The sequence below is a fragment of the Primulina tabacum genome, unplaced genomic scaffold (assembly GCF_025594145.1).
Source record: "Primulina tabacum isolate GXHZ01 unplaced genomic scaffold, ASM2559414v2 Contig683, whole genome shotgun sequence".
In the NCBI taxonomy this organism is placed as follows: domain Eukaryota; kingdom Viridiplantae; phylum Streptophyta; class Magnoliopsida; order Lamiales; family Gesneriaceae; genus Primulina; species Primulina tabacum.
In genome coordinates, this window is record NW_027459846.1 from 1 (window position 1) to 65,313 (window position 65,313).

General features: G+C 40.9%; 36 non-coding genes and 10 pseudogenes across 36 annotated transcripts; all 46 read right to left on the reverse strand.

The window, feature by feature from the left end:
* Positions 1-2,865: 2,865 nt before the first annotated feature.
* On the reverse strand, positions 2,866-2,983 carry LOC142534792 (5S ribosomal RNA; annotated as a pseudogene).
* Positions 2,984-3,665: 682 nt separating this feature from the next.
* Positions 3,666-3,784, reverse strand: LOC142534758 (5S ribosomal RNA). Its single transcript, XR_012817180.1, has one exon. It is a non-coding gene; the product is annotated as a 5S ribosomal RNA (ribosomal RNA).
* Positions 3,785-4,459: 675 nt separating this feature from the next.
* On the reverse strand, positions 4,460-4,578 carry LOC142534763 (5S ribosomal RNA). Its single transcript, XR_012817185.1, has one exon. It is a non-coding gene; the product is annotated as a 5S ribosomal RNA (ribosomal RNA).
* A 560-nt stretch (positions 4,579-5,138) lies between these two features.
* Positions 5,139-5,257, reverse strand: LOC142534764 (5S ribosomal RNA). The gene has a single exon (XR_012817186.1). It is a non-coding gene; the product is annotated as a 5S ribosomal RNA (ribosomal RNA).
* Positions 5,258-5,872: 615 nt separating this feature from the next.
* LOC142534789 (5S ribosomal RNA) lies at positions 5,873-5,991 on the reverse strand. The gene has a single exon (XR_012817210.1). It is a non-coding gene; the product is annotated as a 5S ribosomal RNA (ribosomal RNA).
* A 683-nt stretch (positions 5,992-6,674) lies between these two features.
* On the reverse strand, positions 6,675-6,793 carry LOC142534767 (5S ribosomal RNA). Its single transcript, XR_012817189.1, has one exon. It is a non-coding gene; the product is annotated as a 5S ribosomal RNA (ribosomal RNA).
* A 641-nt stretch (positions 6,794-7,434) lies between these two features.
* Positions 7,435-7,553, reverse strand: LOC142534794 (5S ribosomal RNA; annotated as a pseudogene).
* Positions 7,554-8,237: 684 nt separating this feature from the next.
* On the reverse strand, positions 8,238-8,356 carry LOC142534800 (5S ribosomal RNA). The gene has a single exon (XR_012817212.1). It is a non-coding gene; the product is annotated as a 5S ribosomal RNA (ribosomal RNA).
* Positions 8,357-9,039: 683 nt separating this feature from the next.
* LOC142534776 (5S ribosomal RNA) lies at positions 9,040-9,157 on the reverse strand. Its single transcript, XR_012817197.1, has one exon. It is a non-coding gene; the product is annotated as a 5S ribosomal RNA (ribosomal RNA).
* Positions 9,158-9,774: 617 nt separating this feature from the next.
* LOC142534781 (5S ribosomal RNA) lies at positions 9,775-9,893 on the reverse strand. The gene has a single exon (XR_012817202.1). It is a non-coding gene; the product is annotated as a 5S ribosomal RNA (ribosomal RNA).
* Positions 9,894-10,576: 683 nt separating this feature from the next.
* On the reverse strand, positions 10,577-10,694 carry LOC142534760 (5S ribosomal RNA). Its single transcript, XR_012817182.1, has one exon. It is a non-coding gene; the product is annotated as a 5S ribosomal RNA (ribosomal RNA).
* A 682-nt stretch (positions 10,695-11,376) lies between these two features.
* On the reverse strand, positions 11,377-11,494 carry LOC142534761 (5S ribosomal RNA). The gene has a single exon (XR_012817183.1). It is a non-coding gene; the product is annotated as a 5S ribosomal RNA (ribosomal RNA).
* A 684-nt stretch (positions 11,495-12,178) lies between these two features.
* Positions 12,179-12,297, reverse strand: LOC142534772 (5S ribosomal RNA). The gene has a single exon (XR_012817193.1). It is a non-coding gene; the product is annotated as a 5S ribosomal RNA (ribosomal RNA).
* A 681-nt stretch (positions 12,298-12,978) lies between these two features.
* LOC142534766 (5S ribosomal RNA) lies at positions 12,979-13,097 on the reverse strand. The gene has a single exon (XR_012817188.1). It is a non-coding gene; the product is annotated as a 5S ribosomal RNA (ribosomal RNA).
* Positions 13,098-13,778: 681 nt separating this feature from the next.
* On the reverse strand, positions 13,779-13,898 carry LOC142534799 (5S ribosomal RNA; annotated as a pseudogene).
* Positions 13,899-14,579: 681 nt separating this feature from the next.
* Positions 14,580-14,698, reverse strand: LOC142534762 (5S ribosomal RNA). Its single transcript, XR_012817184.1, has one exon. It is a non-coding gene; the product is annotated as a 5S ribosomal RNA (ribosomal RNA).
* Positions 14,699-15,378: 680 nt separating this feature from the next.
* LOC142534801 (5S ribosomal RNA) lies at positions 15,379-15,497 on the reverse strand (annotated as a pseudogene).
* Positions 15,498-16,179: 682 nt separating this feature from the next.
* Positions 16,180-16,298, reverse strand: LOC142534782 (5S ribosomal RNA). Its single transcript, XR_012817203.1, has one exon. It is a non-coding gene; the product is annotated as a 5S ribosomal RNA (ribosomal RNA).
* A 1,129-nt stretch (positions 16,299-17,427) lies between these two features.
* Positions 17,428-17,546, reverse strand: LOC142534780 (5S ribosomal RNA). Its single transcript, XR_012817201.1, has one exon. It is a non-coding gene; the product is annotated as a 5S ribosomal RNA (ribosomal RNA).
* Positions 17,547-18,757: 1,211 nt separating this feature from the next.
* LOC142534790 (5S ribosomal RNA) lies at positions 18,758-18,876 on the reverse strand. The gene has a single exon (XR_012817211.1). It is a non-coding gene; the product is annotated as a 5S ribosomal RNA (ribosomal RNA).
* A 680-nt stretch (positions 18,877-19,556) lies between these two features.
* Positions 19,557-19,675, reverse strand: LOC142534786 (5S ribosomal RNA). The gene has a single exon (XR_012817207.1). It is a non-coding gene; the product is annotated as a 5S ribosomal RNA (ribosomal RNA).
* Positions 19,676-20,357: 682 nt separating this feature from the next.
* On the reverse strand, positions 20,358-20,476 carry LOC142534775 (5S ribosomal RNA). Its single transcript, XR_012817196.1, has one exon. It is a non-coding gene; the product is annotated as a 5S ribosomal RNA (ribosomal RNA).
* Positions 20,477-22,537: 2,061 nt separating this feature from the next.
* LOC142534755 (5S ribosomal RNA) lies at positions 22,538-22,656 on the reverse strand. The gene has a single exon (XR_012817177.1). It is a non-coding gene; the product is annotated as a 5S ribosomal RNA (ribosomal RNA).
* Positions 22,657-23,322: 666 nt separating this feature from the next.
* LOC142534793 (5S ribosomal RNA) lies at positions 23,323-23,443 on the reverse strand (annotated as a pseudogene).
* A 686-nt stretch (positions 23,444-24,129) lies between these two features.
* LOC142534756 (5S ribosomal RNA) lies at positions 24,130-24,248 on the reverse strand. The gene has a single exon (XR_012817178.1). It is a non-coding gene; the product is annotated as a 5S ribosomal RNA (ribosomal RNA).
* Positions 24,249-24,932: 684 nt separating this feature from the next.
* Positions 24,933-25,051, reverse strand: LOC142534774 (5S ribosomal RNA). Its single transcript, XR_012817195.1, has one exon. It is a non-coding gene; the product is annotated as a 5S ribosomal RNA (ribosomal RNA).
* A 688-nt stretch (positions 25,052-25,739) lies between these two features.
* LOC142534797 (5S ribosomal RNA) lies at positions 25,740-25,858 on the reverse strand (annotated as a pseudogene).
* Positions 25,859-26,542: 684 nt separating this feature from the next.
* LOC142534779 (5S ribosomal RNA) lies at positions 26,543-26,661 on the reverse strand. Its single transcript, XR_012817200.1, has one exon. It is a non-coding gene; the product is annotated as a 5S ribosomal RNA (ribosomal RNA).
* Positions 26,662-27,344: 683 nt separating this feature from the next.
* LOC142534795 (5S ribosomal RNA) lies at positions 27,345-27,462 on the reverse strand (annotated as a pseudogene).
* An 869-nt stretch (positions 27,463-28,331) lies between these two features.
* LOC142534777 (5S ribosomal RNA) lies at positions 28,332-28,450 on the reverse strand. Its single transcript, XR_012817198.1, has one exon. It is a non-coding gene; the product is annotated as a 5S ribosomal RNA (ribosomal RNA).
* A 684-nt stretch (positions 28,451-29,134) lies between these two features.
* Positions 29,135-29,253, reverse strand: LOC142534798 (5S ribosomal RNA; annotated as a pseudogene).
* Positions 29,254-30,321: 1,068 nt separating this feature from the next.
* On the reverse strand, positions 30,322-30,440 carry LOC142534757 (5S ribosomal RNA). The gene has a single exon (XR_012817179.1). It is a non-coding gene; the product is annotated as a 5S ribosomal RNA (ribosomal RNA).
* A 1,513-nt stretch (positions 30,441-31,953) lies between these two features.
* Positions 31,954-32,072, reverse strand: LOC142534769 (5S ribosomal RNA). Its single transcript, XR_012817191.1, has one exon. It is a non-coding gene; the product is annotated as a 5S ribosomal RNA (ribosomal RNA).
* A 569-nt stretch (positions 32,073-32,641) lies between these two features.
* On the reverse strand, positions 32,642-32,760 carry LOC142534778 (5S ribosomal RNA). The gene has a single exon (XR_012817199.1). It is a non-coding gene; the product is annotated as a 5S ribosomal RNA (ribosomal RNA).
* Positions 32,761-33,428: 668 nt separating this feature from the next.
* LOC142534773 (5S ribosomal RNA) lies at positions 33,429-33,547 on the reverse strand. The gene has a single exon (XR_012817194.1). It is a non-coding gene; the product is annotated as a 5S ribosomal RNA (ribosomal RNA).
* A 1,294-nt stretch (positions 33,548-34,841) lies between these two features.
* Positions 34,842-34,960, reverse strand: LOC142534787 (5S ribosomal RNA). Its single transcript, XR_012817208.1, has one exon. It is a non-coding gene; the product is annotated as a 5S ribosomal RNA (ribosomal RNA).
* A 681-nt stretch (positions 34,961-35,641) lies between these two features.
* Positions 35,642-35,759, reverse strand: LOC142534785 (5S ribosomal RNA). Its single transcript, XR_012817206.1, has one exon. It is a non-coding gene; the product is annotated as a 5S ribosomal RNA (ribosomal RNA).
* Positions 35,760-37,052: 1,293 nt separating this feature from the next.
* On the reverse strand, positions 37,053-37,171 carry LOC142534788 (5S ribosomal RNA). Its single transcript, XR_012817209.1, has one exon. It is a non-coding gene; the product is annotated as a 5S ribosomal RNA (ribosomal RNA).
* A 684-nt stretch (positions 37,172-37,855) lies between these two features.
* Positions 37,856-37,973, reverse strand: LOC142534791 (5S ribosomal RNA; annotated as a pseudogene).
* A 682-nt stretch (positions 37,974-38,655) lies between these two features.
* Positions 38,656-38,774, reverse strand: LOC142534783 (5S ribosomal RNA). The gene has a single exon (XR_012817204.1). It is a non-coding gene; the product is annotated as a 5S ribosomal RNA (ribosomal RNA).
* Positions 38,775-57,214: 18,440 nt separating this feature from the next.
* LOC142534771 (5S ribosomal RNA) lies at positions 57,215-57,333 on the reverse strand. Its single transcript, XR_012817192.1, has one exon. It is a non-coding gene; the product is annotated as a 5S ribosomal RNA (ribosomal RNA).
* A 2,369-nt stretch (positions 57,334-59,702) lies between these two features.
* On the reverse strand, positions 59,703-59,821 carry LOC142534796 (5S ribosomal RNA; annotated as a pseudogene).
* Positions 59,822-60,505: 684 nt separating this feature from the next.
* On the reverse strand, positions 60,506-60,624 carry LOC142534768 (5S ribosomal RNA). Its single transcript, XR_012817190.1, has one exon. It is a non-coding gene; the product is annotated as a 5S ribosomal RNA (ribosomal RNA).
* A 683-nt stretch (positions 60,625-61,307) lies between these two features.
* Positions 61,308-61,425, reverse strand: LOC142534784 (5S ribosomal RNA). The gene has a single exon (XR_012817205.1). It is a non-coding gene; the product is annotated as a 5S ribosomal RNA (ribosomal RNA).
* Positions 61,426-62,995: 1,570 nt separating this feature from the next.
* On the reverse strand, positions 62,996-63,114 carry LOC142534759 (5S ribosomal RNA). The gene has a single exon (XR_012817181.1). It is a non-coding gene; the product is annotated as a 5S ribosomal RNA (ribosomal RNA).
* Positions 63,115-64,603: 1,489 nt separating this feature from the next.
* LOC142534765 (5S ribosomal RNA) lies at positions 64,604-64,721 on the reverse strand. Its single transcript, XR_012817187.1, has one exon. It is a non-coding gene; the product is annotated as a 5S ribosomal RNA (ribosomal RNA).
* Between the last annotated feature and the right edge of the window lie 592 nt (positions 64,722-65,313).

Consider the following 65,313-nt stretch of genomic DNA (forward strand, 5'->3'; position numbering starts at 1 on the left):
TTCAACATTAAAATAATTCTCATGCTAGCAATCACATGCAAGGAAAGAAAACTCAATCTATCTACCCCGCTCATTCTCTTCTATCTCAGTCTAAAGGATCTATCGCTCTGATACCACCTGTTGTGGGGTCCCGGACGCTAATTGTTTTCTTAATCATCTTTGGGAGTTAATTATCAATTCAGATAATCAGGGTCTAAAATTTTTTCTTTTTAAAATGCAAGTGCGGAGCGTAATGGAATGTAACTAATATACATCTCATTATATAAGTTCAATAATGTACAATAATTATTCAAACCAGTCTAAGGTTCAACTACTAAATTTTAAGTATTAAACCAAATCTACAATAAGTCCGGAATCACCACTCTAAACTCGTCTTCTCTCATCATCTTCTTGACCCCGATCCTGTCCCACCTGTTGTCATGCACACATACAAAACAAGACAACAGTCGGATACTCCGATGAGAATAAATCCCAGTATAAAAATGTATACATGCAGTTAACTGAATAACATAAAGCATGAATTATACTCTTATCACCTGTCGCATAATCAAACAACATGTATCAATACCAGTCTGTAACTAAAACATGAATCGTAATCTACGAAACAAAATCAATACGGATCTGTAAATCAAATCTAGTCTCAATATCTAAGACTCGACTCATCTCTCATTCTAATCTAGGGATCCTGATCTAATTTAGACTTTGTATGCTGTATCGAATGTCTACAATAGACGTCGATCTAACTCTAGCTCATCGATACCCGTAAGTCTAGAGTCTACGCGGTCTTGTCAAAGACTCTGCGGTTCTGCCCTAGCTAGGTGATCTGCCCTAGACTAAAACTCTGGCTCTGCTCTAATTCAATAGACCTAAACATATCAACTATGATAATCTGCAAATATCAATGCAATAAAGTAAAGTATGTGATTTTGGGAACTCAAGTCAAACCTAACTCGAGTTGTGCAATCCCGAATCAACATTTATTTATACCTTTCTATTCACGATCTGATGAAGACGAAGTCTTGTATGTCAATTTGTCCATACCCAGTCTGGCAATGACAAGTCACATAAATACCATATCAGTATATAACTCAATTCAAGACCCGTTCTGATCAATACTCAAATCGTTATATAATCTGATTCATATCTGAACAAGGTACAATCTAATTCATATCAATGATATCACGATACAATCGAAATCATTACTGAATCTGATCAATCTCAATCAATACTGAATCTGATCAATATCAATCTACTGATGTTTCGACAGCATAACAATACAGTCTTGATACCTCGTCAATCTCAACATCACAGATATAATACCAGAATACATAATCAGTATCCGTACAATTCAAAATTTGAATAATAACACAACTCTGATATAGAATCTCAACTAAATCAACTCTGAAATTAATAATAATTGTATAACCAGTCTATTCTTTAATCTAACTTCAATTATACAATGCCTACTGTAGCAGGAACATCATATCTGATTCATATTCAATTCTGACAATATCATAAATTCAAATCATGTCTAAACGTAACAAAACTTACGTCCAGTTGTAGCTGTCGTCGCTAGTAACACGATACCGTACTCGGATTCAAAATCAGACAGACGGAATTTGCGTGGCGTTCAATTTTCGCACATCAGGAACTTGGAGCTTCGGTTCCTCTCTTCTTCTTATTTCTGAGAATTTGACGCTGCTTATATATGTATATATACATATACACATCGCACGGTGATGGCAAGTGGCATCCTTTCGTTTTGCATGCCTCGCGCATATGCGCGCACAAGGTCGCGCATATGCGCCTGGCTTTCTGCCCGGCACCTTGTGGTTTATCCTCTCGCGCATATGCGCGACATTTCTCGCGCATATGCGCGAGATGTTCTGTCTCGCACATTCCCTTACTCGCGCATATGCGCGCCTTCCGCCGCGCATGTGCGCCGAACTCTCAGGACGTTCCGCGCATATGCGCGCATTCAAGCCGCGCATGTGCGCCGTTTATATTCTTCACACCTAATGGGATTCCTTCTTTCGGCTCTCCCGATCTGATCCGTTCCGTCTATAATAATCTTTAAATAAATAAATAAATCATTTCCGAATAATCTCAGATTACAGTAACAAAATCTCGGGCCTTGCAAGAGTTCTGATGGGATCCAATGCATTAGTGCTGGTATGATCGCACCCGACATTGAGTGTGATGTTTATTTTTATATACCTCGAGTACGTTTAGAGCGGGCGGCGATGGACAACACGCGGCACTGCTCTCGCCCAATAGAACCATGAAGTTAAGCGTTCTGGCGCGATGGCAGAACAAGGATGGGTGACCTCCCTGGGCAGTACTCGTGTCGCGACCGTTTACTTAAATAAAGGCTAAAACAGTCGAAATAATTGTTTTTAATGAGTTAACCGTCTCCAGATTAATCTGCATCATACCCTTCCGCACAGAACCGGCTCACGACAAAAAAATCGCTAAATGTTCCCAGAAAATAGAAAAAAATAAGAAGAAGAAAATAGCGAATTAAAGCTATTATTATGCCTAGGATACGATAAAATGGAACCGGAATCGAATTTCGAACTTCCTAAACGGATTTCTCGAGGAAACGGAAGTTTAACAGAAGCGAAAAATCGCAAATTAGAGGGTCTTAGAGAAGAAATTCGGCTAAAATCTCGCCACCTCATTGCGGAGTAATGAGTTTCGTTCGTTTTCCCGTTTACAATCAAATTAGCCTACAATTTTGTCCAAATCCGGCTGTGCCCGAGCTACGTTGATTTCACATGTTTTATCTGGTCCCGATCGAGATTCAGATGATTTGAGCCGAAAATCGTCTGTCAACAAGTAATCAAAAATAGAAAAACACGAAAAGAGGTGCAACACGAGGACTTCCCAGGCGGTCACCCATTCTAGTACTGCTCTCGCTCAAGCACGCTTAAATTCGGAGTTCTGATGGGATCGGTGCATTAGTGATGGTATGATCGCACCCGACATTCAGTGAGATGTTTATTCTTCTATCCCTCGAGTACGTGTGGAGCGGGCGGCGATGGACAACACGCGGCACTGCTCTCTCCCAATCAGAACCATGAAGTTAAGCGTTCTGGTGTGATGACAGAGCAAGGAAGGGTGACCACTCTGAGAAGTCCTCGTGAGACGACCGTTTACGTAAATTATTGATAAAACAGTCGAAATAATTGTTTTTAATGAGTTAACTGTCTCCGGAGTAATCTGCGTCATACCCTTCCGCACAAAACCGGCTCACGACAACAAAAATCCCTAAATGTTCCCAGAAAATAGAAAAAAAATATAAGAATAAGAAATAGCGAATGTAAAGCTATTATTATGCCTGGGATACGATAAAATGGAACCGGAATCGAATTACGAACTTCCTAAGCAGATTTCTCGAGGAAACAGAAGCTTAACAGAAGCGGAAAATCGCAAATTAGAGGGTCTTAGAGAAGGAATTGGCTAAACTCTCGCCAGCTTATTGCGGAGTAATGAGTCTCGTTCGTTTGCACGTTTACAATCAAATTAGCATACAATGTTGTCCAAATCCGGCAGTGCCCGAGTTACGTTGATTTCACATGTCTTATCTGGTCCCGATCGAGATTCAGATGATTTGAGCGAAAATCTTCTGTCAACAAGTAATCAAAAATAGAAAAACACGAAAAAGGGTGCAACACGAGGACTTCCAAGGCGGTCACCCATCCAAGTACTGCTCTCGCCCAAGCACGCTTTACTTCGGAGTTCTGTTGAGATCCGGTGCATTAGTGCTGGAATGATCGCACCCGACATTGAGTGGGATGTTTATTCTTATATCCTTCGAGTACGTGTGGAGCGGGCGGCAAACAACACGCGGCACTTCTCTCTCCCAATCAGAACCACGAAGTTTAGCGATCTAGCGCGATGGTAGAGCTAGGATGGGTGACCTCCCTAGGCAGTCCTCGTGTCGCAACCGTTTACGTAAATTAAGGCTAAAACAGTCGAAATAATTGTTTTCAATGAGTTTACCATCTCCAGAGTAATCTGCATCATACCCTTCCGCACAGAACCAGCTTACGACAACAAAAATCGCTAAATATTCCCAGAAAATAGAAAAAAATAAGAAGAAAATAACGAATGTAAAGCTATTATTATGCCTGGGATACGATAAAATGGATCCAGAATCTAATTTCGAACTTCCTAAACGGATTTCTCGAGGAAATGGAAGTTTACCAGAAGCGAAAAATCGCAAATTAGAGGGTCTTAGAGATGGAATTCGGCTAAAATCTCGCCACCTCATTGCGGAGTAATGAGTCTGGTTCGTTTGCCCGTTACAATCAAATTAGCCTTCAAATTTTCCCAAATCCGACAGTGCCCGAGCTACGTTGATTTCACATGTCATATCTTGTCCCGATCGAGATTCAGATGATTTGAACCGAAAATCGTCTGTCAACAAGTAATCAAAAATAGAAAAACACGAAAAGGGGTGTAACACGAGGACTTCCCATGGGGTCACCCATCCTAGTATTGCTCTCGCCCAAGCACGATTAATTTCGGAGTTCCGATGGGATCCGGTGCATTAGTGCTGGTATGATCGCACCCGACATTGAGTGGGATGTTTATTCTTATACCCCTTGAGTACGTGTGGAGCGGGCGGCGATGGACAACACGCGGCACTGCTCTCGCCCAATCAGAACCATGAAGTTAAGCGTTCTGGAGCGATGAAAGAGCCAGGATGGGTGACCTCCCTGGGCATTCCTCGTGTCGCGACCGTTTACGTAAATTATGGATAAAACAGTCTAAATAATAGTTTTTAATGAGTTAACCGTCTTCGGAGTAATCTGCATCATACCCTTCCGTACAGAACCGGCTCACGACAACAAAAATTGCAAAATGTTTCCAGAAAATAGAAAAAAATAAGAAAAAGAAAATAGCATATGTATAGCTATTATTTTTCTTAGGATACGATAAAATTGAACCGGAGTAATGAGTCTCGTTCCTATGCCCGTTTACAATCAAATTAGGCTACAATTTTGTCCTAATCCGGCAGTGCCCGAGCAACGTTGATTTCACATGTCTTATCTGGTCCCGATCAAGCTTCCGATGATTTGAGCCGAAAATCGTCTGTCAACAAGTATTTTAAAAATAGAAAAACACGAAAAGGTGTGCAACACGAGGACTTCCCTGGGGGTCACCCATCCTAGTATTGCTCTCGCCCAAGCACGCTTAACTTCGAAGTTCTGATGGGATCCGATGCATTAGTGCTGGTATTATCGCACCCGACAATCAGTGAGATGTTTATTCTTATATCCCTGGAGTACGTGTGGAACGGGCGGCGTTGAAAAACACGCGGCACTGCTCTCGCCCAATCAGAACTATGAAGTTAAGCGTTCTAGTGCGATGGCAGAGCTAGGATGGGTGACCTCCCTGGGCAGGCCTCGTGTCGCGACCGTTTAAGTAAATTATGGATAAAACAGTCGAAATAATTGTTTTTAATGAGTTAACCATCTCCGTTGTAATCTGCGTCATACCCTTCCGTACAGAACCGGCTCACGACAACAAAAATCGCTTAATGTTCCCATAAAATAGAAAAAAATACGAAGAATAAAATAACGAATGTAAAGCTATTATTATACTTGGGATACGATAAAATGGAACCGAAATCGAATTTCGAACTTCCTAAGCGGATTTCTCGAGGAAACGGAAGCTTAACAGAAGCAGAAAATCGCAAATTAGAGGGTCTTGGAGAAGGAATTCGGCTAAAATCTCGCCACCTCGTTGCGGATTAATAAGTTACGTTGATTTCACATGTCTTATCTGGTCCCGATCGAAATTCCGATGATTTGAGCCGAAAATCGTTTGTCAACAAGTAATCAAAAATAGAAAAACACGAAAAAGAATGCAACACAAGGACTTCCCAAGGGGTCACCCATCCTAGTACTGCTCTCGCCCAAGCACGCTTAACTTCGGAGTTCTGATGGAATCCGGTGCATTAGTGCTGGTTTGATCGCCTCCCGACATTGAGTGGGATGTTTATTCTTATATCCCTCGAGTACGTGTGGCGCGGGCGGAGATGGACAACACGCGACACTGCTCTCGCCCAATTAAAACCATGAAGTTAAACGTTCTGAAGTGCTGGCAGAGCTAGGAAGGGTGACCTCCCTAGGCATTCCTCGTGTCGCGACCATTTACGTAAATTATGGATAAAAAAGTCAAAATAATTGTTTTTAATGAGTTAACCGTCTCCGGAGTAATCTTCGTAATACCCTTCCGCACAGAACCGGCTCACGACAACAAAAATCGCTAAATGTTCCCAGAAAATAGAAAAAAAAAAGAAGAAGAAAATAGCGAATGTAAAGCTATTATTATGCCTGGGATACGATAAAATAGAACCGAAATCGAATTTCGAACTTCCTAAGCGGATTTCTACAGGAAATGGAAACTTAACAGAAGCGGAAAATCGCAAATTAGAGGGTCTTAGAGAAGGAATTCGGCTAAAATCTCGTCAGCTCATTGCGTGGTAATGAGTCTCGTTCGTTTGCCCGTTTACAATCAAATTAGCCTACAATTTTGTCCAAATCCGGCAGTGCCCGAGCTACGTTGATTTCACATATCTTATCTTGTCACGATCGTGATTCAGGTGATTTGAGCCGAAAATGTTCTGTCAACAAGTAATAAAAAATAGAAAAACACGAAAAGGGGTGCAACACGAGGACTTCCCTGGGGGTCACCCATCCTTGTACTGCTTTCGCCCAAGCACGCTTAACTTCCGAGTTCTGATGGGATCCGGTGCATTAGTGCTGGTATGATCGCAACCGGCATTGAGTGGGTTGTTTATTTTTATATCCCTCGAGTACGTGTGGAGCGGGCGGCGATGGACAACACGCGGCACTACTCTCGCCAATCAGAACCATGAAATTAAGCGTTCTAGCGCGATGGCAGAGCTAGGATGGGTAACCTCCCTAGGCAGTCCTCGTGTCGCGACCATTTACGTAAATTAAGGTTAAAACAGTCGAAATAATTGTTTTTAATGAGTTAACCGTCTCCAGAGTAATCTGCATCATACCCTTCCGCACAGAACCGGCCCACGACAAAAATAATCGCTAAATGTTCCCAGAAAATAGAAAAAAAATAAGAAGAAGAAATAGCGAATGTAAAGCTATTATTATGCCTGGGATACGATAAAATGGAACCGGAATCGAATTTCGAAATTCCTAAGCGGATTTTTCGAGGAAACGGAAGCTTAACAGAAGCGGAAATCGCAAATTCAAGGGTCTTAGAGAAGGAATTCGGCTAAAATCTCGCAACCTCATTGCCGAGTACTGAGTCTTGTTCGTTTGACTGTTTACAATCAAATTAGCCTACAATTTTGTCCAAATCCGGCAGTGCCCGAGCTACGTTGATTTCACATGTTTTATCTGGTTCCGATCGAGATTAAGATGATTTGAGCCGAAAATCGTCTGTCAACACGAGGACTTCCCAGGGGGTCACACCATCCTAGTACTGCTCTCGCCCAAGCACGCTTAACTTCGGAGTTCTGACGGAATCCGGTGCGTTAGTGCTGGTATTATCGCACTTGACATTCAGTGAGATGTTTATTCTTATATCCCTCTAGTACGTGTGGAGCGGGCGACGATGGGCAACACGCGGCACTGCTCTCGCCAAATCAGAACCATAAAGTTAAGCGTTTTGGTGCGATGGCAGAGCTAGGATGGGTGACCTCCCTGGGCAGACCTCGTGTCGCGACCGTTTAAGTAAATTATGGATAAATAAGTCGAAATAATTGTTTTTAATGAGTTAACCGTTTCCGGATTAATCTGCGTCATACCCTTCCGCACAGAACCGGCTCACGACAACAAAAATTGCTAAATGTTCCCAGAAAATAGAAAAAAAATAAGAAGAAGAAAATAGCGAATGTAAAGCTATTATTATGCCTAGGATACGATAAAATAGAACCGGAATCGAATTTCGAACTTTCTAAGCGGATTTCTAGAGGAAACAAAAGCTTAACAGAAGCGGAAAATCGCAAATTATAGTGTCTTAGAGAAGGAATTCGGCTAAAATTTCGCCAGCTCACTACAGAGTAATGATTCTCGTTCGTTTGCCCGTTTACAATCAAATTAGCCTACAATTTTGTCCAAATCCGGCAGTGCCCGAGCTACGTTGATTTCACATGTCTTATCTGGTCCCGATTGAGATTCAGATGATTTGAGCCGAAAATCGTCTGTCAACAAGTAATCAAAAATAGAAAAACACGAAATGGCGTGCAACACGAGGACTTCCCAGGGGGTCACCCATCCTAGTACATCTCTCGCCCAAGCACGCTTAACTTCCGAGTTCTGATGGGATCCGGTGCATTAGTGCTGGTATGATCGCAACCGGCATTGAGTGGGTTGTTTATTTTTATATCCCTCGAGTACGTGTGGAGCGGGCGGCGATGGACAACACGCGGCACTGCTCTCGTCCAATCAGAACCATGAAGTTAAGCGCTCTGGCGCGGTGGCAGAGCTAGGATGGGTGACTTCCCTGGGCAATCCTTGTGTCGCGACCGTTTACGTAAACTATGGATAAAACAGTCAAAGTAATTGTTTTTAATGAGTTAACCGTCTCCGGAGTAATCTACGTCATACCCTTCCGCACAGAACTGGCTCACGACAACAAAAATCGCTAAATGTTCTCAGAAAATATAAAGAAGTAAGAAGAAAAAAATAGCGAATAGAAAGCTATTATTATGCTTGGGATACGATAAAACGGAACCGGAATCGAATTTCGAACTTCCTAAGCGGATTTCTCAAGGAAACGGAAGCTTAACAAAAGCCGAAAATCGCAAATTAGAGGGTCTTAGAGAAGGAATTCGGCTAAAATCTCACCACCACATTGCGGAGTAATGAGTCTCGTTCGTTTTTTCCCGTTTACAATACAATTTGCCTACAATTTTGTCCAAATCCGGCAGTTCCCGAGCTACGTTGATTTCACATGTCTTATCTGGTCCGATCGAGATTCAGGTGATTTGAGCCGAAAATGTTCTGTCAACAAGTATTAAAAAATAGAAAAACACGAAAAGGGGTGCAACACGAGGACTTCCAAGGGGTCACCCATCCTAGTACTGGTCTCGCCCTATCACGCTTAACTTCAGCGTTCTGATGGGATCCGGTGCATTAGTGCTGGTATGATCGCACCCGACATTGAGTGGAATGTTTATTCTTATATCCCTCGAGTACGTGTGGAGCGGGCGTCGATGGATAACACGCGGCACTGCTCTTGCCCAATCAAAACCATGATGTTAAGCGTTCTGGCGCAATGGCAGAGCTAGGTTGGGTGACCTCTCTGGGCAGTCCTCGTGTCGCGACTGTTTACGTAAATTATGGATAAAACAGTCAAAATAATTGTTTTTAATGAGTTAACCGTCTCCGGAGTAATCTACGTCATACCCTTCCACACAGAACTGGCTCACGACAACAAAAATAGCTAAATGTTCCCAGAAAATATAAAAAAATAAGAAGAAAAAAATAGCGAATGGAAAGCTATTATTATGCTTGGGATACGATAAAATGGAACTGGAATCGAATTTCGAACTTCTAAGCAGATTTCTCGAGGAAATGGAAGCTTAACTGAAGAGGAAAATCGCAAATTAGAGGGTCTTAGAGAAGGAATTCGGCTAAAATCTCACCACCTCGTTGCGGAGTAATATGTCTCGTTCGTTTGCCCGTTTTTACAATCAAATTAGCCTACAATTTTGTCCAAATCCGGCAGTAAAATCGTCTGTCAACAAGTATCAAAAATAGAAAAACACAAAAAGACGTGCAACACGAGGACTTCCCAGGGTGTCACCCATCCTAGCACATCTCTCGCCCAAGCACGCTTAACTTCGGAGTTCTGATGGGATCCGGTGAATTAGTGCTGGTATGATCGCCCCCGACATTGAGTGGGATGTTTATTCTTATATCCCTCGAGTACGTGTGGAGCGGGCGTCGATGGACAACACGCGGCACTGCTCTCGTCCAATCAGAACCATGAAGTTAAGCGTTCTGGCGCGGTGGCAGAGCTAGGATGGGTGACTTCCCTGGGCAGTCCTTGTGTCGCGACCGTTTACGTAAACTATGGATAAAACAGTCAAAATAATTGTTTTTAATGAGTTAACCGTCTCCGGAGTAATCTACGTCATACCCTTCCGCACAGAACTGGCTTACGACAACAAAAATCGCTAAATGTTCTCAGAAAATATAAAGAAGTAAGAAGAAAAAAATAGCGAATAGAAAGCTATTATTATGCTTGGGATACGATAAAACGGAACCGGAATCGAATTTCGAACTTCCTAAGCGGATTTCTCAAGGAAACGGAAGCTTAGCAGAAGCGAAAAATCGCAAATTAGAGGGTCTTAGAGAAGGAATTCGGCTAAAATCTCACCACCTCATTGCGGAGTAATGAGTCTCGTTCGTTTTTCCCGTTTACAATACAATTTGCCTACAATTTTGTCCAAATCCGGCAGTTCCCGAGCTACGTTGATTTCACATGTCTTATCTGGTCCCGATCGAGATTCAGGTGATTTGAGCCGAAAATGTTCTGTCAACAAGTATTAAAAAATAGAAAAACACGAAAAGGGGTGCAACACGAGGACTTCCAAGGGGTCACCCATCCTAGTACTGGTCTCGCCCTAGCACGCTTAACTTCAGCGTTCTGATGGGATCCGGTGCATTAGTGCTGGTATGATCGCACCCGACATTGAGTGGAATGTTTATTCTTATATCCCTCGAGTACGTGTGGAGCGGGCGTCGATGGATAACACGCGGCACTGCTCTTGCCCAATCAGAACCATGATGTTAAGCGTTCTGGCGCAATGGCAGAGCTAGGTTGGGTGACCTCTCTGGGCAGTCCTCGTGTCGCGACCGTTTACGTAAATTATGGATAAAACAGTCAAAATAATTGTTTTTAATGAGTTAACCGTCTCCGGAGTAATCTGCGTCATACCCTTCCGCACATAACTGGCTCACGACAACAAAAATCGCTAAATGTTCCAAGAAAATATAAAAAAATAAGAATAAAAAAATAGCGAATGGAAAGCTATTATTATGCTTGAGATAAGATAAAATGGAACCGGAATCGAATTTCGAACTTCCTAAACGGATTTCTCAAGGAAACGGAAGCTTAACAGAAGCGGAAAATCGCAAATTAGAGGGTCTTAGAGAAGCAATTCGGCTAAAATCTAACCACCTCATTGCGTAGTAATGAGTCTCGTTCGTTTGCCCGTTTACAATCAAATTAGCCTACAATTTTGTCCAAATCCAACAGTGCCCGAGCTACGTTGATTTCAAATGTCTTATCTGGTCCCGATCGAGATTCAGATGATTTGAGCCGAAAATCGTCTCTCAACAAGTAATCAAAAATTGAAAAACACGAAAAGGGGTGCAACACGAGGACTTCCAAGGGGTCACCCATCCTAGTACTGGTCTCGCCCTAGCACGCTTATCTTCGGCGTTCTGATGGGATCCGGTGCATTAGTGCTGGTATGATCGCACCCGAAATTGAGTGGAATGTTTATTCTTATATCCCTCGAGTACGTGTGGAGCGGGCGGCGATGGACAACACGCGGCACTTCTCTCGCCCAATCAGAACTATGAAGTTAAGCGTTCTAGCGCGATGGCAGAGCTAGGATGGGTGACCTCCCTGGGCAGTCCTTGTTTCACGACCGTTTACGTAAATTATGGCTAAACCAGTCGAAATAATTGTTTTTAATGAGTTAACCGTCTCCGGAGTAATCTGCGTCATACCCTTCCGCACAGAACTGGCTCACGACAACAAAAATCGCTAAATGTTCCAAGAAAATATTAAAAAATAAGAAGAAAAAAATAGCGAATGGAAAGCTATTATTATGCTTGGGATACGATAAAATGGAACCGAAATCGAATTTCGAACTTCCTAAGCGGATTTCTCGAGGAAACGGAAGCTTAACAGAAGCAGAAAATCTCAAATTAGAGAGTCTTAGAGAAGGAATTCGGCTAAAATCTCGCCAGCTCAACGCGGAGTATAATGTCTCGTTCGTTTGCCCGTTTACAATCAAATTGGCCTTCAATTTTGTCCAAATCCGGCAGTGCCCGAGCTACGTTGATTTCACATGTCTAATCTGGTCCCGATCAAGATTCAAATTATTTGAGCCGAAAATCGTCTGTCAACAAGTAATCAAAAATAGAAAAACACGAAAAGGGGTGCACAACACGAGGACTTCCCAGGGGGTCACCCTTCCTAGTACTGCTCTTGCCCAAGCACGCTTAGTTTCGGAGTTCTGATGGGATCCGGTGCATTAGTGCAGGTATGATCGCACCCGACATGGAGTGGGATGTTTATTCTTATATCCCTCGAGTACGTGTGGAGCGTGCGGCGATGGACAACACGCGGCACTGCTCTCGTCCAATCAAAACCATGAAGTTAAGCGTTCTGGCGCGATGGCAGAGCTAGGATGGATGACTTCCCTGGGAAGTTCTCGTGTCGCCATCGTTTACGTAAATTATGGATAAAACAGTCAAAATAATTGTTTTTAATGATTTAACCGTCTCTGGAGTAATCTAAGTCATATCCTTCCGCATAGAACCGGTTCACGACAACAAAAATCCCAAAATGTTCCTAGAAAATAGAAAAAAAAAAGAAGAAGAAAATAACGAATGTAAAGCTATTATTATGCCTAGGATACGATAAAATGAAACCGGAATAGAATTTCGAACTTCTAAGAGGATTTCTCGAGGAAACGGAAGCATAACAGAAGCGAAAAATTGCAAATTAGAGGGTCTTAGAGAAGGAATTCAGCTAAATTCTCGCCAGCTCATTGCGGAGTAATGAGTCTCGTTCGTTTGCCCGTTTACAATCAAATTAGGCTACAATTTTGTCCTAATCCGGCAGTGCCCGAGCTACGTTGATTTCACATGTCTTATCTGGTAGCGTTCGAGATTCAGATGATTTGAGCCGAAAATCGTCTGTCAACAAGTAATCAAAAATAAAAAAACACGAAAAGACGTGCAACACGAGGACTTCCCAGGGGGCCACCCATCCTAGTACTGCTCTCGCCCAAGCACGCTTAACTTCGGAGTTCTGATGGGATCCCGTGCATTAGTGCTGGTATGATCGCACCCAACATTGAGTGGGATGTTTATTCTTATATCCCTACAGTACATGTGGAGCGGGTGACGATGGACAACACGCGGCGTTGCTCTCGCCCAATCAGAACCATGAAGTTAATCGTTATGGCGCGATGGCGGAGCTAGGATGGGTGACTTCCTTGGGCAGTCCTTGTGTCGCGACCGTTTACGTAAACTATGGATAAAATAGTCAAAATAATTGTTTTTAATGAGTTAACCGTCTCCGAAATAATCTGCGTCATACCCTTACGCACAGAACTGGCTCACGACAACAAAATTCGCTAAATATTCCTAGAAAATATAAAAAAATAAGAAGAAGAAAATAGCGAATGGAAAGCTATTATTATGCTTGAGATACGATAAAATGGACTTGGAATCGAATTTCGAACTTCCTAAGCGGATTTCTCAAGAAAACGGAAGCTTAACAGAAACGGTAAATCGCAAATTAGAGAGTCTTAGAGAATGAATTCGGCTTAAATCTCGCCAGTTCAATGCGAAGTAATGAGTCTCGTTCGTTTTCCCGTTTAAAATCAAATTACCCTACAATTTTGACTAAATCCGACAGTGCCCGAGTTATGTTGATTTCACATGTCTTATCTGGTCCCGATCGAGATTCAGATGATATGAACCAAAAATCGTCTGTCAACAAGTAATAAAAATAGAGAAACACGAAAAAGGGTGCAACCACGAAGACTTCCCAGGGGGTCACAAATCCTAATACTGCTCTAGCCCAAACATGCTTAAATTTGGAGTTTTGATGGGATCCGGTGCATTAGTGCTGGTATGATCGCACCCGACATTGAGTGGGATGTTTATTCTTATATCCCTCGAGTACGTGTGGCACGGGCGGAGATGGACAACATGCAGCACTGCTCTCGCCCAATCAGAACCATGAAGTTAAACGTTCTGGGGTGATGGCAGAGCTAGGATGGGTGACCTCCCTGGGAAGTCCTCGTGTTGCTACCGTTTACGTAAATTATGGATAAAACAGTCGAAATTATTCTTTTTAATGAGATAACCGTCCCCGGAGTAATCTGCGTCATACCCTTCCGCACAGAACCGGCTCACGACAAAAAAAATCGCTAAATGTTCCCAGAAAATTGAAAAAAATAAGAAGAAGAAAATAGCAAATGTAAAGCTATTATTATGCCTGGGATACGATAAAATGGAACTGGAATAGAATTTCGAACTTCTAAGCGGATTTCTCGAGGAAACGGAAGCTTAACAGAAGCAGAAAATCGCAAATTAGAGGGTCTTAGAGAAGGAATTCGGCTAAATTCTCGCCAGCTCATTGCGGAGTAATGAGTCTCATTCGTTTGCCCGTTTACAATCAAATTAGGCTACAATTTTGTCCTAATCCGGCAGTGCCCGAGCTAGGTTGATTTCACATGTCTTATCTGGTCTCGATCGAGATTCAGATGATTTGAGCCGAAAATCGTCTGTCAACAAGTAATCAAAAATAGAAAAACACGAAAAGGGGTGTAACACAAGGACTTCCCAGGGTGTCACCCATCCTAGTACTGCTCTCGCCCAAGCACGCTTAACTTCTGAGTTCAGATGGGATCCGGTGCATTAGTGCTGGTATGATCGCACCCGACATTGAGTGGGATGTTTATTCTTATATACCTCGAGTACGTGTGGAGCGTGCGGCGATGGACAACACGCGGCACTGCTCTCGCCCAATCAGAACCATGAAGTTAAGCGTTCTGGCGCAATGGCAGAGCTAGGATGGTTGACTTCCGTGGGAAGTCCTCGTGTCGCGACCATTTAAGTAAATTATGGCTAAAACAGTCGAAATAATTGTTTTTAATGAGTTAACCGTCTCCAAAGTAATCTGTGTCATACCCTTCCGCACAGAACCGGCTCACGACAACAAAAATCGCTAAATGTTCCCGAAAAATAGAAAAAAAATAAGAAAGAAATAACGAATGTAAAGCTATGAATATGCCTGGGATACGATAAAATGGAACCGGAATTGAATTTCGAACTTCCTAAGAGGATTTCTCGAGGAAACGGAAACTTGACAGAAGCGGAAAATCGCAAATTAGAGGGTCTTAGAGAAGGAATTCGGCTAAAATCTCGCCAGCTCATTGCGGAGTAATGAGTCTCGTTCGTTTGCCCGTTTACAATCAAATTAGCCTTCAAATTTTTCCAAATCCGGTAGTGCCCGAGCTACATTGATTTCACATGTCTTATCTGGTCCCGATCGTGATTAAGATGATTTGAGCCGAAAATCGTCTGTCAACAAGTAATAAAAAATAGAAAAACACGAAAAGGGGTGTAACACGAGGACTAACCTTGGGGTCACCCATCCTCGTCCTGCTCTCGCCAAAGCACGATTAACTTCAGAGTTCAGATGGGATTCGGTGCATTAGTGCTGGTATGATCGCACCGACATTGACTGGGATGTTTATTCTTATACCCCTCGAGTACGTGTGGAGCGGGCGGCGATGGACAACACGCGGCACTGCTCTCGCCCAATCAGAACCATGAAGTTAAGCATTCTGGAGTGATGACAGAGCGAGGATGGGTGACCTCCCTGTGCATTCCTCGTGTCGCGACCGTTTACGTAAATTATGGATAAAACAGTCAAAATAATTGTTTTAATGAGTTAACCGTCTCCGGAGTAATCTGCGTCATACCCTTCCGCACAGAACCGGCTCACGAAAACAAAAATTCCTAAATGTTTCCAGAAAATAGAAAAAAAAATAAGAAAAATAAAATAGCGAATGTAAAGCTATTATTATGCCTGGGATACGATTAAATGGAACCGGAATCGAATTTCGAACTTTCTAAGCGGATTTCTCGAGGAAACAAAAGTTTAACAGAAGCGGAAAATCGCAAATTAGATGGTCTTAGAAAAGAAATTCGGATAAACTCTCGCCAGCTCATTGCGGAGTAATGAGTCTTGTTCATTTGCCCATTTACAATCAAAATAGGCTACAATTTTGTCCTAATCCGGCAGTGCCCGAGCTACGTTGATTTCACATGTCTTATCTGGTCCCGATCGAGATTCAGAAGATTTGAGCCAAAAATCGTCCGTCAACAAGTAATCAAAAATAGAAAAACACGAAAAGGGGTGCAACACAAGGACTTCCCAAGGGGTCACCCATCCTAGTACTGATCTCGCCCAAGCACGCTAAACTTCGGAGTTCTAATGGGATCCGGTGCATTTTTGCTGGTATAATAGCCCCCCGACATTGAGTGGGATGATTATTCTTATATCCTCGAGTACGTGTCGCGCGGGCGGAGATGGACAACACGCGGCACTGCTCTCGCCCAATCAGAACCATGAAGTTAAGCGTTCTAGCGTGATGGAAGAGCTAGGAAGGGTGACCTCCCTAGGAAGTCCTCGTGTCGCGACCGTTTATGTAAATTATGGATAAAACAGTCAAAATAATTGTTTTTAATGAGTTAACCGTCTCCGGAGTAATCTGCGTCATACCCTTCCGCACAGAACCGACTCACGACAACAAAAATTACTAAATGTTCCCAGAAAATAGAAAAAAAATAAGAAGAAGAAAATAGCGAACGTAAAGCTATTATTATGCCTGTGATACGATAAAATGGAACCGGAATCGAATTTCGAACTTCCTAAGCGGATTTCTCGAGTAATCGGAAGCTTAACAGAAGCAGAAAATCGCAAATTAGAGAGTCTTAGAGAAGGAATTCTGCTAAAATTTCGCCAGCTCATTGCGGCGATGGACAACACGTGGCACTGCTCTCGTCCAATCAGAACCATGAAGTTAAGTGTTCTGGCGCGATGGCAGAGCTATGATGGGTGACTTCCCTAGGCAATCCTTGTGTCACGACCGTTTACGTAAACTATGGATAAAATAGTCAAAATAATTGTTTTTAATGAGTTAACCGTCTCGGGAGTAATCTGCGTCATACCCTTCCGCACATAACTGGCTCACGACAACAAAAATCGCTAAATGTTCCGAGAAAATATAAAAAAATAAGAAGAAGAAAATAGCGAATGGAAAGCTATTATTATGCTTGGGATACGATAAAATGGAACCGGAATCGAATTTCGAACTTCCTAAGCGGATTTCTCAAGAAAACGGAAGCTTAACAGAAGCGGAAAATCGCAAATTAGAGAGTCTTAGAGAAGGAATTCGGCTAAAATCTCGCCAGTTCAATGCGGAGTGATGAGTCTCGTTCGTTTTCCCGTTTACAATCAAATTACCCTACAATTTTGACCAAATCCGACAGTGCCCGAGCTATGTTGATTTCACATGTCTTATCTGGTCCGATCGAGATTCATATGATTTGAATCGAAAATCGTCTGTCAACAAGTAATAAAAATAGAAAAACACGAAAAAAGGTGCAACACGAAGACTTCCCAGGGGGTCACCCATCCTAGTACTGCTCTAGCCCAAACATGCTTAACATCGGAGTTCTGATGGGATCCGGTGCATTAGTGCTGGTATGATAGCACCCGACATTGAGTGGGATGTTTATTCTTATATCCCTCGAGTACGTGTGGCACGGGCGGAGATGGACAACATGCAGCACTGCTCTCGCCCAATCAAAACAATGAAGTTAAGCGTTCAGGAGCGATGACAGAGCCAGGATGGGTGACCTTCTTGTGCATTCCTCGTGTCGCGACCGTTTACATAAATTATGGATAAAACAGTCTAAATAATTGTTTTTAATGAGTTAACCGTCTCCGGAGTAATTTGCGTCATACCCTTCTGCACAGAACCGGCTCACGACAACAAAAATTCCTAAATGTTTCCAGAAAATAGAAAAAAAATAAGAAAAACAAAATAGCGAATGTAAAGCTATTATTATGCCTGGGATACGATAAAATGGAACAGGAATCGAATTTCGAACTTTCTAAGCGGATTTCTCGAGGAAACAAAAGTTTAACAGAAGCGGAAAATTGCAAATTAGATGGTCTTAGAAAAGAAATTCGGATAAACACTCGATGGGATCCGGTGAATTAGTGCTGGTATGATCGCACCCGACATTGAGTGGGATGTTTATTCTTATATCCCTCGAGTACGTGTGGAGCACGCGACGATGGACAACACGCGGCACTGCTCTCGTCCAATCAGAACCATGAAGTTTAGCGTTCTGGCGCGATGGCAGAGCTAGGATGGGTGACTTCACTGGGCAGTCCTCGTGTCGCGACCGTTTACGTAAATTATGGATAAAACAGTCAAAATAATTGTTTTTAATGAGTTAACCGTCTCCGGAGTAATCTGCGTCATACCCTTCCGCACAGAACTGGCTTACGACAACAAAAATCGCTAAATGTTCCCAGAAAATATAAAAAAAATAAGAAGAAGAAAATAGCGAATGGAAAGCTATTATTATTCTTGGGATACGATAAAATGTAACCGGAATCGAATTTCGAACTTTCTAAGCGGATTTCTCGAGGAAACAAAAGCTTAACAGAAGCGGAAAATCGCAAATTAGAGGGTCTTAGAGAAGGAATTCGGCTATAATCTCACCACCTCATTGCGGAGTAATGTGTCTTGTTCGTTTGCCCGTTTACAATCAAATTAGCCTACAATTTTGTCCATATCCGGCAGTGCCCGAGCTACGTTTATTTCAAATGTCTTATCTGGTCCCGATCGAGATTCAGATGATTTGAGCCGAAAATAGTCTGTCAACAAGTAATGAAAAATAGAAAAACACGAAAAGGGGTGCAACACGAAGACTTCCCAGGGGGTTACCTATCCTAGTACTGCTCTCGTCCAAGCACGCTTAACTTCGGAGTTCCGATAGGATCCGGTGCATTTGTGCTCGTATGATCGCACTCGACATTGAGTGGGATGTTTATTCTTATATCCCTCGAGTACGTGTGGCGCGGGCGGCGATGGACAACACGCGGCACTGCTCTCGCCCAATCAGAACCATGAAGTTAAGCATTCTGGCGTGATGGCAGAGCTGGGATGGGTGACCTCCCTGGGAAGTCCTCGTGTTGCGATCGTTTATGTAAATTATGGATAAAACAGTTGAAATAATTGTTTTTAATGATTTAACCGTCTCCGGAGTAATCTGCGTCATACCCTTCCGCACAAAACCGGCTCACGAAAACAAAAATCGCTAAATGTTCCCAGAAAATAGAAAATAATAAGAAGAAGAAAATAGCAAATGTAAAGCTATTATTATGCCTAGGATACGATAAAATGGAACCGGAATAGAATTTCGAACTTCTAAGTGGATTTCTCGAGGAAACGGAAGCTTAACAGAAGAGGAAAATCGCAAATTAGAGGCTCTTAGAGAAGCAATTCGGCTAAAATCTCACCACCTCATTGCGAGTAATGAGGCTCGTTCGTTTGCCCGTTTACAATCAAATTAGCCTACAATTTTGACCAAATCCGGCAGTGCCAGAGCTACATTGATTTCACATGTCTTACTTGGTCCCAATCGAGATTCAGATGATTTGAACCGAAAATCGTTTGTCAACAAGTAATAAAAAATAGAAAAACACGAAAAAGAGTGCAACACGAGGACTTCCCAGGAGGTCACCCATCCTAGTACTACTCTAGCCCAAGCACGATTAACTTCGGAGTTCTATTGGGATTCGGTGGATTATTGCTGGTAAGATCGCACCCAACATTAAGTGGGATGTTTATTCTTATATCCCTCGAGTACGTGTGGCGCGGGCGGCGATGGACAACACGCGGTACTGCTCTCGCCCAATCAGAACCATGAAGTTAAGCATTCTGGCGTGATGGCAGAGCTAGGATGGGTGACTTCCCTGGGCAGTCCTCGTGTCGCGACCGTTTACGTAAATTATGGATAAAACTGTCAAAAATAATTGTTTTTAATAAGTTAACCGTCTCCGGAGTAATCTGCGTCATACCCTTCCGCACAGAACCGGCTCACGACAACAAAAATCGCTAAATGTTCCCAGAAAATAGAAAAAAATAAGAAGAAGAAAATAGCGAATGTATAGCTATTATTATGCCTGTGATACGAAAAAATTGAACCGGAATAGAATTTTGAACGTCTAAGCGGATTTCTCGAGGAAACGGAAGCTTAATAGAAGCGGAAAATCGCAAATTAGAGGGTCTTAGAGAAGGAATTCGGTTAAATTCTCGCCAGCTCATTGCGGAGTAATGAGTCTCGTCCATTTGCCCGTTTACAATCAAATTTGGCTACAATTTTGTCCTAATCCGGCAGTGCCCGAGCTATGTTGATTTCAAATGTCTTATCTGGTCTCGATCGAGATTCAGAGGATTTGAGCCGAAAATCGTCTGTCAACAAGTAATCAAAAATAGAAAATCACGGAGAGGGGTGAACAACAAGGACTTCCCAGGGGGTCACCCATCCTAGTAGTGCTCTCGCCCAAGTACGCTTAACTTCGGAGTTCAGATGGGATCCGGTGCATTAGTGCGGGTATGATCGCACCCGACAATGAGTGGGATGTTTATTCTTATATCCCTCGAGTACGTGTTGCGCGAGCGGCGATGGACAACACGCGGAACTGCTCTTGCCCAATCAGAACCATGAGTTAAGCGTTCTGGCGCGATGGCAGAGCCAGGATGGTTGACCTCCCTGGGAAGTCCTTGTGTCGCAACCGTTTAAGTAAATTATGGCTAAAACAGTCGAAATAATTGTTTTTAATGGGTTAACCGTCTCCAGAGTAATCTGTGTCATACCCTTCCGCACAGAACCGGCTCACGACAACAAAAATTCCTAAATGTTTCCAGAAAATAGAAAAAAAATTAAGAAAAAGAAAATAGCGGATGTAAAGCTATTATTATGCCTGGGATTGGATAAAATGGAATCGGAATCGAATTTCGAACTTTCTAAGCGGATTTCTCGAGGAAACAGAAGCTTAACAGAAGCGGAAAATCGCAAATTAGAGAGTCTTAGAGAAGGAATTAGGCTAAAATCTCGCCAGTTAATGCGGAGTAATGAGTCTCGTTCGTTTGCCCGTTTACAATCAAATTAGCCTACAATTTTGTCCAAATCCGGCAGTGCCCGAGCTACGTTGATTTCACATGTCTTATCTGGTCTCGATCGAGATTCAGATGATTTGAGCCAAAAATCGTCTGTCGACAAGTAATTAAAAATAGAAAAACACAAAAAGACGTGCAACACGAGGTTAACTTCAGACTTCTGATGGGATCCGATGAATTAGTGCTGGTATGATCGCACCCAACATTGAGTGGGATGTTTATTCTTATATCCCTCGAGTACGTGTGGAGCGGGCGGCGATGGACAACACGCGGCACTGCTCTCGTCCAATCAGAACCATGAAGTTAAGCGTTCTGGCGCGATGGCAGAGTCAGGATGGGTGACTTCCCTGGGAAGTCTTCGTGTTGCGACCGTTTACGTAAATTATGGATAAAACAGTCGAAATAATTGATTTTAATGAGATAACCGTCTCCGGAGTAATCTGCGTCATACCTTTCCGCACAGAACCGGCTCACGACAACAAAAATCGCTAAATATCCCAGAAAATAGAAAAAAATATGAAGAAGAAAATAGCAAATGTAAAGCTATTATTATGCCTGGCATACGATAAATGAAACCGGAATAGAATTTCGAACTTCTAAGCGGATTTCTCGAGGAAACGAAATTAACAAAAGCGGAAAATCGCAAATTAGAGGGTCTTAGAGAAGTAATTCAGCTAAATTCTCGCCAGCTCATTGCGGAGCAATGAGTCTCATTCGTTTGCCTGTTTACAATCAAATTAGGCTATAATTTTGTCCTAATCCGGCAGTGCCCGAGCTACGTTGATTTCACATGTCTTATCTATTCGCGATCGAGATTCAGATGATTTGAGCCGAAAATCGTCTGCCAACAAGTAATCAAAAATAGAAAAACACGAAAATCGTCTATGGACAACACGCGGCACTGCTCTCGCCCAATCAGAACCATGAAGTTAAGCGTTCTGGCGCGATGGCAGAGCTAGGATGGGTGACCTCCCTGGGCATTCTTCGTGTCGCGGCCGTTTACGTAAATTATGGATAAAACAGTCGAAATAATTGTTTTTAATGAGTTAACCGTCTCTGGAGTAATCTGCGTCATACCCTTCCGCACAGAACCAGCTCACGACAACAAAAATCTCTAAATGTTCCCAGAAAATAGAAAAAAATAAGAAGAAAAAAATCACGAATGTAAAGATATTATTATGCCTAGGATACGATAAAATGGAACTGGAATCGAATTTTGAAAATCCTAAGCGGATTTCTCGAGGAAACGGAAGTTTAACATAAGCTGAAAATCGCAAATAAAAGGTTCTTAGAGAAGGAATTCGGTTAAAATCTCGCCAGCTCATTGCGGAGAAATGAGTCTCGTTCGTTTGCCCGTTTACAATCAAATTAGGCTACAATTTTGTCCAAATCCGGAAGTGCCCGTGCTACGTTGATTTCACATGTCTTATCAGGTACCGATCGAGATTCAGATGATTTGAGCCGAAAATTGTCTGTCAACAGGCAATCAAAAATAGAAAAACACGAAAAAGAGTGCAACACGAGGACTTCCCAGGGGGTCACCCATCCTAGTACTGCTCTCGTCCAAGCACGCTTAACTTCGGAGTTCTGATGGGATCCGGTACATTAGTGCTGGTATGATCGCACCCGACATTGAGTGGGAGTTCGAGTACGTGTGGAGCGGGCGGCGATGGACAACACGCGGCACTTCTCTCGCCCAATCATAATCATGAAGTTAAGCGTTCTAGCGCGATGACATGGCTAGGATGGGTGACCTCCCTGGGCAGTCCTTGTTTCGCGACTGTTTACGTAAATTATGGCTAAAACAGTCGAAATAATTGTTTTTAATGAGTTAACCGTCTCCAGAGTAATCTGCGTCATACCCTTCCGCACAGAACCGGCTCACGACAACAAAAATCGCTAAATTTGCACAGAAAATAGAAAAAAAATAAGAGGAAAAAAATAGCGAATGTAAAGCTATTATTATGCTTGGGATATTATAAAATGGAACCGGAATCGAATTTCGAACTTCCTAAGCGGATTTCTTGAGAAAACGGAAGCTTAACAAAAGAGGAAAATCGCAAATTAAGGGTCTTAGAGAAGGAATTCGCCTAAAATCTCGTCACCTCATTGCGGAGTAATGATTCTCGTTCGTTTGCCCGTTTACAATCAAATTAGCCTACAATTTTGTCCAAATCCGACAGTGCCCGAGCTACGTTGATTTCACATGTCTTATCTAGTCCCGATCGAGATTCAGATGATTTGAGCCGAAAATCTTCTATCAACAAGTAATCAAAAATAGAAAAACACGAAAAGGGGTGCAACACAAGGACTTCCCAGGGGGTCACCCATCCTAGTACTGCTCTCGCCTAAGCACGCTTAAATTTCAAGTTCTGATGGGATCCCCGGTGCATTAGTGCTGGTATGATCGCACACGACATTTAGTGGGATGTTTATTCTTATATCCCTCGAGTACGTGTGGAGCGGACGGCGATGGACAACACGCGGCACTGCTCTCGCCCAATCAGAACCATGAAGTTAAACGTTCTGGCGCGATGACAGAGTTAGGATGGGTGACCTCCCTGGGCATTCCTCGTGTCGCGACGGTTTACGTAAATTATTGATAAAACAGTCGAAATAATTATTTTTAATGAGTTAACAGTCTCCAGAGTAATCTACGCCATACCCTTCCGCACAGAACTGGCTCACGACAACAAAAATCGCTAAATGTTCCCAGAAAATAGAAAAAAAAATAAGAAGAAGAAACTAGCGAATGTATTGCTATTATCATGCCTGGGATACGATAAAATGGAACGGGAATCGAATTTTGAACTTCCTAAGCGGATTTATCGAGGAAACGGAAAGCTTAACAGAAGCGGAAAAATCGCAAATTAGAGAGTCTTAGAGAAGGAATTCCGCTAAACTCTCGCCAGCTCATTGCGAAGTAATGAGTCTCGTTCGTTTGCCCGTTTAAAATCAAATTAGCCTACAATTTTGTCCAAATCCTGCAGTGCCCGAGCTACGTTGATTTCACATGTCTTATCTGGTCCCGATCGAGATTCAGATGATTTGAGGCGAAAATCGTCTGTCAACAAGTAATCAAAAATAGAAAAACACGAAAAGGGGTTCAACACGAGGACTTCCCAGGGGGTCACCTAACCTAGTACTGGTCTCGCCCAAGCACGCTTAACTTCGGAGTTCTGATGGGATCCGGTGCATTAGTGCTGGTATGATCGCACCCGACATTGAGTGGGATGTTTATTCTTATATCCCTCGAGTACGTATGGAGCGGGAGGCGATGGACAACACCCGGCACTGCTCACAACCAATCAGAACCATGAAGTTAAGCGTTCTGGCGCGATGGAAGAGCTAGGTTTGGTGACCTCCCTGGGAAGTCCCCGTGTCGCAACCGTTTACGTAAATTATGGATAAAACAGTCGAAATAATTTTTTTTAATGAGTTAACCGTCTCCGGAGTAATATGCGTCATTCCCTTCCGCGCAGAACCGGCTCACGACAACAAAAACTGCAAAATGTTACAAGAAAATAGAAAAAAAAATAAAAAGAAGAAAATAGCGAATGTAAAGCTATTATTACGCCTGGGATACGATAAAATGGAATCGATATAGAATTTCGAACTTCCTATGCGGATTTCTCGAGGAAACAGAAGCTTAACAGAAGCGGAAAATCGCAAATAAAAGGTTCTTGGAGAAGGAATTTGGCTAAAATCTCGCCAACTCATTGCGGAGAAATGAGACTCGTTCGTTTGCCTGTTTACAATCAAATTAGCTTACAATTTTGTCCAAATCTGGAAGTGCCCGAGCTACGTTGATTTCACATGTCTTATCTGGTCAAGATCTAGATTTAGATGATTTGATCCGAAAATCATCTGTCAACAAGTAATCAAAAATAGAAAAACCAGAAAAGAGGAGCAACACGAGTAATTCCCAGGGGATCACCCATCCTAGTACTGCTCTCGCCCAAGCATGGTTAACTTCGGAGTTCTGATGGGATCCGGTGCATTAGTACTAGTATGATCGCACCCGACATTGAGTGTGATGTTTATTCTTATATCCCTCGAGTACTTGTGGAACGGGCGGCGATAGACAACATGCGGCACTTGTCTCGCCCAATCAGAACCATGAAGTTAAGCGTTCTAGCGCGATGGCAGAGCTAGGATGGGTAACCTCCCTGGGAAGGCCTCGTGTTGCGACCGTTTACGTAAATTATGGATAAAACAGTCAAAATAATTATTTTTAATGAGTTAACAGTCTCCAGAGTAATCTACGCCATACCCTTCCGCACAGAACTGGCTCACGACAACAAAAATCGCTAAATGTTCCCAGAAAATAGAAAAAAAAATAAGAAGAAGAAACTAGCGAATGTATTGCTATTATCATGCCTGGGATACGATAAAATGGAACCGGAATCGAATTTTGAACTTCCTAAGCGGATTTATCGAGGAAACGGAAAGCTTAACAGAAGCGGAAAAATCGCAAATTAGAGAGTCTTAGAGAAGGAATTCCGCTAAACTCTCGCCAGCTCATTGCGAAGTAATGAGTCTCGTTCGTTTGCCCGTTTAAAATCAAATTAGCCTACAATTTTGTCCAAATCCTGCAGTGCCCGAGCTACGTTGATTTCACATGTCTTATCTGGTCCCGATCGAGATTCAGATGATTTGAGGCGAAAATCGTCTGTCAACAAGTAATCAAAAATAGAAAAACACGAAAAGGGGTGCACAACACGAGGACTTCCCAGGGGGTCACCTATCCTAGTACTGCTGTCGTCCAAGCACGCTTAACTTCGGACTTCTGATGGAACCCGGTGCATTAGTGTTGGTATGATCGCACCCGACATTGAGTGGGATGTTTATTCTTATATCCCTCCAGTACGTGAGGAGCGGGCGGCGATGGACAACACGCGGCACTTCTCTCGCCCAATCGAAACCATGAAGTTTAGCGTTCTGGCGTGATGGCAGAGCTAGGATGGGTGACCTCCTTGGGAAATCCTCGTGTCGCGACCGTTTACGTAAATTATGGATAAAACAGTCGAAATAATTGTTTTAACGAGTTAACCGTCTCCGGAGTAATCTGCGTCATACCCTTCTGCACAGAACCGTCTCACGACAACAAAAAATCGCTAAATGTTCCCAGAAAATAGAAAACAAAATAAAAAAAAGAAAATAGCGAATGTAAAGCTATTATTATGCCTGGGATACGATAAAATGGAACCAGAATCGAATTTCGAACTTCCTAAGCGCATTTATCGAGGAAACGGAAGCTTAATAGAAGCGAAAAATCGCAAATTAGAGGGTCTTAGAGAAGGAATTAAGCTAAACTCTCGCCACCTCATTGCGGAGTAATGAATTTCGTTCGTTTGCCCGTTTACAATCAAATTAGGCTATAATTTTGTCAAAATCCGGCAGTGCCCGAGCTACGTTGATTTCACATGTCTTATCTGGTCCCGATCGAGATTCAGATGATTTGAGCCGAAAATCGTCTGTTAACATGTAATCAAAAATAGAAAAACACGAAAAAGAGTGCACCACGAGGACTTCCCAGGGGATCACCCATCCTAGTACTGCTCTCGCCCAAGCACGCTTAACTTCGGACTTCTGATAGGATCCGTTGCATTTGTGCTGGTATGATCGCACCCGACATTGAGTGAGATGTTTATTCTTATATCCCTCCAGTACGTGTGGAGCGGGCGGCAATGGACAACACGCGGCACTGCTCTCGCCCAATCAGAGCCATGAAGTTAAGCGTTCTGGCGCGATGGCAGAGCTAGGATGGGTGACCTCCCTGAGAAGTCCTCGTGTCGCGACCGTTTACGTAAATTATGGCTAAAACAGTCGAAATAATTGTTTTTAATGAGTTAACCTTCTCCGAAGTAATCTGCGTCATACCCTTCCGCACAGAACCAGCTCACGACAACAAAAATCGCTAAATGTTCTCAGAAAATAGAAAAAAAATAAGAAGAAGAAAATAGCGAATGTAAAGCTATTATTATGCCTGGGTTACAATTAAATGGAACCAGAATCGAATTTCAAACTTCCTAAGCGGATTTCTCGAGAAAACGAAAGCTTAACAGAAGCGGAAAATCGCAAATTAGAGGGTCATAGAGATGGAATTCGGCTAAAATCTCGCAACCTCATTGCGGAGTAATAAGTCTCGTTCGTTTCCCCGTTTGCAATCAAATTAGCCTACAATTTTTTACAAATCCGGCAATGCCCGAGCTACGTTGATTTCACAGGTCTTATCTGGTCCCGATCGAGATTCAGATGATTTGAGCCGAAAATCGTCTTTCAACAAGTAATCAAAAATAGAAAAACACGAAAAAGGGTGCAACACGAGGATTTCACATGGGTCACCCATCCTAGTACTGGTCTCACCCACGCATGCTTAACTTCGGAGTTATGATGAGATCCGGTGCATTAGTGCTGGTATGATAGCACCCGACATTGAGTGGGATGTTTATTCTTATATCCCTCAAGTACGTGTGGCGCGAGAGGTGATGGAAAACACGCGGCACTGCTCTCGCCCAATGAGAACCATGAAGTTAAGCGTTCTGGCGTGATGGCAGAGCTAGGATAGGTGACCTCCCTAGGAAATCCTTGTGTCGCGACCGTTTGCGTAAATTATGGATAAAACAGTCGAAATAATTGTTTTTAATGAGTTAACCGTCTCCGGAGTAATCTGCATCATACCCTTCCGCACAGAACCGGAATCGATAAAATGGAACCGGAATCGAATTTCGAACTTCCTAAGCAGATTTTTGAGGAAACGGAAGCTTAACAGAAGCGGAAAATCGCAAATTAGAGGGTCTTAGAGAAGGAATTCAGGTAAAATCACACCATCTCATTGCGGAGTAATGAATCTCGTTCGTTTGCCCGTTTAAATCAAATTAGGCTACAATTTTTTCCAAATCTAGCAGTGCCCGAGCTACGTTGATTTAACATGTCTTATCTGGTCCCGATCGTGATTCAGATGATTTGAGCCGAAAATCGTATGTCAACCAGTAAACAAAAATAGAAAAACACAAAAATGGGTGCAACACGAGAACTTCCCAGGGGGTCACCCATCCTAGTACTGCTGGTATGATCGCACCCGACATTGAGTGGGATGTTTATTCTTATATCCCTCGAGTACGTGTGGAGCAAGCGGTGATGGACAACACGCGGCACTGCTCTCGCCCAATCAGAACTATTCCGCCAGTGCCCGAGCTACGTTGATTTCACATGTCTTATCAAGTCCCGATCGAGATTCAGATGATTTGAGCCAAAAATCGTCTGTCAACAAGTAATCAAAAATAGAAAAGCACGAAAAGGGGTGAAACACGAGGACTTCCCAGGGGGTCACTCATTTAAGAACAGCTCTCGCCCAAGCACGCTTAACTTCGGAGTTCTGATGGGATCCGGTGCATTAATGCTGGTATGATCGCACCCGAAATTGAATGGGATGTTTTTTCTTATATCCCTCGAGTACGTGTGGAGCGACGGCGATGGACAACACGCGGCACTGCTCTCGCCCAATCAGAACTATGAAATTAAGCGTTCTGGCGTGATGGCAGAGCTAGGATGGGTGACCTCCTTGGGAAGTCCTCGTGTCGCGACCGTTTACTTAAATTATGGATAAAACAGTCGAAATAATTGTTTTTAATGAGTTAACTGTCTCCGGAGTAATCTGCGTCATACCCTTCCGCACAGAACCGGCTCACGACAACAAAAATCGCTAAATGTTCCAAGAAAATAGGAAAAAAAAATTAGAAGAAGAAAATAGCGAATGTAAAGCTATTATTATGCCTGGTATACGATAAAATGGAACCGGAATCGAATGTCGGACTTCTTAAACGGATTTCTCGAGGAAACTGAAGCTTAAGAGTAGCGGAAAATCGCAAATTAGATGGTCTTAGAGAAGGAATTCAGATAAAATCTCGCCATCTCATTGCGGAGTAATGAGTCTCGTTCGTTTGCCCGTTTACTATCAAATTAGGTTACAATTTTGTCCAAATCTGGCTGTGCCCGAGCTACATTGATTTCACATGTCTTATCTGGTCCCGATCGAAATTCAGATCATTTGAGCCGAAAATTGTTTGTCAACAAATAAACTAAAATAGAAAAACACGAAAAAAGATTTAACACGAGGACTTCCGAGGGGGTCACCCATCCTAGTACTGGTCTCACCCAAACACGCTTAACTTCATAGTTCTGATGAGATCCGGTGCATTACTGCTGGTATGATCGCACCCGACATTGAGTGGTATGTTTATTGTTATATCCCTCGAGTACGTGTGGAGCGGGCGGCGATGGACAACACGCTGCACTGCTCTCGCCCAATTAGAACCATGAAAATAAGCGTTTTGGCGCGATGGAAGAGCTAGGATGGGTGACCTCCCTGGGAAGTCCTCGTGTCGCGACCGTTTACATAAATTATGGCTAAAACAGTCGAAATAATTGTTTTTAATGAGTTAACTGTCTCTGGAGTAATCTGCGTCATACCCTTCAGCACAGAACCGGCTCAAGAAAACAAAAATCGTTAAATGTTCCCAAAAAATAGAAAAAAAATAAGAAGAAGAAAATAGCGAATGTAAAGCTATTATTATGCCTGGGATACGATAAAATGGAACCGGAATCGAATCTAGAACTTCCTAAGCAGATTTGTCAAGGAAACGGAAATTTAACAGAAGCGGAAAATCGCAAATTAGAGGGTCTTAGAGAAGGAATTCGGCTAAATTCTCGGCAGCTCATTGAGTCTCGTTTTGGAGCGATGGCAGAGCTATGATAGGTGACCTCCCTGTGAAGTCCTCGTGTCTCGACCGTTTACGTAAATTATAGCTAAAACAGTCGAAACAATTTTTTTTAATGAGTTAACCGTCTCCAGAGTAATCTGCGTCATACCCTTTTGCACAGAACCGGCTCAAGAAAACAAAAATCGTTAAATGTTCCTAGAAAATAGAAAAAAAAATAAGAAGAAGAAAATAGCGAATGTAAAGCTATTATTATGCTTGGGATACGATAAAATGGAATTGAAATCGAATTTAGAACTTCCTAAGCAGATTTCTCGAGGAAACGGAAGCTTAACAGAAGCGGAAAATCGCAAATTAGAGGGTCTTAGAGAAGAAACTCGGCTAAAATCTCGCCAGCTCATTGCGGAGTAATGAGTCTCGTTCGTTTGCCCGTTTACAATCAAATTAGGCTACAAATTTGTCCAAATCCGACAGTGCCCGAGCTACGTTGATCTCACATGTCTTATCTGGTCCGATCCAGATCCAAAAATCGTCCGTTACTAATTAATCAAAAATAGAAAAACACGAAAAAGGGTGCAACACGAAAATTTCCCAGGGGGTCCCTCATCCTTGTACTGCTCTCGCCCAAGCACGCTTAACTTCGGAGTTCTGATGGGATCCGGTGCATTAGTGCTGGTATGATCGCACCCGACATTGAGTGGGATGTTTAGTTTTATATCCCTCGAGTACGTGTGGAGCGGGGCGATGGACAACACGCAACACTGCTTTCGCCCAATCTGAACAATGACGTTAAGCGTTCTGGCGCGATGGCAGAGCTAGTATGGGTGACCTCCCTGGGAAGTCCTCGTGTCGCGACCGTTTGCGTAAATTATTGCTAAAACAGTCGAAATAATTGTTTTTAATGAGTTAACCGTCTCCGGAGTAATCTGCGGCATACCCTTCCGCACAGAACCGGCTCAAGAAAACAAAAATCGTTAAATGTTCCCAAAAAATAGAAAAAAAAATAAGAAGAAGATAATAGCGAATGTAAAGCTATTATTATGCCTGGGATACGATAAAATGGAACCGGAATCGAATTTAGAACTTCCTAAGCGGATTTCTCGAGGAAACGAAAATTTAACAAAAGCGGAAAATCGCAAATTAGAGGTTCTTAGAGAAGGAATTCGGCTAAAATCTCACCACCTCATTGCGGAGTAATGAGTCTCGTTCGTTTTTCCCGTTTACAATCAAATTAGCCTACAATTTTGTCCAAATCCGGCAGTGCCCGAGCTACGTTGATTTCACATGTCTTATCAAGTCCCAATCGAGATTCAGATGATTGAGCCGAAAATCGTCTGTCAACAAGTAATCAAAAATAGAAAAACACGAAAAGGGGTGAAACACGAGGACTTTCCAGGGGGTCACCCATCCTAGTACAGCTCTTGCCCAAGCACGCTTAACTTCGTGTTGGTATGATCGCCCAATCTCTGTCAACAAGTTCTGAAGGGATCCGATGCATTAGTGCTGGTATGATCGCACCCAAAATTGAGTGGGATGTTTATTCCTATATCCCTCGAGTACGTGTGGAGCGGGGGCGATGGACAACACGCGGCACTGATCTCGGCCAATCAGAACCATGAAGTTAAGCGTTCTTGCGCGATGGCAGAGCTAGGATGAGTGACCTCCCTGGGAAGGCCTCGTGTCGCGACCGTTTACTTAAATTATGGATAAAACAGTCGAAATAATTCATTTTAATGAGTTAACCGTCTCCTGAGTAATATGCGTCATACCCTTCCGCACAGAACCTGCTCAAGACAACAAAAATCGCTAAATGTTCCAAGAAAATAGAAAAAAAATAAGAAGTAGAAAATTGCGAATGTAAAGCTATTATTATGCCTAGTATACGATAAAATGGAACCGGAATCGAATTTCGGACTTTCTAAGCGGATTTCTCGAGGAAATGGAAGTTTAACAGAAGGGGAAAATCGCAAATTAGAGGGTCTTACAGAAGGAATTCGGCAAAAATCTCGCCAGCTCATTGCGGAGTAATGAGTCTCGTTCGTTTGCCTGTTTACAATCAAATTAGGCTACAATTTTGTCCAAATCCGGAAGTGTCCGAGCTACGTTGATTTCACATATCTTATCTGGTCCCGATCGTGATTCAGATGATTTGAGTCGAAAATCGTCTGTCAACAAGTAATCAAAAATAGAAAAACACGAAAAGGGGTGCAACATGAAGACTTCCCAGGAGGTCACCCAACTTAGTACTGATCTCGCCCAAGCACGCTTAACTTCGGAGTTTTGATGGGATCCGGTGCATTAGTGCTGGTTTGATCGCACCCGACATTGAGTGCGATGTTTATTCTTATATTCCTCGAGTACGTGTAGCGCGAGCGGCGATGGACAACACGCGGCACTGCTCTCGCCCAATCAAAACCATGAAATTAAGCGTTCTAGCGCGATGGCAGAGCTAGGATGGATGACCTCACTGGGAAGTCGTTATGTCGCGACCGTTTACATAAATTATAGCTAAAACAGTCGAAATAATTATTTTTAATGAGTTAACCGTCTCCGGAGTATTCTGCGTCATACCTTTCCCCTCAGAACCGGCTCACGACAACAAAAATCGCTAAATGTTCAAAGAAAATAGGAAAAAAAATTAGAAGAAAAAAATAGCGAATGTAAAGCTATTATTATGCCTGGGATACGATAAAATCGAACCTGAATCGAATTTCGGACTTCCTAAACGGATTTCTCGAGGAAACAGAAACTTAGCCTCCAATTTTTTCTAAATCCGGCAGTGACCGAGCTACGTTGATTTCACATGTCTTATCTGGTCCTGATCGAGATTCAGATGATTTGAGCCGAAAATCTCTGTCAACAAGTAATCAAAAATAGAAAAACACGAAAAGGAGTGCAACACGAGGATTTCCAAGGGGGTCACCCATCCTAGTACTGCTCTCGCCCTAGCACGCTTAACTTCGGAGTTCTAATGGGATCCGGTGCATTAGTGCTTGTATGATCGCACCCGACATTGAGTGGGATGTTTATTCTTATATCCCTTGAGAACTTGTGGTGCGGCGGCGATGGACAACACGCGGCACTGCTCCCGCCCAATCAGAACCATGAAGTTAAGCGTTCTGGCGCGATGGCAGAGCTAGGATGGGTGACCTCCCTGGGAAGCCCTCATGTCGCGACCGTTTACTTAAATTATAGATAAAACAATCGAAATAATTGTTTTTAATGAGTTAACCATCTCCGGAGTAATATGCGTCATACCCTTCCCCACAGAACCCTCAAGACAACAAAAATCGCTAAATGTCCAGAGTAAATAGAAAAAAAATTAAGAAGAAGAAAATAGCGAATGTAAAGCTATTATTTTGTATTGATACAATAAAATGGAACCGGAATCGAATTTAGAACTTCCTAAGCGGATTTCTCGAGGAAACGGAGCGGAAAATCACAAATTAGAGGGTCTTAGAGAAGAAATTCGGCTAAAATCTCGACTGCTCATTGCGGAGTAATGAGTCTCGTTCGTTTGCCTGTTTACAATCAAATTAGGCTACAATTTTGTCCAAATCCGGCTGTGCCAGAGCTACGTTGATTTAACATGTCTTATCTGGTCCCGATCGAAATTCAGATGATTTGAGCCGAAAATTGTCTGTCAACAAGTAATCAAAAATAGAAAAACACGAAAGGGGGAGCAACACGAGGACTTCCCAGGGGGTCACCCATCCTAGTACTAGTCTCATCCAAGCAAGCTTAACTTCGGAGTTCTGATGGGATCCGGTGTATTAGTGCTGGTATGATTAAACCCGACATTGAGTGGTATGTTTATTCTTATATCCCTCGAGTACGTGTGGAGCAGGCGGCGATGGACAACATGCGGCACTGCTCTCGCCCAATCAGAACCATGAAGTTAAGCGTTCTGGCGCGATGGCAGAGCTAGGATGGGTTACCTCCCCGGGAAGTCCTCGTGTCACGACCGTTTACGTAAATTATAGCTAAAATAGTCGAAATAATTGTTTTTAATGAGTTAAGCGTCTCCGGAGTGATCTGCGTCATACCCTTCCGCACAGGACATGCTCACGACAACAAAAACCGCTAAATGTTCCAAGAAAATAGGGAAAAAAATTAGAAGAAGAAAATAGCGAATGTAAAGCTATTATTATGCCTGGGATACGATAAAATGGAACCGGAATCGAATTTCGGACTTCCTAAACGGATTTCTCGAGGAAACAGAAGCTTAACAGTAGCGGAAAATCGCAAATTAGATGGTCTTAGAGATGGAATTCGGCTAAAATCTCGCCATCTCATTGCGGAGTAATGAGTCTCGTTCGTTTGCCCGTTTACAATCAAATTTGGCTACAATTTTGTCAAAATCCGGCAGTGCCCGAGCTACGTTGATTTCACATGTCTTATCTGGTCCGATCGAGATTCAGAAGATTTGAGCCAAAAATCGTCTGTTACTAATTAATAAAAAATAGAAAAACACGCGGCACTGCTTTCGCCCAATCAGAACCATGACGTTAAGCGTTCTGGCGCGATGGCAAGCTAGGATGGATGACCTCCATTGGAAGTCCTCGTGTCGTGACCTTTTACGTAAATTATTGCTAAAACAGTCGAAATAATTGATTTTAATGAGTTAACCGTCTCCGGAGTAATCTGCGGCATATTCTTCCGCACAGAACCGGCTCAAGAAAACAAAAATCGTTAAATGTTCCCATGAAATAGAAAAAAAAATAAGAAGAAGAAAATTGCGAATGTAAAGCTATTATTATGCTTGGGATACGATAAAATGGAACCGGAATCGAATTTCAGACTACCTAAACAGATTTCTCGAGGAAACGGAAGCTTAACAGAAGCGAAAAATCGCAAATTAGAGGGTCTTAGAGAATGAATTCGGCTAAAATCTTGCCAGCTCATTGCGGAGTAATGAGTCTCGTTCGTTTGCCCGTTTACAATCAAATTAGCCTACAATTTTGTCCAAATCCGACAGTTCCGGAGCTACGTTGATTTCACATGTCTTATCTGGTCCCGATCGTGATTTAGATTATTTGAACCGAAAATCGTCTGTCAACAAGTAATCAAAAATAGAAAAAACACGAAAAGAGGTGCAACACGAGAACTTCCCAGTGGATCACCCACCCTATTACTGGTCTCGCCCAAACACGCTTAACTTCAAAGTTCTGATGGGATCCGGTGCATTAGTGCTGGTATGATCGCTCCCGACATTGAGTGGGATGTTTATTCTTATATCCCTTAAGTACGTGTGGCGCGAGCTTCGATGGACAACACGCGGCACTGCTCTTGCCCAATCAGAACCATGAAGTTAAGCGTTCTGGCGCGATGGCAGAGCTAGGATGGGTGACCTCCCTCGGAAGTCCTCCTGTCGCGACCGTTTACGTAAATTATAGCTAAAACAGTCGAAATAATTGTTTTTAATGAGTTAACCGTTTCCGGAGTCATCTGCGTCATACCCTTCCGCAGAGAACCGGCTCACGACAACAAAAATCGCTAAATATTCCCAAAAAATAGAAAAAAAATAAGAAGAAGAAAATAGCGAATGTAAATTTATTATTATATCTAAAAACGATAAAATGGAACCGGAATGGAATTTAAACTTCCTAAGAGGATTTCTCGAGGAAACGGAAACTTAACAAAAGCGAAAAATCGCAAATTAGAGGGTCTTAGAGAAGGAATTCGGCTAAAATCTCGCCAGCTCATTGCGAAGTAATGAGTCACGTTCGTTTCCCAGTTTACAATCAAATTAGGCTACAATTTTGTCCAAATCCAGCAGTGCCCGAGCTAGGTCGATTTCACATTTCTTATCTGGTCCCGATCGAGATTCAGATGATTTGAGCCGAAAATCGTCTATCAATAAGTAATCAAAAATAGAAAAACACGAAAAGGGGTGCAACACGAGGATTTCACATGGGTCACCCATCCTATAACTGGTCTCACCCACGCACGCTTAACTTCGGAGTTCTGATGGGATCCGGTGCATTAGTGCTGGTATGATCGCACCCGACATTAAGTGGGATGTTTATTCTTATATCCCTCGAGTACGTGTGGCGCGAGAGGTGATGGAAAACTCGCGGCACTGCTCTCGCCCAATGAGAACCATGAAGTTAAGCGTTCTGGCGTGATGGCAGAGCTAGGATGGGTGACCTCCCTGTGAAGTCCTCGTGTCTCGAACGTTTACGTAAATTATAGCTAAAACACTCGAAATAATTTTTTTAATGAGTTAACCGTCTCCGGAGTAATCTGCGTCATACCCTTCCGCACAGAACCGGCTCACGACAACAAAAATTGCTAAATGTTCCAAGAATATATAAAAAAAAAAAGAAGAAGAAAGCAGCGAATGTGAAGCTATTATTATGCCTGGGATACGATGAAATGGAACCGGAATCAAATTTCGGACTTCCTAAGCGGATTTCTCGAGGAAACGGAAGCTTAACAGAAGCGGAAAATCGCAAATTAGGGGGTCTTAGAGAAGGAATTCGGCTAAAATCTCGCCAGCTCATTGTGGAGTAATGAGTCTCGTTCGTTTGCCCGTTTACAATCAAATTAGGCTACAATTTTTTCAAAATCCGGCAATGCCCGAGCCACGTTGATTTCACCTGTCTTATCTGGTCCGATCGAGATTCAGAAAATTTGAGCGAAAAATCGTCTGTTACTAATTAATCAAAAATAGAAAAACACGCGGCACCGCTTTCGCCCAATCAGAACCATGACGTTAAGCGTTCTGGCGCGATGGCAGAGCTAGGATGGATGACCTCCATGGGAAGACCTCGTTTCGCGACCGTTTACGTAAATTATTGCTAAAACAGTCGAAATAATTGTTTTTAATGAGTTAACCGTCTCCGGAATAATCTGCGGCATACCCTTCTGCACAGAACCGGCTCAAGAAAACAAAAGTCGTTAAATATTCCCAGAAAATAGAAAAAAAAATATGAAGAAGAAAATAGCGAATGTAAAGCTATTATTATGCCTGGGATACGATAAAATGGAACCAGAATCGAATTTCAGACTACCTAAACGGATTTCTCGAGGAAACTGAAGCTTAACAGAAGCGGAAAATCGCAAATTAGAGGGTCTTAGAGAATGAATTCGGCTAAAATCTTGCCAGATCATTGCGGAGTAATGAGTCTCGTTCGTTTGCCCGTTTGCAATCAAATTAGCCTACAATTTTGTCCAAATCCGACAGTGCCGGAGCTACGTTGATTTCACATGTCTTATCTGGTCCCGATCGTGATTCAGATGATTTGAACCGAAAATCGTCTGTCAACCAGTAATCAAAAATAGAAAAAACACGAAAAGGGGTGCAACACGAGGACTTCCCAAGGGATCACCCACCCTATTACTGGTCTCGTCCAAGCACGCTTAACTTCGGAGTTCTGATGGGATCCGGTGCATTATTGCTGGTATGATTAAACCCGACATTGAGTGGTATGTTTATTCTTATATCCCTCGAGTACGTGTGGTGCAGGCGGCGATTGACAACATGTGGCACTACTCTCGCCCAATAAAAACCATGAAGTTAAGCGTTCTGGCGCGATGGCAGAGCTAGGATGGGTGACCTCCCTCGGAAGTCCTCCTGTCGCGACCATTTACGTAAATTATAGCTAAAACAGTCGAAATAATTGTTTTTAATGAGTTAACCGTTTCCGGAGTCATCTGCGTCATACCCTTCCGCAGAGAACCGGCTCACGACAACAAAAATCGCTAAATATTCCCAGAAAATAGAAAAAAAAATAAGAAGAAGAAAATAGCGAATGTAAATCTATTATTATGCCTGGGAAACGATAAAATGGAACCGGAATGGAATTTAGAACTTCCTAAGCGGATTTCTCGAGGAAACGAAAACTTAAAAAAAGCGGAAAATCGCAAATTAGAGGGTTTTAGAGAAGAAATTCGGCTAAAATCTCGCCAGCTCATTGCGGAGAAATGAGTCTCGTTCGTTTGCCAGTTTACAATCAAATTGGGCTTCAATTTTGTCCAAATCCGGCAGTGCCCGAGCTACGTTGATTTCACATGTCTTATCTGCTCCCGATCGTGATTCAGATGATTTGAGCCGAAAATCATCTGTCAACAAGTAATCAAAAATAGAAAAACACGAAAAGGGGTGTAACACGAGGATTTCACAGGGGTCACCCATCCTAGTACTGGTCTCACCCACGCACGCTTAACTTCGGAGTTCTGATGGAATACGGTGCATTAGTGCTGGTATGATCGCACCCAACATTGAGTGGGATGTTTATTCTTATATCCCTCGAGTACGTGTGGAGCAGGCGGCGATGGACAACACGCGGCACTGCTCTTGCCCAATCAGAACCATGAAGTTAAGCGTTCTGGCGCGTTGGCAGAGCTAGGATGGGTGACCTCCCTGTGAAGTCCTCGTGTCGCGACCGTTTACGTAAATTATGGCTAAAACAGTCGAAATAATTGTTTTTAATGAGTTAACCATCTCCGGAGTGATCTGCGTCATACCGTTCCGCACAGAACCGGCTCACGACAACAAAAATCGCTAAATGTTCCCAGAAAATAGAAAAAAAATAAAAAGAAGAAAACAGCGAATGTAAAGCTATTATTATGCCTGGGATACGATAAAATGGAATCGAAATCGAATTTCGGATTTCCTAAACGGATTTCTCGAGGAAACAGAAGCTTAACAAAAGCGAAAAATCGGAAATTAGAGGGTCTTAGAGAAGGAATTCGGCTAAAATCTCTCCAGCTCATTGCGGAGTAATGATTCTCGTTTGTTTGCTCGTTTACAATCAAATTAGGCTACATTTTTGTCCAAATCCGGCAGTGCCCGAGCTACGTTGATTTCGCATGTCTTATCTGGTCCCGATCGTGGTTCAGATGATTTGAGTCGAAAATCGTCTGTGTACAAGTAATCAAAATAGAAAAAAAAAAAAAGGGGTGCAACACGAGGACTTCCCAGGGGGTCACCCATCCAACTACTGCTCTCGCCCAAGCTCAATTAATTTCGGAATTCTGATGGGATCTGGTGCATTAGTGCTGGTATGATCGCACCCGACATTGAGTGGGATGTTTATTCTTATATCCCTCGAGTACGTGTGGCGCGAGCAGCGATGGAAAACACGCGGCACTGCTCTCGCCCAATAATTTCTTAGAAATTCTACAAGTCCCAAAAGCATTCATAACTTTCAAGATTAACTTATTACCCTAAAGAGTAGAACATCAGTACTTCTAACCTAAAAATCGGTATAATCAAATCATTATCAACTTCTCCTAAAGACCAATATTTGAATTCTTAGACACGTCCAATTCCAAACGTAACCAACATGCAATTTAATCTAGTTTTTAAAACAGTAAATCCTTAAATCATAAAAGTAGTTAAACATATACCGTAGATCATCATAAAGCGTAAATCATGTTAACATGCAGGTGATATGAGTAAAACATTGAAATCATAAAAGCTTACAGACTTGAGGCTTGAAGACTGAGCTGCAGAAACTGGCGGTGGCACAACCCTATACAGGGCCCTTGCTCTGATACCAACTGTAACGTCTCACTCATTTTTAAAATTCTACTGGACATTTTTTTTTAAATAAAAGCTCGCATTTTCAAAATAACATTTAAAATAATTCTAATAATTTGACAGTAAAAAAATAACCAAACTCATCTATAATCATACGAAAACATAAACTAATAAAAATCTTAAAATCATCAACGTGTGAAAATATTCATTTCCTCTCAATTTCATAAATCGTAATGCGGAAAACAAGTGGTCTTCGGGTCGTGTTATCGCACCAGGTCTGCCTACTCAGAGTTCGGCACCTATAGTCTCCTCAACATTTAGCTCACCTGCATCACACACGCCTAGTGAGTCTAAAGAATCAACACACCTATACCAGGAATAACAAGTACATATACATAGCACACAGCAGTGAAAAATATCATACTCAACATATCTTTCATGAACTTAAAAGCATAACATAAACGTGTATTGTAAAATCATAATGCCAACATACCTTTCATGAACTTTAAAACATGAATATAAACATGTCGTATCAAATCATATCGTATTAAATCATGTCATCTCATGTCATCATAAACTTAAACATTTTCTTTTTAATTGAATTCAGTTCATTAGTTGTGACTTTCGTATCAGCTCTATCGATGGATCCATCTATAAAACCGTGTTACCCGGCGGCGGGGACATCAGCGACAGCATTACCCATCCACTGAGCCTTGGCCTCAGCTCATCATATCTCATATCATGTCAATGGAAATACGATCGTCGGGCTCCCTCTGGGGCCTTCTCCCGTAAACGGGCTCCCTCTGGGGCCTTTTCCCTCACGATATCTCCAATCATATCATCGTATACATATACATCATCAGTCACAACCAACTCTCATCCTTCAAAAACATCATCATATTCACCACTTAATAAAAACATGCATATACGTAATTTTTCCTTTAAACCAAGCATGCAACGTATATTTTCATAAAATCTTAAAAATCGTGATCATGATGCATAAAACTTTAAAATATAGTAAATTTGTGCACATGGCGCTGTCGGGACCATCTAACCCCGGGTTCAAAATGACCATTTTGCCCCTGGAAATCCAAAAATTACCATTTTGCCCTTAGACATAAAATTTCACGTTTTTGACATTTTCTTAATTCCATTGACTCTAACATGTCCCAAATAATTATTTAAGCCTACAAAAAATTTTCCATATTTTTATTTGGCTTAAATCGATGAATTTTAAATTAATCTTTAAACATAACATATTAACGCGCTTTAATCCCGAATTAAACCAAACCTTAGCATAAAATTCCCAAATTAAAAACTTAGACTTCTTATAATTATTTGAGCTTAAATATAATTTTTCATAGTTTAATTAAGCTTAAATCTTGCGTTTCAATTAATTCTGTACTTAACGTTTCGTGTTGCGACTAAATCCCGGATAAATCCAAAACTCATTATTTTGATCCGAAGCTTACCAAATTCCTTAAAATATTTCAAAACATATTTAAAAGCATCCCTAGACGTAAACTCGAGCCCATTTTATAACTTAACCGAATTATTTTAAAACTTGGACCGGTGTCCCGGTTTTAACCCGAATCGACTCGAAACTTAACCGTATTTTTCCCAACTTTTTACCACACCTAATAAACACTTAAAAGGCCTTATAAACATCCAGACCCGTCGCTTAAACCATTCAATCAGGCCTTACAAGATGCTGGAAATCAGCCTCTTCCCCTTTCGCCTACCCTACTACACTACCTCCCTATTCTCGCGTCTTAGCCCAACACCGATGGAACCAGGCACGGCTCAGCCTTTCCTAGACCACCATAGGGCTCCCCTAAACCTACTGCACCCACGCCATCAGCCTCATGCATCAGGCGTAGATCACCCTATCGCTACACTCCCCACAACACCAATCGAACCCAACTCGTCCAACTCTTCCCTTGCGACTTCTAGGACAAGACCAGCAGCGTTCGTTCATTTCCAGACCATGGCTCAGACCCACCAGAGTCTGTTCAAGGTCTAGAGTCACCCATGCACCACCAAACTTCACCTACCCACCGATCTAGACAAAGAAAACGAGAAACCCCAAGCCGCTACACATCTCGGCCTTCACTCCAAACCTACCGAACCTTACACAGGCCTCATGACTCCACTAACCTGCTCTGAACGGTCCCTTAGCATCAACAAAATGGCAGCCTCCTTGCACAATTCAAGAAAATGTGAGACTTGAAACAAAAAGAATGCAATAAACACAAGAAAATCAATGATCTTCCATAGACAAGCTTGGATCGAAACTTTTCATGCATGAACACCAAACTCAGTATATAAAACGTGTATGATGCAGAAGAATGATATAAAGTGTGCCTGGTGAAAATATTTCGCAAGAAAACCGAAGAACGAGTGTCGGGAATCAAGTCGGAGAATTTTCTTACGCCTTGAATTGAAATGGCTGTGCTTTCAGCTGCTGGGATTTCTATGAAAATGTTGAGATGGGAGTGAGGTGTCGGCTGATTGGGGAGGGTAATGTTAGGTGTAGTGGGTCCTTAGGGATTTATTATGTAGTTAATTAAAATATAATAGGCCATAAGTTGTTAATTAAAGATTTAAAAAGGATTTTAAGCCCAACAAGCTTAAAAGTAGTCTCATTAAGTCTAAGCACACTCTCGAAAAATATTTCGTGGTGAAAAGTTTTTGAAAATATTAGCCGAACCCTCAAAAAGTCCCCCGATTCGATAAAATTTGCTTACTGGGTAAAAATAAAATTATGCGGATAAAAATACCCAATAAATCTCAATTCTTGAAAAATACCTTTAAAACATCTTATATTAATTAATAGAACTTAATCGTATAATAAAAATAATTTTCTTGAAAATTCTCCGGTCTCTGATCGTCGTTCGAGAGCGAAATGCAACTTAAAAACCTTAATGCATGAACTTATAAAATGTATGGAATAAATTCTACCATGCATGAATTATGCATAAAATGCATAAAAATAATTAAACACAATTTAATAAAATAAAAATACATTTTATGCTTTAAAAGAATTTAATGAAATACCAAAGAATTTAATAATTTGCATGCATGTGGTTCATGTGGACTTTTCGATTTTCGGGACGTTACAATCTTCCCCCCTTAAATTGAATTTCGTCCGCGAAATTCGTTTATCCTTGATAATCACAAAGTTAAGACTCTTAATTCTAGAATCTCAATATTCCACGTTTCCGCTGCGCTACTCTGATAAAAATAATAAATCTTAGGATGTACTTATGTCTCCTCAATCCTAATTATTTTGCCTATTGAAATCCTTATTTGCGAATCGCAACCTAGAACGACTTATTGCGACTTAGTTCTATTCTACTCATGCCTCAAATTCCGACTTTTCTCAAACTTTCCAATATTAGAAATGGCAGTTTGAATTTTATTGCGTCTTACTTTTCTTATACTATACCCGTAATGTTCATCAACTTATTACATTATCATTTATGCAACTTAAGAAATCTTATCACAAAGATTTTACTGATCGACTTATATCTTCGGTGATACACTTAAAAGTTAAACCTTATCTCAAACCCATAACGATATTCGCCTAAGATCCTTGAATCGAATCTTTATCTTATAGCACCAAACTTACGTAACTTAATTATTTACAACTACATCCCAAATATTAAATTGTTGCAAATCTTTAAATTCGAGTAGCGTTAATCCATAAACTATCGAACTTCTACCTAATTAATAAAACACTTCTATTATCAATCACATGCTTAAACTATTTTTTTCCCAATTACAATATAGTTGAGGCTTAAGGCCCTTGGACTTTCCTCATTGAAATGAATGTTGCATTCTTACGTATCATCAATGCTTCATACATACTAGCGTATAAAACTTATTAAGTCATCCCATGGGTGCCTTAGACTAACTCTAATAAATCAACTTCACTTATACTCCATAGAGTTCTAGAATCCCCATATCAAGCTTTTTAGATTTCTCACTCGATAAAAATCTTAATATTCATTAATTGATAACTTATGTTGAACACAACTAATTCTTTTTTTATTATTATTTCACCCAAAATTTCCGTATGAACACGTATTCCATAAACTTAAAATTCAAGCTTACACGATCCAAATAGTATTAGATAACATAATTCCAACACACATATTCACTTATTCTCAAGTTTCTTAATAACTTACCAAAAATTCCTCAAGACGAGGTGTCTACCTCAATTCTTACATGCGTATATCGAGTAACCTAACCATCAAACATACCCAACTTTCTAGAAAAATTTAAATTCCAACAAAGATATAATTTTAACTCTTAAGATTATGATTAAAACTTATGCTACATCAAACCTTAAGTCCCCAAAAATAAGTTAACCTAATGTCTAATCTTGTAACTTGACTAAATGATCACTTTACCTTAAATTGTTATCACTCTAAATTCTTAATTTTTTTCCATTGTCTTATTCCATTAACATTTAGATTTTCAAGCCCAATATTGAATCATCCTACAATGCCCTTGATTGTCATTCCTTATTACATTATAACCCAGATTATAACCAAGTTCTAATTATCTCTTCAAGCTCAAATCACCGAAAAGTCTTATCATTTAAACCATTCAATTCTCACTTTCTGCTAAACAAATCCCTAAATTTCTTAAAAATTTCAAAATTAGTTCTTACTTTCCTCGAATATTATCCGAATTTATCCTTAATCTCGAGAATCCAAAAATTACCCATAAGTTCTTGGCGTTCCTAATCCCATTTTATAGGTTTCTCGTAACATAAAATTCAATAATCTTAACTTTATTAGACCAAAGATCAATTCTCATAACCTCGAAAATTACTGATTTTACCCAAGTTTTCCTCAAAAGTTCGAATTTTAATCCTCAAAATTTCAAAATTTGCAATTTGGTCCTTAAAATTGTCAAAGATTACAATTTTGGCCTTATAACTCCTCGAAATTTGCATTTTTTTCCATAATATTTTCGACTTGGCCTCATTAAACCTTAAAATTCTCAAAACTAAAAATTTAATCCCAAAGTTTGGTAAATTCGAAATAGTCCCTTATAATTTTATTGTTGCACTTAGGTCCTCAATTATTGGTTATTACAATTAGGTCCTTTAAATTCTCAATCCATTCAATTAAATCCTTAGGTTCCATTAGGTAGAGCATGCATCCTAAATAAATTCTACGTTTTTATACTTCCAAAGATCGTCGTAGTTTTCGAATCATTAATCCTTATATGGAATCATCAAAAATTAATTCAACTAGCAACCACGAACTATCAATAATTTCTTAGAAATTCTACAATCCCAAAAGCATTCATAACTTTCAAGATTAACTTATTACCCCAAAGAATAGAACATCAGTACTTCTAACCTAAAAATCGGTATAATCAAATCATTATCAACTTCTCCTAAAGACCAATATTCGAATTCTTAGACACGTCCAATTCCAAACGTAACCAACATGCAATTTAATCTAGTTTTTAAAACAGTAAATCCTTAAATCATAAAAGCAGTTAAACATATACCGTAGATCATCATAAAGCGTAAATCATGTTAACATGCAGGTGATATAAGTAAAACATTTAAAACATTGAAATCATAAAAGCTTATAGACTTGAGGCTTGAAGACTGAGCTGCAGAAGCTGGCGGTGGCACAACCCTATACAGGACCCTTGCTCTGATACCAACTGTAACGTCTCACTCATTTTTAAAATTCTACTGGACATTTTTTTTTAAATAAAAGCTCTCATTTTCGAAATAACATTTAAAATAATCGTAATAATTTGACAGTAAAAAAATAACCAAACTCATCTATAATCATACGAAAACATAAACTTATAAAAATCTTAAAATCATCAACGTGTGAAAATATTCATTTCCTCTCAATCTCATAAATCGTAATGCGGAAAATATGTGGTCCTCGGGTCGTGTCATCGCACCAGGTCTGCCTACTCAGAGTTCGGCACCTATAGTCTCCTCAACATTTAGCTCACCTGCATCACACACGCCTAGTGAGTCTAAAGAATCAACACACCTATACTAGGAATAACAAGTACATATACATAGCACACAGCAGTGAAAAATATCATACTCAACTTATCTTTCATGAACTTAAAAGCATAACATAAACGTGTATTGTAAAATCATAATGCCAACATACCTTTCATAAACTTTAAAACATGAATATAAACATGTCGTATCATTTTGCCCTTAGACGTAAAATTTCACGTTTTTGACATTTTCTTAATTCCACTGACTCTAACATGTCCCAAATAATTATTTAAGCCTAAAAAATTTTCCCATATTTTTATTTGGCTTAAATCGATGAATTTTAAATTAATCTTTAAACATAACATATTAACGCGCTTTAATCCCGAATTAAACCAAACCTTAGCATAAAATTCCCAAATTAAAAACTTAGACTTCTTATAATTATTTGAGCTTAAATATAATTTTTCATAATTTAATTAAGCTTAAATCTAGCGTTTCAATTAATTCTGTACTTAACGTTTCGTGTTGCGACTAAATCCCGGATAAATCCAAAACTCATTATTTTGATCCGAAGCTTACCAAATTCCTTAAAATATCCCAAAACATATTTAAAAGCATCCCTAGACGTAAACTTGAGCCCATTTTATAACTTAACCGAATTATTTTAAAACTTGGACCGGTGTCCCGGTTTTAACCCGAATCGAATCGAAACTTAACCGTATTTTTCCCAACTTTTTACCACACCTAATAAACACTTAAAAGGCCTTATAAACATCCAGACCCGTCGCTTAAACCATTCGATCAGGCCTTACAAGCTGCTGGAAATCAGCCTCTTCCCCTTTCGCCTACCCTACTACACTACCTCCCTATTCTCGCGTCTTAGCCCAACACCGATGGAACCAGGCACGGCTCAGCCTTTCCTAGACCACCATAGGGCTCCCCTGAACCTACTACACCCACGCCATCAGCCTCATGCATCAGGCGTAGATCACCTTATCGCCACACTCCCCACAACACCAATCGAACCCAACTCGTCCAACTCTTCTCTTGTGGCTTCAAGGACAAGACCAGCAGTGTTCGTGCATTTCCAGACCATGGTTCAGACCCACCAGAGTCTGTTCAAGGTCTAGAGTCGCCCTTGCACCACCAAACTTCACCTACCTACCGATCTAGACAAAGAAAACGAGAAACCCCAAGCCGCTACACATCTCGGCCTTCACTCCAAACCTACCGTGTTAGAATAGATGCCATGCAAGCCAACGGTTGGCTAGGAAATTTATTGACTCGAGTGTAATAAACAATCTTTATTTTAATATAATTTAACTTTTTATGGTCTTGTTATACTTTATCTGTATACCCATGCAAACAGCATAGATAAAGTCCTTGATTATGCTTTAATACAAATGAATCGTAATTCGATGTTGAAACTCATTTGTAAACACTGCATATTCTAAATTCGTTCCTAGTCAATTAAGCCGCCTAAAACAGGGATAAAGGTCGCTTGAGCTCGAGACTAGCATCTGTGATGTTGTGTACTGCGTTCCTGGGTAAGGGCATGGAGATGTCCAAACATGCAGATGGGTAGTCATATGATAATTATACCGAACAACCCTACCGGCTCTAGGAGAGTCATCAGGTGGCGAGGTTGGGTACAGTTTCGACACATATAGGAGCCAGTGCATTGTAGTCGGGGATTCACCGCTCACCTACCGGTGTCGATATCCTATGTGATCTGATGAAATAATAGTGCAAGGAATCTCTGGCCAGAGTACGAGATGTACGTTGGAGAAGGAGTTCTCCAAATAGTACACGCGATGCCACTATTATAGTTGTGACATAGTTATCGGATTATTATGCAACCCTCGATGAACCAATGGTTGCAGATTCGATCGGGATATATGAGATGAAGGGACCGTACTGTACGTTAATCATAATCGACTGGTTCTTGCAGACATTATCAGTGATACCTAGGGGATCATGGGGCGATGCTACTAGACGCTCTTACCATAATCCGATGGGTGCAATCAGAAATGAGTTCTGACATTCTTAATCAAGGTGTTGATGAAAAGAATGGGGCTAACTAGGGTAAGCCCGAATAAGAATAAATATTATTCTGAATCACAAAGAATTGTGAACCCACGACTAGCTGTATCCTGAACCATTGAGGGTCACACAAGCATTGGATCGTTTGTTTCCGTTAAGAGAATAAATTCAAGGAGTTGAATTTATATTTATGATATAGTAAATTCAAGGTGTTGAATTTATGATAATTAAATTTTGAGAGAATAAATTCAAGGAGTTGAATTTATATAATTTGAGAATTTAATTTATTAAACTCAAATATTGGGTTTATTAAATATTAAATTTTTGAGGTGACGAAAATTCAAGTAGTTGAATTTATAATTTAAATAATAAATTCAAATGTTGAATTTATAATGTATTTAATTTATTAATCTCAAAAGTTGAGTTGATTAATTAATAAATTAAATATGGTGGGTAATATGTTTAATGGGCTTGTAGGAGTACAAGTCCAACATAATAAATAATTAAAGTTTTAATGGACCTTGATTAAATTAATTAAATTAGTTGGACTAGCCCAATTAATTAAATCAAGCCCATTAATGTTAATTATGTAATTAGGTCATGGGTTAATTATATATAGGGATTGAGAAGTCAAAACCCTAGCCACCAACACAACCCAATTTTCGAGACCTCCTCCTCCAAAGAAGTAAAAATTTCGGCCACCTTCTTCAAGGAAAAAGGTTGAGCCGTCTCTCGAACCTTGATCTCCAACGCAAAACTTCTCCCAATTTTCTAGTGCAAATTGGAAGAGGAATAGATCATCCAGTCATGGACTTGATTAGAAGAAAAGAAAGGAGTCTCTTGAAGAAAGTTCGTAGGGATTCATAAAGAGCTAGATCTGTCATACCGGATCAGTTGGTGCCAAGTGATTTAATTCACTAAAGGTATAATTTTCTAACATCCTATGAATGTTTTTGTTAAAATCATACGAGCGCCCAAAGCAAAAAATATATCTTTATTGTCAAAATAAATAAAATTTTTAAAACTTCCGCTGCGTTTGGGCGTGTAGAAAACCAAGATCCAACAGTTGTATCAGAGCCAGGTTTTTCTAGATCGTATGGTTTTGATATTGAATAATTTATTTCTAACCACACAAGAAAATTTTTCAGAAAATTGATGCACCATAAAATTATTTTTTTCAGAAAACAAAAAAAAAAATTTCGTTTCTGCCTGGAACTGTTCTGGGCAGCCCGGGCGCGCAGGGTCGCGCACGGGTGCACGCAGCGTGCGCGCACGGCCAGCACGCAGCGTGTGCGCGGCCAGCGCGCAGAGATGCGCGGCGCAGCGTGCGGAGCGTCCGCACGCGGGGCGCCGCCAGCGCGGCGTGCGGAACGTCCGAAACGTTCGGGCAGCGGGCGAGCAGCGAGGGCGGCTGCCCGAGATTGTCTCGGGAAGCGTCTGTATGATGGGCTTGAATTGTTTGGGCCTAGGGTGTAATTTTCTGATTTTTCAAATTTTTGGGTAAAATTGATATTTTTGAAAATTAGTTCAATTTTTATTTTGGAAAATTGATTTTTGGAAAATTAAAAATTTTCTAGTAAAATAAATAATTAGAATATGATTTTAATTATTTATTGTAAAATGAGTTTTACAAAAAATCAATTATTATTGATTTAATTGGAAATTAAATAAAGGTGTTTATTTAATTTATTAAATTCTTTAATAATTGTGGTTGTTAGTGATAAAATTATTAGATATATGATTTATCAATTAATTAAATTGTTTAATTAAATTGATGTTAATATTTGATATTAAATGCATGAAGGATGATCGAGAGCCTTGACCAATGTGTTAGGTGTATGTTAGGATATTTTACTGTTTTATTCATTTTTATTAATATTTGATATTATTAAAGTGGGCCTGGTTTATGGCCCGTTCCCACCCCATGAGATGTATCCCTTATGTGCCATGGCTATTTAAATTTAATTATTAGAAATAGTGGGAGATCAAGACTGGAAGATGGTGGGCCTGATGAACGAGATGAAGACATGTAAAATATTGGAAGCTCTTGTAATAGTTGCATTTGCATCCCTGCATTCACCTAGGTTTGGACCTGGATCCATGTATGGCTCACATGGATCTAACAGTGTTGGCGATCGATCATCCTTATTTATTGTTGAATGTCATATTATGATATATGCGATATATAGTAGTATGCATGTATGTATATTATTAGATAATATAGTTGCATGAATCTGGCAAACATACAAACTCGTGGCACGCGATTTTAAAAATTAAAATGATGAGACAATTTTAAAATTAAAATCCCTCATTTTGAATATGATTCAAAATTTATATCAAACCGGAAAAGTAAAAATTAAAAAAGTTTAATTTTTCCTTTCCTTCCATCAACCGTGGTTGCATGTTGATCGCTACCCGCGGACAGTGTCTGGCTCATATTATTGGGGAGGCCTGTAAGCCGGAAAGCTGTGACTCCACCGGACATATGATGTGAATTGAGTGGAACTCCCATGACTTTGGCTCATATTATTGGGGGAACTCATGGCGACCGTCCACTACAATTCAATATTGATGGGTTGGTTTGACATGCGAAAATAAACGACGTCATATTATTGGGTCCTTATTAAACGTGAGGCAAAACACGCGGAGGTTGCATAGGGATGCAATTGGATTCTACCTTTTAGAAATTATAATTGGCTGATACTATTCGGGATTATAATTGGCTAATTGGACTCTACGTGCCCACTAAGGAAATACGATTTCCTTTTTCAACAGAGGATGGTGGAAATGTTAAAATAGTGGGAGGGAGATTTATAAAATAAAATCCATATTTTATATCTTAAAATTATTTTAAAATAATCAGCAACCATTATTCTGTTTCCATATCAGTATATTTTCGATTTCGTCACGTAATCCATTTTTGTTATTAACAAGCTAACCGAATCTAATTTTCAAGACTGGTTGGGAAATTGTTCTGAATTCGGAGAAAATGACATACACACTAATGTCAGTCCTGCTGAACTGACAAAGCATGCAAGATGGTATGACCATAGTATGCAAGCTAAAGTGTAACATGCTCGCTTTTATGTCAAATGAATTGTAGGGACGGTTGAGGAAATGTTGAATGTTGCTGACATTCGAATAAACATGCAAGAGTTGCATGGTACATGAAACTCGTACAGTGATGCACACCATTTTAAAAGCTCATGACTACATGCATGCAAGATGGGGCTCTGGCCCATGAGCGTGGTGTACATATGATTGGGCTTATTGAAAATGTGGTGGGCCTGGAATATGTGATTCCTAACGAGTTAATTGATGACATCAATTTGTTGTTTTTCTCTTCCTCATTTGACTGGGTTATGGTGAATAGAATAAGATAGTTGATAGCCTTGAAGAGCTAATCAATATGCTTATGACTTATGAGATCACCATAAAACATGGAATTGTTGTTTTTCTAATGGGCCTCTCGTCGGATGAAAAATGGCCCATAAGGTAAGGGAAAGAAATGTTCTGCCCCTCACAAGAAAAACAATCCCAATAAGAGGCAAACTCTGAAAGACACTTAAAAGGACTACAAAGCCCAATCAGTTAGAAAATATTTATTTCACTACAAGAAGTCCGGACATAAGAAATTATATGTGCCAGAAATGTTCTGGAAATGATAAGTGAATGTCCAAGTTAACATGATTTCAACAACAAACAAAATAAAGTTAGATGATCCAAATCCCACACAAATATGGCACGCTAGACTATGTCACATTTCCAAAGAAGGATGCACAAACTAGTGGGAGAAGGCATGTTTGACTTGTCAGACATAAATTTTCTACCTGCTTGGGAGTCCTGTCTAAAAGGAAAAACGACTAAGACTCCATTCGATGGAAATGTGGAACGTGCGCATGGTCTACTAGATTTGATCCACACAGACATTTGTGGCCCGCTAAGTGTTAGCACAAAATATGGGCATTCCTACTTCATTACCTTTACTAATGACCATTCGAGGTATGGGTACGTTTATTTGATGAAACACAAATCTGAAGCATTTGAAAAGTTCAAAGAGTTCAGATCCGAAGTAGAAAATCAGTTGGAAAGAAGTATTAAGGCACTTCGATTTGATCGAGGCGGAGAATACTTAAGTGCTGAATTTTTGGGTTATCTAAAAGAGAATGAGATTCTCTCACAGTGGACTCCACCAGCAACACCACAATTGAATGGTGTTTCAAAACGTCGTAAGCGAACCTTGTTGGACATGGTTCGATCCATGTTGGTATTCACTGAATTGCCTACATCGTTTTGAGGCTTTGCACTTGAAACTGCGTCAATGTTGTTGAATAATATCTACGCTAAAGCAGTTGATAAAACACCATATGAGATATGGATGGGAAAAACTCCCAAATATTCTTACGAGAGAATATGGGGATGCCCTACTTATGTGAAGCAGACAGTGGGAGACAAATTGGATAGTAGATCCACTTTGTGCTACTTTGTAGGATATCCAAAGAATTCTGTTGGATATTATTTATATCATCCCAATTAAGCAAAAGTGTTTGTTTCAAGAAATGCCACCTTTTTGGAAAAGGAGTTTCTATTAGGTAGAAAAGGCAAGATGATAGAAGTTGAAGAAATTCAAGATACTCTCTCAACTATAGAAGTTGAACCCATTTCCCAAGAACCAGTAGTTGAAGTACAAGCTCCTAGAAGGTCTGATAGGGTTATTAGACCGCCTGCAAGATATACGCTTCTTCATGAACAAAGCCACGATGAGCATTGTATTGGATGTGATCCAATGAACTTTAAAGAAGTAATATCTGATACTGATTCAACCAAATGGCTTGAAGCCATGCAGTCAGAAATGGACTCTATGTATTCAAACCAAGTCTGGACATTAGTGGATCAACCTGAGGGAATCGTTCCCATAGGGTGCAAATGGATCTACAAAAGAAAGCTTGGGGAGAATGGGAAGGTAGTGACCTTCAAAGCAAGGTTGGTTGCAAAAGATTATACTCAAAGACAATGAGTTGACTATGAGGAAACTTTTTCACCAGTTGCTATGTTTAAGTCCATTAGAATACTACTAGCCATAGCATCATGGTATGACTATGAGATATGGCAAATGGATGTAAAGACTACATTCCTCAATGGAGATATCAAAGAAGAAATTTATATGTCTCAACCTGAGGGATACACATCAGTAGGAAGTGAGCATAAGGTATGCAAACTTCAGAGATCAATATATGGTCTCAAGCAGGCATCAAGGAGTTGGAACCTCAGATTTGATAGCACTATCAAAGAGTTTTGTTTTGCTAAGTATCCTGAGGAACCGTGTGTGTACAAGAAAGTTAGTGGGAGTGCAGTGACATTCCTGGTACTTTATGTTGATGATATCCTGCTCATTGGGAATGATATAGGATTGTTGCAATCAACTAAAATATGGTTAGCCAGTAAATTCTCCATGAAAGACATGGGTGAAGCATCCTACGTATTGGGAATACAAATCTATAGAGATATATCAAAGAGGATGTTCGGACTCACCCAAGCCACCTATATCGATACCATTATAAAACGATTCTCTATGGAAGAGTCCAAGAGAGGATACTTACCAATGTGTCATGGTATTACTCTATCTAAAGCTATGTGTCCCAAAACTGATGAACAGATAGAGATGATGACACGTATTCCATATGCGTCAGCTATTGGTAGTATCATGTATGGTATGATATCGACACGTCCTGACATTGCCTACGCTCTGAGTGTTACAAGCAGATATCAGGCAAACCCTGGTCCAATGTATTGGAAGGCCGTGAAAGATATTCTTAAGTACTTGAGAAAGACTAAGAACTTGTTCATGGTCTATGGGGTGGAGAATTGAAATTGAAAGGCTACACTGATTCTAGCTTCCAATGTTACGTAGATGATTCGAAATCGACCTCTGGCTTTGTATTCATGCTTAATGGTGCGGCTGTCTCTTAGAAAGGTTCCAAGAAAGACACCGTTGCAGATTCCACTACTGAAGCTAAACACATTGTTGCATCTGATGCAGCCAAAGATAGAGTTTGGATAAGGAATTTTGTCCAAGAGTTGGGCGTTATTCCTAATGGAGTTGATCCAGTCCCGTTGTACTGGGACAACACTGGTGCCATTGCGCAAGCAAAGGAACCAAGGTCTCATCAGCGATCCAAACATGTACTGAGGAAGTTCCACATCATACGGGAGATAGTGGGAAAAGGAGACATATCAGTTGAAAGAGTCCCCTCTGCAGATAATGTTGTTGATCCACTTACAAAGCCCTTGCCAGGACCATTGTTTGAAAAGCATCGCGAAGCAATGGGAAGGGTAGTTGGCTCTAGAGCATGTGGGAGATTGTTAGAGTAGATGCCCTGCAAGCCAACGGTTGGCTAGGAAATTTATTGACTCAAGTGTAATAAGCAATCTTTATTTTAATATAATTTAACTTTTTATGGTCTTGTTATACTTTATCTGTATACCCATGCAAACAACATAGATAAAGTCCTTGATTATGCTTTAATACAAATGAATCATAATTCGATGTTGAAACTCATTTGTAAACACTGCATATTCCAAATTCGTTCCTAGTCGATTCAGCCGCCTAAAACAGAGATAAATGTCGCTTGAGCTCGAGACTAGCATCTGTGATGTTGTGTACTGCGTTTCTTGGTAAGGGCATGGAGATGTCCAAACATGCAGATGGGTAGTCATATGATGATTATACCGAACAACCCTCCCTCGGATTTTCCAAGTGGTTATCATTCATCGAGAGGATAAGTCCGTGGTTATGATTGTACACCATTAGTCCTTACGACCCGGGACAACACTGAGGCTCTATATGTTAGGGATGTGCTTTGACTCGTTTACCGGCTCCAGGAGAGTCATCAGGTGGCGAGGTTGGGTCAGTTGCGACACATATAGGAGCCAGTGCATTGTAGTCGGGGATTCACCGCTCACCTACGGGTGTGGATATCCTATGTGATCTGATGAAATAATAGTGCAAGGAATCTCTGGCGAGAGTACGAGATGTACGTTGGAGAAGGAGTTCTCCAAATAGTACACGCGATGCCACTATTATAGTTGTCACATAGTTATCGGATTATTATGCAACCCTCGATGAACCAATGGTTGCAGATTCGATCGGGATATATGAGATGAAGGGACCGTACTGTACGTTAATCATAATCGACTAGTTCTTGCAGGCATTATCAGTGATACCTAGGGGATCATGGGGCGATGCTACTAGACGCTCTTACCATAATCCGATGGGTGCAATCAGAAATGAGTTCTGACATTCTTAATCAAGGTGTTGATGAAAAGAATGGGGCTAACTAGGGTAAGCCCGAATAAGAATAAATATTAGTCTGAATCACAAAGAATTGTGAACCCACGACTAGCTGTATCCCTGAACCATTGAGGGTCACACAAGCACTGGATCGTTTTTACCCGTTAAGAGAATAAATTCAAGGAGTTGAATTTATATTATGATATAGTAAATTCAAGGAGTTGAATTTATGATAATTAAATTTTGAGAGAATAAATTCAAGGAGTTGAATTTATAAAATTTGAGAATTTAATTTATTAAACTCAAATGTTGGGTTTATTAAATATTAAATTTTGGAGGTGATGAAAATTCAAGTAGTTGAATTTATAATTTAAATAATAAATTCAAATATTGAATTTATAATGTATTTAATTTATTAAGCTCAAAAGTTAAGTTTATTAATTAATAAATTAAATATGGTGGGTAATATGTTTAATGGGCTTGTAGGAGTACAAGTCCAACATAATAAATAATTAAAGTTTTAATGGACCTTGATTAAATTAATTAAATTAGTTGGACTAGCCCAATTAATTAAATTAAGCCCATTAATTTTAATTATGTAATTAGGTCATGGGTTAATTATATATAGGGATTGAGAAGTCAAAACCATAGCCACCATCACAACCCAATTTTCGAGACCTCCTCCTCCAAAGAAGTAAAAATTTCGGCCACCTTCTTCAAGGAAAAAGGTTGAGCCGTCTCTCGAACCTTGATCTCCAACGCAAAACTTCTCACAAATTTCTAGTGCAAATCTGAAGAGGAATAGATCATCCAGTCGTGGACCTGATTAGAAGAAATAAAAGGAGTCTCTTGAAGAAAGTTCGTAGGGATTCATCAAGAACTAGATCCGTCATACCGGATCATTTGGTGCCAAGTGATTTAATTAACTAAAGGTATAATTTTCTAACATCCTATGAATGTTTTTGTTAAAATCATACGAGCGCCCAAAGCAAAACATATTTTGATTGTCAAAATAAATAAAATTTTTAAAACTTTCGCTGCGTTTGGGCGTGTATAAAACCGAAATCCAACATACCGAACCTTACACCAGCCTCATGACTCCACTAACCTGCTCTGAACGGTCCCTTAGCATCAACAAAACGGCAGCCTCCTTGCACAATTCAAGAAAATGTGAGACTTGAAACAAAAAGAATGCAATAAACACAAGAAAATCAAATATCTTCCATAGAAAAGCTTGGATCGAAACTTTTCATGCATGAACACCAAACTCATTGTATAAAACGTGTATGATGCAGAAGAATGATATAAAGCGTGCCTGGTGAAAATATTTCGCAAGAAAACCGAAGAACGAGCGTCGGGAATAAAGTCGGAGAATTTTCTTACGCTTTGAATGGAAATGGCTGTGCTTTCAGCTGCTGGGATTTCTATGAAAATGTTGAGATGGGAGTGAGGGTGTCGGCTGATTGGGGAGGGTAATGTTAGATGTAGTGGGTCCTTAGGGATTTATTATGTAGTTAATTAAAATATAATAGGCCATAAGTTTCTAATTAAAGATTTAAAAAGGATTTTAAGCCCAACAAGCTAAAAAGTAGTCTCATTAAGTCCAAACACACTCCCGAAAAATATTTGGTGTTGAAAAGTTTTTGAAAATATTAGCCGAACACTCAAAAAGTCCCCTGATTCGATAAAATTTGCTTACCGGATAAAAATAAAATTCTGCGGATAAAAATACCCAATAAATCTCAATTCTTGAAAAACACCTTTAAAACATCTTATATTAATTAATAGAACTTAATTGTGTAATAAAAATAATTTTCTTGAAAATTCTCCGGTCTCTGATCCTCGTTCGAGAGTGAAAATTCTACCATGCATGAATTATGCATAAAATGCATAAAAATAATTAAACACGATTTAATAAAATAAAAATACATTTTATGCTTTAAAACAATTTAATGAAATACCAAAGAATTTAAAAATTTGCATGCATGTGATTTACGTGGACTTTCCGATTTTCGGGACGTTACACGCGGCACTGCTCTCGCCCAATCAGAACCAAGAAGTTAAGCGTTCTGGCGCGATGCCAGAGCTAAGATGGGTGACCTCCCTAGAAAGTCCTCGTGTCGCGACTGTTTACGTAAATTATAGCTAAAATTGTTGAAATAATTGTTTTTAATGAGTTAACCATCTCCGGTGTAATCTGCGTCATACCCTTCCGCACAGAACCGGCTCACGACAACAAAAATCGCTAAATGTTCCCAGAAAATAAAAAAAAAATAAGAAGAAGAAAATAACGAATGTAAAGCTATTATTATGCCTGGGATACGATAAAATGGAATCACAATCGAATTTTGGACTTCCTAAACGGATTTCTCGAGGAATCGGAAGCATAACAAAAGCGGAAAATCGCAAATTAGAGGGTCTTATAAAAGGAATTCGGCTAAAATCTCGCCAGCTAATTTCGGAGTAATGTGTCTCGTTCGTTTGCCCGTTTACAATCAAATTAGGCTACAATTTTGTCCAAATCCGGCAGTGCCCGAGCTACGTTGATTTCACATGTCTTATCTGGTCCCGATCGAGATTCAGATGAATTTGAGCCGAAAATCGTTTGTCAACAAGTAATCAAAATAGAAAAACACGAAAAGAGGTGCAACACGAGGACTTCCCAGGGGGTCACCCGTCCTAGTACTGCTCTCACCCAAGCACGCTTAACTTCCGAGTTCTGATGTGATCCGGTGCATTAGTGCTGGTATGATCCCACCCGACATTGAGTGGGATGTTTATTCTTATATCCCTCAAGTACGTGTGGCGCGGGCGGGGATGGACAACGAATAAATCCTTATATTATTTCGAAAATTCTGATTCAGCCCTTAAACGTTCGTAAATTGCCCTTAGGTCCCCAATCGTTCGAAATATTGCATTTTGGTCCCTTAAATTTCGATACTTGTGGCGCGGGCGGGGATGGACAACGAATAAATCCTTTATCGGTGCGGGTTTTTCAATAAAAAAATACGAACTTTTTGGCAACCCGGCTATTTAATTCCCAAACTATTTTTACCAAAACTTTACTAATATTTTATTTAATTCTAATTAAAGACTAATGGGCTTAATCAGGGGCTTAATAGGCCTAAAGCCTTGTTAGTGTTTAATTAAGTATATAATATGTAAACCTTTCCCATAACCCTACGATTCTTTCAAAAGCACATGGCCGCTCTTCTAAAAATACCTAGATTACACGGCACACACATTCTTAAAAATTGAGGCAAACTTTCGAGCATTGCCAAGGGAAAGTCTTAGCCAAGGTTCTTGCTCCGTTCTTCGTCATCGTCAACGGTTTTTCGTGTGTAAATTACGCATAGGCACACATATTCTTCCCTTCAAACCATCATCACATCATATTATATTTTTATGCATGAAAATTTTGGGAAACAAGTGACACTTTGAATTATTTTCGTTTTTATGCAATCCATGAAATTCCAAGCATGATTTTGATTCAAACTTTTGTCGTTTACATGTATATACGGGTTTCCATGATATAGGTTATGTTTAGGCATGATTTTACACGGGATTTAGAGTCCTAGATAATCACCTTAACACCACACACGCAATAGAACACAAGCTGTGCAGCAACCTTCTGTCATGGAGCAAAGGGGTTCGGTTTTATTGTTGCAGGGGCTAGGGCTTGGTTGGCTGGTTCCAGGGGTTAGCCAAGGTCGTGGGTGAGTTAGGGAGAGAGTCCGAGCCATGCTAGGACTCGCTCTCAAGGGCTGGGAAGGAGTCCTAGCAAGCTATGACTCCCACCCGAGAATCAAGGGGAATTGCGTGTAGGGTTCTGGGCTTGTTGCAGGCTGGTGGCGTGGTCCAGAGGGCCTGGGCTGGGTCAGGTCGAGTGCTTAGGGTCCTTAGGGGGTGCACAAAAGGTTGGTTTGGTGGCTGGGTTCGTTGGTAGGGGCAGGGAAGCTTGATCAAGAGTCCTTGTCCAACAAGGATTTCTCGGTATGGGGCTCGTTTTTTGGTTTGGGGTGTTTTTCGTGGGATCTTTGGGTCCATTAGGGTACTTTAAGATGTTGGTCAAGTTTTGGATCAATATGGTTCGGGGGTAACTCTTGAAAATCAAGAGATGGCTCGGGGTCGAAGATTTTGGGTCATTAGGGTTTTTAAAACTTGGGAAAATTGAAAAATGGTTCACGGGGGTCGAGTCGTGGTTCATAAGGGCTAAAATAATATAAAAAGACTAAATTCTCAACTGGTACCAACACTTAGGAATGTAGGTACTTAAGGGAGGTCCTGGGTTCAAGTGTTGGGGAAGGCGAAAGAAACCACTTACCAGGGGTGAGATATTATATGAGTGACGGTGCATTGGCATGGGCCGAGGCCCATGCTGAACCATCCTAATGACCTATGACCAGTAGTGGTGCGTGGGTATGGGTCGAGCCCTTTGTTGCTTCAGCCTAATGGCCCATGATCGTTACAAAAAAAGGCGCCTTTTTTTGTAAAGATCATGGGCCATTAGGCTGAACCAACAAAGGCCTCGGCCCATGCTAGACCATCCTAACGACCCATGACCAGTAGTGGTGCGTGGGTATGGGCAGAGGCCTTTGTTGGTTCAGCCTAATGGCCCATGATCATTACAGCACTACTCTCGCCCAATCAAAACCATGAAGTTAAGCGTTCTGGCGCGATGGCAGAGCTAGGATGGGTGACCTCCCTGGGAAGTCCTCGTGTCGCGACCGTTTACGTAAATTATGGATAAAACAGTCGAAATAATTGTTTTTAATGAGTTAACTGTCTCCGGAGTAATCTGCGTCATACCCTTCCGCACAGAACCGGCTCTTGACAACAAAAATCGCTAAATGTTCCTAGAAAATAGAAAAAAAAATTAAGAAGAAGAAAATAGCATATGTAAAGCTATTATTATGCATAGAATTCGATTAAATGGAACCGGAATCGAATTTAGAACTTCCTAAGCGGATTTTTCGAGGAAACGGAAGCTTAACAGAAGCGGAAAATCGCAAATTAGAGGGACTTGGAGAAGGAATTTGGCTAAAATCTCGCCAGCTCATTGCGGCGTAATGAGTCTCGTTCGTTTGCCCGTTTACAATAAAATTAGGCTACTATTTTGTCCAACAAAAAGGGTGCAACAAGAGGACTTCTCAGGGGGTCACACATCCTAGTACTGCTCTTGGCCAAGTATGCTTAACTTCGGAGTTCTGACGGGATTCGGTGCATTAGTGCTGGTATGATCGCACCCGACATTGAGTGGGATGTTTATTCTTATATCCTTTGAGTACGTGTGGAGCGGGCGGCGATGGACAACACGCGGCACTGCTCTTGCCCAATCAGAACCATGAAGTTATGCGTTCTAGCGCGATGGAAGAGCTAGGATGGGTGACCTCCCTGTGAAGTCCTCGTATCTCGACCGTTTACGTAAATTATAGCTAAAACAGTCGAAATAATTGTTTTTAATGAGTTAACCGTCTCTGGAGTAATCTCCGTCATACCCTTCCGCACAGAACCGGATTACGATAACAAAAATCGCTAAATGTTTTCAGAAAATAGAAAAAAAAAATAAGAAGAAGAAAATAGCGAATGTAAAGCTATTATTATGCCTGGGATACGATAAAATGGCACCGGAATCGAATTTCAGACTTCCTAAACGGATTTCTCGAGGAAACGGAAGCTTAACAGATACGGAAAATCGCAAATTTGAGGGTCTTAGAAAAGGAATTCGGCTAAAATCTCTCCAGCTCATTGCGGAGTAATAAGTCTCGTTCGTTTGCCCGTTTACAATCCAATTAGGCTACAATTTGGTCCAAATCCGGCAGTGCCCGAGCTACGTTTATTTCACATGTCTTATCTGGTCCCGATCGTGGTTCAGATGATTTGAGCCGAAAATCGTCTGTCAACAAGTATCAAAAATAGAAAAAAAAGAAAAAGGGTGCAACACGAAGACTTCCCAGGTGGTCACCCATCCTAGTACTAGTCTCACCCACGCACGCTTAACTTCGGAGTTCTGATGGGATACGATGCATTAGTGCTGGTATGATCGCACCCAACATTGAGTGGATGTTTATTCTTATATCCTTCAAGTACGTGTGGAGCGGGCGGCGATGCACAACACGCGGCACTGCTCTCGCCCAATCAGAACTAAGAAGTTAAGCGTTTCTGGCGCAATGACAGAGTTTGGATGGGTAACCTCCTTGGGAAGTTCTCGTGTCGCGACCGTTTACGTAAATTATGGATAAAATAGTCGAAATAATTGTTTTTAATGAGTTAACCGTCTCCGGTGTAATCTGCGTAATACCCGTCCGCACAGACGTGGCTCACGACAACAAAAATCGCTTAATGTTCCCGGAAAATAGGAAAAAAATAAGAAGAAGAAAATAGCGAATGTAAAACTATTATTATGCCTGGGATACGATAAAATGGAACCGGAATCGAATTTCGGACTTCCTAAACAGATTTCTCGAGGAAACGGAAGCTTAACAGTAGCGGAAAATCGCAAATTAGAGGGTCTTAGAGAAAGAATTCGGCTAAAATCTCGCCAGCTCATTGCGGAGTAATGAGTCTCGTTCGTTTGCCCGTTTACAATCAAATTAGGCTACAATTTTGTCCAAATCCGGCAGTGCCCGAGCTACGTTGATTTCACATGTCTTATCTGCTCTTGATCGTGATTCTGACGATTTGAGCCGAAAATCGTCTGTCAACAAGCAATCAAAAATAGAAAAACACGAAAAGGGGTGCAACACGAGGACTACCAAGGTGGTCACCCATCCTAGTACTGCTCTCGTCCAAGCACGCTTATCTTCGGAGTTCTGTGGGATCCGATGCATTAGTGCTGGTATGATCGCACCCAACATTGAGTGGGATGTTTATTCTTATATCCCTCGAGTACGTGTGGCTCGGGCGGCGATGGACAACAAACAAATCCTTATATTATTTCGAAAATTATGATTCAGCCCTTAAACGTTCGTAAATTGCCCTTAGGTCCCCAATCTTTCGAAATATTGCATTTTGGTCCCTTAAATTTCGATACTTGCATGTTGATTTTATACGCCGTGACGTAAATTTTATTGTTGTGGGTTTTTCAATAAAAAAATACGAACTTTTTGGCAACCCGGCTATTTAATTCCCAAACTATTTTTACCAAAACTTTACTAATATTTTATTTAATTCTAATTAAAGACTAATGGGCTTAATTAGGGGCTTAATAGGCCTAAAGCCTTGTTAGTATTTAATTAAGTATATAATACGTAAACCTTTACCATAACCCTACGATTCTTTCAAAAGCACACGGGCACTCTTCTGAAAATACTTAGATTACATGGCACACACATGCTTAAAAATTGAGGCAAACTTTCGAGCATTGCCAAGGGAAAGTCTTAGCCAAGGTTCTTGCTCCGTTCTTCGTCATCGTCAATGGTTTTTCGAGCGTAAATTACGCATAGGCACACATATTCTTCCCTTCAAACCATCATCACATCATATTATATTTTTATGCATGAAAATTTTGGGGTGAGATATTCTATAAGTGACGGTGCATTGGCATGGGCCGAGGCCCATGTTGGACCATCCTAACGACCCATGACAAGTAGTGGTGCATGGGTATGGGCTGAGGCCTTTGTTGGTTAAGCCTAATGGCCCATGATCGTTCCAAAACAAGGCACCTTATTTTATAACGATCACGGGCCATTAGGCTGAACCAACAAAGGCCTTGGCCAATGCTGGACCATCCTAACGACCCATGACCAGTAGTGGTGCGTGGGTATGGGCCGAGGCCTTTGTTGGTTCAGCCTAATGGCCCATGATCATTACAGCACTGCTCTCGCCCAATCAGAACCATGAAGCTAAGCGTTCTAGCGCGATGGCAGAGCTAGGATGGGTGACCTCCCTGGGAAGTCCTCGTGTCCGACCGTTTACGTAAATTATGGATAAAACAGTCGAAATAATTGTTTTTAATGAGTAAACCGTCTCCGGAGTAATCTGCGTCATACCCTTCCGCACAGAATTGGCTCACAACAACAAAAATCGCTAAATGTTCCCAGAAAATAGAAAAAAAATAGGAAAACAAATAGCGAATGTAAAGTTATTATTATGCCTGGGATACGACAAAATGGATCCGGAATCAAAATTCGGACTTCCTAAGCCGATTTCTCGAGGAAATGGAAGCTTAACAGAAGCGAAAAATCGCAAATTAGAGGGTCTTAGAGAAGGAATTCGGCTAAAATCTTGCCAGCTCATTGCGGAGTAATGAGTCTCGTTCGTTTGCCCGTTTACAATCAAATTAGGCTACAATTTTGTCCAAATCCGGCAGAGCCCAAGCTACGTTGATTTCACATGTCTTATCTGGTGCTGATCGATATTCAGATAATTTGAGCCGAAAATCGTCTGTCAACAAGTAATCAAAAATAGAAAAACACGAAAAAGAGTGCAACACGAGGACTTCCCAGGGGGTCACCCATCCGAGTACTGTTCTCGCCCAAGCACCCTTAACTTCGGAGTTCTGATGGGATCCGGTGCATTAGTGCTGGTATGATCGAACCGACATTGAGTGGGATGTTTATTCTTATATCCCTCGAGTACGTGTGGCGCGGGCGACGATGGACAACACGTGGCACTGCTCTCGCCCAATCAGAACCATGAAGTTAAGCGTTCTTGTGCGATGACAGAGCTAGGATGGATGACCTCCCTGGGAAGTCCTCGTGTCGCTACCGTTTACGTAAATTATAGCTAAAACAGTCGAAATAATTGTTTTTAATGAGTTAACTGTCTCCGGAGTAATCTGCGTCATACCCTTCCGCACAGAATCCGCTCACGACAACAAAATAGCTAAATGTTCCCAGAAAATAGAAAAAAAATAAGAAGAAGAAAATAGCAAATGTAAAGCTATTAGCCTGGGATACGATAAAATGGAACTGGAATCGAATTTCGGACTTCCCAAATGGATTTCTCGAGGAAACGGAAGTTTAACAGAAGCGGAAAATCGCAAATTAGACGGTCTTAGAGAATGAATTCAGCTAAAATCTCAGCAGCTCATTGCGTAGTAACGAGTCTCGTTCGTTTGCCCGTTTACAATCAAATTAGCCTACAATTTTGTCTAAATCTGGCAGTTAGGGGTGGGCATAAAACCCGAAAAACCGAAAAAACCGACTGAACCGAATAATTCGGTTTAAATGGTTTGGTTTTATCGGTTTTCGGTTGGTTATGGTTTTAAAATTTATGAAGTTCGGTTTTTTCGGTTCGGTTTTCGGTTTTCATCCTCCAAAAAACCGAAAACCAAACCGGCCATATTATTGTTAAATAGAATGTTTTTATGTATAATGGGCTATATTATTGTTAAGTATAAGACTTTTTATATATAATGGGCTTATTAAGATTTAGGAACTTAGTATCATTAACCCTCAATTTTTCAATCCGATCGTTTTTCTCTTCTTTCTCACCACTCACAATTCGACGTTTTCTCTTTTTTTTTGTATATATTTCTTTAATGTTTTCGTAAGATATTTGTGTCCATTCGACCTGGTTGACACTTTGTATCATTCTTATTACTGAATATTCCGTTGGATTCATGCATTTTTCGCGTTTACATGATTAATTAGTTATATATTGTTATATATTCGTATGACATGTTTGTACACAATACATGTTATATATATTTATATATATATGTATATAAGATTAAGTCTCACAAATTAAATATTTGAAAAATACTATGATTTAGATTTTAAGGTTAAAGTGACATATAATTTTATTTCTCAACAATTTAGCTAACCGTATATAACCGGCCGTATAAACCGAACCGTATTACAAAAAACAGAACCGAACCGTAATAAATCGAAAACCGAAAAAACCAAAAACCGAAAAACCGAACCTGTGTAGAGTAAAACCGGACCAAACTGACCGTTGCCCACCCCTACCGACAGTGCCCGAGCTACGTTGATTTAACATGTCTTATCTGCTCTCGATCGTGATTCAGACGATTTGAGACGAAAATCGTCTGTCCAAAAGTAATCAAAAATAGAAAAACACGAAAATGGTGCAACACGAGGACTTCCCAGGGGGTCACCGATCTAGTACTGCTCTCGCCCAAGCACGCTTAACTTCGGAGTTCTGATGAGATCCGGTGCATTAGTGCTGGTATGATCGCACCCGACATTGAGTGGGATGTTTATTCTTATATCCCTCAAGTTCGTGTGGCGCGGGCGGCGATGGACAACACGCGGCGCTGCTCTCGCCCAATCAGAACCATGAAGTTAAGCGTTCTGGCGCGATGGCAGAGCTAGGATGTGTGACCTCCCTAGGAAGTCCTCGTGTCGCGACCCTTTACGTAAATTATGGATAAAACAATCGAAATAATTGTTTTTAATGAGTTAAACGTCTCCGACGTAATCTGCGTCATACCCTTCCGCACAGAACTGGCTCACGAAAACAAAAATCACTAAATGTTCCCAGAAAATAGAAAAAAAAAAGAAGAAGAAGAAAATAGCAAATGTAAAGCTATTATTATGCCTGGGATACGATAAAATGGAACTGGAATCGAATTTTGGACTTCCTAAGCGGATTTCTCGAGGAAACGAAAGTTTAACAGAAGCGAAAAATCGCAAATTAGAGGGTCTTAGAGAAGGAATTCGGCTAAAATCTCAGCTGCTCATTGCGGAGTAACGAGTCTCGTTCGTTTGCCCGTTTACAATCAAATTAGCCTACAATTTTGTCTAAATCCGGCAGTTACCGAGCTACGTTGAT